Genomic DNA, 70,180 nt, shown 5'->3' with positions numbered 1-70,180 from the left:
ACCCCAGAGGCACCACTTCCAGCATCACAGCGGAGCAGGGGGAAACCGAGCCCCCTCACCCCCCACTCCTCCATACCCCCCGGGACCAGGCCCCCGCGTGTGCTGTGTGAAGGGTCTGGGTCTCTCAGCCGTCCTCCTGTCCGGCTTCCTCTCTGACCTCAGGCCCTGGTCTGGACGAGAGCGCTCAGAGACATCGCCTCTGACGCCGGTGTAGGTGGAGCCCGTTACTCTCCGTCACCGTGCTCCGTCCCTTTCCAGGGCACCGACTCCATGCCGTGCCACGCAGGGACTTGCTTTCTAGACTGGAGAACCGTGACTGCCACCTCCCAACCGTGAGGAGGAGAAAAGGGGCTCCCAGAACGGCCGCCCGGGGTGCTGACCAGCACAGCTGGAGAGACTTCCTGTCAGTGAGGAGGTGAGCCCACCCTTGGGCCACTGTGGTTGGTATTAGTTGCACCCAACAGCACCTCCGTGGACACACCGTTTACAGAAGAGGAGCCGGTCTCAGGCTAGTGACATCACAGAGGAAGCTTTCTGCCTTCCGCCGTGCCGCTCTGTCCATCAATCGGCTTCTCTCTCCCCACATCCTCCCCACAAGGGCAGCGTGTCCTGTAAGGCCCCTCCCACACCCTCACTTCGAGGACACCTTTGACCCCACCCACCAGCGGGCCTCCCCCTCCCCTCCCCAGGGAATGCTGATGCGGCTCACAGAGCCAGCCTGCGAGGACAGGGAGGGGGAGGGCACGCAGGAAGCCCTGGGAGTCAGAGCAGCTCTCCACTCTTTCCAGAGGAAGAGAGGGTTTCAACATTTGCATTTTTAAAATCCATAATTGCTTCTCGTGCTGCAATTTGTTTTAATCATCCGAGTTCCCGCTGAGCAAATGTCAAAGAAGCAGCCAATTCTTCCAGAATCCTCAGAGATAGCCGTGTCCTGGGGACATCCTGGGTCCGGAGGGGAGCTGGCTGCTTCTGTGCTTGCCTAGGTGGCTCTGGGCCCAGCTACAGCCCACTGGCTGTGACCTTGGGCGAGTTACCCTCTCTGAGCCCGCTTCCCCAGTGAAGTGAGGCTGTGGACTTGGCAGATCTGCCTGTCCGAGTCTTTGGGGACATCATTCTGGGACCCTGAGGCATTTCAGAACCTCCAATGGAATTCTGGGTCGTCTTCTTCTTCTTCTTCTTCTTCTTCTTCTTCTTCTTCTCCTTCCATATGCTTATATTGATTTTTTAGTTAGAGAGGAAGGGAGAGGGATAGACAGAGAGAGAAACATCGATGACAGAGGAACATCATCGATTGGCTGCCTCCTGCACACTCCCTGCTAGAGATGGAGTCACAACCCAGGCATGTGCCCTGACCTTGAATTGAATGGATGAATTTCATGCACCGGGCCTCTAGTAAAGATATCAATAACCCTATTAAGAAACTGGCACAGGACTTGAATAGACATTTCTGCAAAGAAGACACACAAGTGGCCAATGAACACGTGGAAGGGTGTTCAGCACCATTCGTCATTGGAGGGAAGCAAGCCCAGCCACTGTGAGGTGCCGCCTCGCACCCCAGGAGGGCGATGACGAGAGGGAGGAACGGTGCGTGTGGCTGTGCGGGCGTGGGAGCGGGAGCCCTCGTCCAGGGCTGCGGGAACGTGCACGGTGCAGCTGCCATGGGAACCAGCCGGCTGTGTCTCCAGGGTAAATATAGACGCCACGTGACCCAGCAGGTCCACTCGTGCACATCCTCGGAGGATGGGAGACATATGTCCACACGAATCTGTGAACACGGATGCTCATGAGACCTTATTCCTAATTGCCGAGAAGTGGCCGCCATCCAAACGTCCGTCAGCCGGCGGAGAGGGAACCGGGAAGGGTCTGTCATCCACGGGGAGAGCCCGGGCGATGGAAAGGGACGAAGTTCGGGATTATGCCACAACGTGGTGACCTGAGAGAGGATGCTCAGTAGGGAAGCCAGACACAGAGGCCACACGCTACCCGGCCTCATTCCTGTGAAATGTCCAAAGGGACCGATCCCTGCATACCGTGGGTACCAGAGGGTGCGGGAGGAGGAGATGGGGAGTGACTGCCAATAGAGAGTCGTTGGGGAAGGATGGCAAGTGTCTGGAATTTGCGATGACAGTTGCACAATCTTATGAATATACTGAAAACCAACCTTGTGACTAGACTAAAAATCATGGCAGGAAAACAGGACCCTGTGAGGTGCGGGAGCACTCTTGCTCTGCTCAGCTGGCTCCACCTCCACTGCCCCCCCCCCCCCCCCCAAGAGTCTGTCACCCTGACCTGAAGCCAGGGCCCTGGACCAGCCTCACTACTCCTGCCCTGTCCACCCGCCCCCTCCTGCCCCCCCCAAAAAAAGTCCAGGAGTGCTCCTTTCCCCCAAAATGCACATCACCTCGTCCCCTCCCAGGTCAACAGCCAGGGCTTCCATGGCGCTTGGGGTCGGATGCGGTCTGCCTGTGCCTCGGGGCCCTGAGTGACTGCCCTGCCTGCCTAGACCTCCCCCCTTCCTCCCCCATTCTTACCTGGTCAGGCAGACTGACCTGCTCCCTGTTCCTCCCGCCCTGGGCTTGTTCCGACCTTGGGGCCTTTTGCTTGTTATTCTCTCTGCCAAGATTCCTGTTCCCGCACACGTCCGCGTGGCCGGACCCTCCTCATTCAGGCCTCAGCTCCCTGGCTGGCTCCTCAGAGAGGCCCCCTGGCAAGCCTGTCCGAAGTGGACTCCTCGCCCTGTCCACCCCCTTCCTGGCACCTCGGGGCCTGCACGCACCTGTCCACGGCCTGCGGACTTGCCCTGTCCTGGCTCCACCCCTAGAGTCTGAGCTCCTTGAGGACAGGGAGCAGCACAGAGCTGGGCACAGAGCGGGGTCTCCATGGTGTGTGCAAAGGAACTAAGGGGCACCGGGCCCCGGCCACTCGCCGGGGTGCCCTTGTTGGGGAGCTGCCTCCCTGCCCGGAGCCTCTGTTTCCTCATCTGCGGGACGGGACCGCCCAGGCCCAGGCGGGACCTCGGTGAGATGCTGCACGCGCAGCCCACACAGTCCCCTCCTTTCCCGCGGGGCCGTGGCCGGGGGCGGACACTGTGGTGTGAGGGAGTGTGGGAATGATGCACCCATAGGAAACTCTGGACGGAGCTCCTCACGACCAAAGGCCCAGCTTCCTGTGCACTTGGTATTGCACTGAAGTCCGGGCCCAGGGAGAGAGTGTCCCGGGCTGTAAGCACATCTGCTGTGTCCGCCCAGAACACTGTGAGCCTGGCCCAGGGTCACCGCCCGCAGGCCCGTGTCCCTCTCACACATGGCTCCCGCCCGGGACGTGTGGGCAGCCGCTCGGCTTCCTGAGAGCACGCCCCACACCTCGCCGAGGGCTGTCTCGCTTGGAACAGGAGGGAGGGGGGCCTCCCCGTTTCTGGGAGCCAAACAGGACCTCCTGGACGGCAGCCACCCGGTGCAGCAGAGCCCAGGAAGCGCCCAGCCGGGACGCAGCTGGCTGGCGCCGAACGCGGCCTGCAGGGCAGGAAGTGGCCCGGGCTGACGTCCAGGCGGCCTGCTGTTCTGAGAACCGACGGAAACCGGGCGCCCGGGCGCTTCTGCTGGGTGACCCTGGGCAGGTCACCTGGCCCACCCCCCCCCCCACCCCCCGCTCAGAGCCTCCCCTCCCTCCTGCCCGGTCTGGACCGGCGCCGACTGCCCTGTCCCTGGCGGTGGAGACGGGAGGACTTGTGGCCTTGGGAGGACTCCAAAAGCTGTGGCCTGGGGGGCGCCCGGCGGGCCCAGGTCTGACTCCGGGCCCCACCGGGCCCCGCGGGCAGCTCCCTGACCTCTCCGAACCGCTTCCCTCATCTAAACCGGCACACAGCTCCTCTTCACGGAGCGGTCTGAAGGATAAAGACACTCAGTGACAGCTCACACAGAAAAAATATTTCAGAAGAAGTTATCGGAAACGCTTCAGCAGCAGGATAGGAAAAGCAGTTTTAAAAAGCACAAGCCACAAGAGAAAGGAGTTGATTCGCTTAAACGGTTAAATTTCTGAGTAAAAATGACCAAAAACAAAGCGAGATGATTCGTTAAAAGAGAAGGTGCTTGCAATGCCCAGGCAACACAGAAAAGACCGGTAAACAGAACGCCAGAAAGACTTCCCGTAAATCCCGGAGGGAAAAGCAGGTAACCAAGTGAAAATGGACAAAATGAACAAAGGGAGTCGCAGCTGAGGAAACACGAATGAAAAACACCTGCCTCCACCAGGGATGGAAGACCTGTGAGGACAGCGAGACATTTCCCACCCAACAGATCGGCAGCAGCTGAAGGTCTGACCACACACGTGTTCAGAAGAGGTGAGGCGGCGGGAGACCTCATACTCGGGAGAGAACAAATGGGTGCAACCAAGGGAATCGTTTGCCATCACCTAGAAACCGTGAAGATATGTAGAACCAACAACCCTCCCCTTAAGGGTATCCCTCCCAAAATCAGGGTGCCTACACGCCAGGAGAAAGGTGTTGACAGGTGCACGGAATAACTGTGACAACCCAAACTGGACAACAACCCAGCTGGCCGTCAGCTGTAGCGGGGACAGGTCAGCACTCTGCAAACGGCCAGATGGCAAACCTTTGCCCTCTGCTACAACTTCTCAAGGTTGCCTGGGAGTAACAATATACATAGAAGCCATGTACAGGAATGGCCAAGGCTGTGTCCTAATAAAACTTTATTTATAACAACAGGCGTTGGGTTGGAATTGGCCCACGGCTGTGGTTGGAAGACCTCTGTTAGAATGATATATAAATCATGGTGCATTCATACAATGGAATGATGTTCAGCAACAAAATCAGGTTGCCTATGAATGTATTTTTTAGCTAAAGAAATCAGACGCAAGGGGATACATCACAGAAAACGCAAAACCAGGCCGACTGAAATGAGAGTGTTCAGGGATGCGCACCCATGAAAAGTGAAGTGACTGGCACAGGCTCAGCACCACAGTGCCCTCTGGCAGGTGGACAGCGGAGCCATTGAAAAGGGCACGCAGGAGGCTCCCGGGGCACCGGCCACTTTTTATTGGGTGGCCAGCGGTGGTTACAGAATGCTCATGTCAGAACAATTTGTCAAGCTGTGTGCTTGTATCGCATATGCTTTTCTCCGTGTGTGTGTTTTCACCAAGAAAAGTTTTTAAAAATAGGAGAACGTCTACTGCTTATTCTCATGTTCCCCGGGCTTTCCCTGCGGACTGTGAGGGTGTTTCAGTTGCAAACGTCCCTGGTGAGGGCCTTGCAGAGGGCCCTGTGGAGAGTTTGCTGGACAGGAGCATGGAGGGTCAGTCATGTAAGGCCCACGGATACGCCTCAGGGACTTGTGCTGTGCAGAGAGGGAGGATGGATGTCTTGGGGCTTGTGGGCTGCAACTTATTTAAGGGGAAGTCCTACAGGGAAAGCCCATGCCCAGCCGGTGTGGCTCAGTGGTTGAGCATGGTCCTATGAACCAGGAGGTCATAGTTCCATTCCCAGTCGGGCACATGCCCGGCTTGTGGGCTCCATCCCCAGTGCGGGGCGTGCAGGAGGCAGCTGGCTACTGACTTTCTCTCATCACTGATGTTCCTCTCTCTCCCTCTTCCTTCCTCTCTGAAACCAATAAAAACGTATTTTAAAAAATAATTGAAGTGAAAGCCCGTGTTTAGTGTCTGAGCCAGAGTCAGGAAGGTGAGCGGCATCTTGATCGCCCATATGCTCCTGCGTCAGCCTCTTCCGTTCTTTGAACACCGAGCTGGGCGACAGGGCTTTGAAGGGCCATGTCCCCGGTCACACAGACCTGCTCTTCCTAGTCCTCGGGGACACTCGTGGCAAAGGCCAAGCCTGTGCACACGTGTCTGCCTGTGCACACGCCTTTGTGCACATGTGTCTGTCTGTGCACACGCCTTTGTGCACACGCCAGGCATTTCCAACAGGCCTTTCCGATCCCTCCAAGATCGTAGCGTTTACGTTGTTTGCAAAAAACCTATCGGTGGCCAAGAACCAAACACATGTCCCAACTCTTATCCCAATATTTCCACGTCCGAGTCTGTTTCCCCCTGATGGCGTCAGAAGCACGGAACAGGTCTGCGCAGAAAAGCTTCCCTCCCTGAGTGTGACCTGCGCTGGTGGAAACGAGGAAGCGACATAGTGTTCAGAAATAGAAAATAATCGAGTGAGCCAATTCCAGACGCTCAGTGAAATATATTACAGCCATTAAAATCCTATTTAGCAAGCGCCGGTAATAACCAGAGGGAGACAGGGCGAGGGAGCGAAATTGCAGGATGATTACAGCAGCGACAGCCACCAGACCGTCCGCACAGAGGAAGACGGCGGGAGGGCTCCGGTGGGCGGTGGGGATGAGGTGTGGATGGATGGTCTATTGCCTCCTCAGAAGGATTTTCCCAAGGCGTCAGGCACAGTTTCTTGATTTTAAAAAATATATATTTTATTGATTTTTCACAGAGATGAAGCTAGAGGGAGAGTTAGAAACATTGATAAGAGAGACTCATCGATCAGCTGCCTCTTGCTCACCCCCCATTGGGGATGTGCCCACAACCAAGGTACATGCCCTTGCCGGGAATCGAACCCCGGACCTTTCAGTCCTTAGGCCGACACTCTATCCACTGAGCCAAACTGGTCCGGCTACAGCTTCTTTCTGAAGCACCAGAGAAGTGGGTGAAGGGAAATACAAGTAAGGAAGGCAGCCATCATGGAGCAGATTTCGTAGGACAGGAGTGTCAACAGGGAGACAGACCACGGAGGGCAAAGGAAAGGAAGCTGCAGCTTGTTGAGCTCTTTAATGGTTTACACCAGCAGTCGGCAAACTCATGGGTCCACAGAGCCAACTACCCACAGCACAACGATGGACATTTCTTTGGAGAGTCACATTTTTTAAACTTAAACTTCTTCTAACGCCACTTCTTCAACATAGACTCGCCCAGGCTGTGGTATTTTGTGGGAGAGCCACACTCAAGGGGCCAAAGAGCCACATGTGGCTCGAGAGCCTCGGTTTGCCGACTACGGGTTTACACCGCTCAACGCCGGGCAGTGGGCAGGAACCAAACCAAAGCTTGTGTGCAGCTCTGTGGATTCTAAGTCTGTGCTCCCTCTCTGACCGCCAGCCCCCAGTCATCACCGCATCCAGTCATCACCATCATCTTCATCATCGATGTCCATTTGCTCAATTCAGGGACACTTCTTCCCGCCCTCTCCCCCTCCCACACACACATCCTACAATTTCTGAAATCAGGGTATTTCCTACAACGGAGGTAGCCATTTTGTTTTCTTTTCTAGAACAGAATTAAGTCAATGATTCATCGACAATCCTTGCTGCCATGGCATTAAGGGAACATGGTAATTGTTGCTTTTTATGGAGCAGTGATCACATGCCGACTTCCCGTGCCACTCTCTAAAGGAGGTATTTCTTGGGCTACTTCGGGGCTGAAGACCTGCCCCAGGCCACCTGCCTCCATTAGACTGAGCACAGCAAGGTCAGAAATGCGCTCCTATTCATCCGCAAAACCCCAGCAGCTGACCCAGGGCCTGGCATGTAATTGGGGCTCAGTGAGATACCAGCTGGATTGAATGTGGAGCCGTCGGGGGGAGCTGATCTGGATCCCGACCCTGAAACCCTCTTTAATGCGACGTTCCGCACTTGCTCAAAGCCCGGGTGAGTTGAGTGACAAATTAGCGATCTCTCCCGAATGCCTTTCAAGTCACAGAGCCAAATCAGCTCAGCAAATTACATGTAATCAAAGAGGAAATCAATAAGTACTGAAAGGAGCAGATTCATTATGCATTTAGCACATCCAGTCCAATTTGCAGGAAGTTCGGAGAAAAACAGGCGTGAGCATGCAAATGGAGCCAGCTCTGCTCTGAGGACCCCTTTCCTCCCTCTCCGCGTGCCTGGGCCTCGGGGCCTCAGGGCTCCATCCTCGGTCAGCCGCTTCTCACTCAGCACTCCCTCCGCCAGCGCTCAGCTGGACTCGGGGCTTCTAATGTCAGTCTGTCTCTGACTCCAAAGTGCACATTCAGAGCACGGAGCTCACCTCCAGCTGCTGTTTCTGAGTCGCTGCCCAGCACCTCCACTCGATCACTAATAGACAAACTCAATCATCTACGCCTAACTCAGACCATCCCTCCACACACTGTTCGGATCCCCCACCTTCCCGGCCTCAGCGCGGCCACTCCCTCCTCCCACCAGCTCAGCGAGAACCTGGGGGTCACCCCTGCCCCCCCCCTGCCTCTCACACCCCGCGGCCCATCTGTCAGGAAACCAGCGGCTTCTCCTGGAACTCACTGGGATCGCCGGACTCCAGCCCCTGGTCCAGCCACCGCCTTCTTTGACATGGAGCCACAGCAAGTTACCCGGCCACATGCTCACCTGACAGCTCAGGGGAGGTCTGCACGGTGGTCCTGCAAACTCAAAGACTTAACGTTACCAGAAAGGATGGCCTGAAATTAAAGTGATGGTGGGCAGTTATGTCCTAGGCGGTATCTTCACTGACAAGGTCAACCTTTACCTTAACGGAGCCTGTCTTTTTGCATCTGTGATAACATGCCCTTGACACATCTGGTAACTTGTAACTTCCCTTTTTCTGAACCCGTCAGGGCACAACCTAATGTGCCTGGGCTCCAGCACAGAGACCATAAATTCCTTAATTGTTATCATGTTAATTGTTCCTGCACCCACCTAAGGATGTGTCCATAATTTTACGTTCTATCCAGTCCCAGGGGTTCCCCCCTTTGCTTTCTCCCGCCCCTCTAGTCCATCCACCAATGGATTTCATGGAACCCACCTACGTCCCTTCCTTTGATTGCAATGCATGAACTACCGTGTTTCCCCGAAAATAAGGCATCCTCCGAAAATAAGACCTACTTACAGGTTTCCTTCTGAGTGAAATATAAGGCATCCCCCCGAAAATAAGCGCCCCCCCCCCCCAGGCTAAACATGAGAGATTTGGTCCACTGATTCTGAAAGAAATGGAGTCACAAGAAATTCACCAGGAAATTCAGGAATTGGATTGTTATGATGATGTTCCAGAAGATGATGATACGATTGTCATTGAATAGATGAGTAAATTCTTGATACTGTAGGATTCACAGTTTGTCTGGTTTGTGTTGACAACTACCGTACTACCGTACCGTATACAGGTAATAAATGTCCTTTATTTTCATTTAACAATGAATGTGTACCGTATTCTTCTTCATGGAGAAATAAGACATCCCCTGAAAATAAGACCTAGCGCATCTTTGGGAGCAAAAGTTAATATAAGACACTGTCTTATTTTCGGGGAAACAGGGTAGAGGTAACCCCCCATTCTCTGGGGCATTATCTCTATTTGTTGAGATTCTGCTTCCCGGCAATTGTCCACAGTTTGGCTCAAACAAACTCACAACAATTCTTTACAGTGTGAATGTTTCTGTGTTAACACGAGCTCCCCAGACCTGGGCCCCCACACAGCCCTTCTCATCACAGCGCCCCGGCGAGCCTTTCAAATGCAAGTCTAATCTGCGCCATTTTCTGCTTAAAAACTCCCAGTGCTCCCACGGCTCCGAGGAAAGCCTTCGTTCTCATTCTGGGCTCACCAGGCCTACGGGGTCCAGGCCCTGTGCCTCCGCCGCCTGGCCCCTGCCCTCAGAGGCCTCTGCCAGGACCTGGTCTGCCGCCCGGGGACCCCTTCCCAGAGTCTGCTGGCTAATGCCCACCCCCTCCGGGTCCTTCACCAGGTGGCTCCCTACACCCTGCTTAACCGCAGCGCCACCCACTCATACACCGCCCCCCCCCCTTCCTCTCGGTTCCCTGTGGCGCCCTGGCTTGCTCTGCTGCTTGTGCTGCATTTCCCAGGTGGAGAAGGTCATGGCGGCAGGAACCTTTATCTGTTTGTCCGTAGATTCACCCCAATGTGTGACCCCGTGCCCGGCCCAGAGCGGTCGCTCAAAAAACAGTGGTCCTGGAGGCGTGCCATGCCAGCGCGGCACGGCCACCTCACACCGACCGCTGTCCCGTTCAAGTCCCCAGGTCCCCTGCATGGCTGCGCGGCAGAGAGGCCAGGTGGCAAGGAGGGGGGCGTGGCCAAGCGCCCGGAGTCAGCGCCAGGGCGGCCGCTGCCCTCAGTCTGGGCGAGCACCGGGCACAGGACCGACCGCCACTCTGCAGGCGGGGCAGGGCCAGACCCCAAGGGCCCCGGGTGCTGGGACCTTCCCTGGGCCAGGGGTTCTGCCCCCACAGTGAGCATCAGGTCACTGGGGGCTGCTTACACACAGGCCTGGGTCCGAGAGGGGGTTGGGCCAGGCCTCCCCATCAGGTGCCACTGGCGTGTGGATTACATTGAACTAAAGGCAACTGAGGCCCTGTGGGCTCCCAAGAATTCCTTTTAAAAAATATATATATTTTATTGATTTTTTAGAGAGGAAGGGAGAGAGGTAGTTAGAAACATCGATGAGAGAGAAACATCAATCAGCTGCCTCCTGCACACCTCCAACTGGGGATGTGCCCGCAACCAAGGTGCATGCCCTTGACCGGAATTGAACCTGGGACCTTTCAGTCCACAGGCCGATGCTCTATCCACTGAGCCAAACTGGTTAGGGCCTCCCCAGAATTTCCTCTCTCCCTTGAAGGATTTGAGTTAAGGGCCTTGCCCATAATACGAGTTATCACTAGCGATGACTTCCTTAGCTCAGAATGCCACGTGCACCCCATGTTCCCCGTCCGTCTCTGAACCTCTCCCGTGTGGGGGCGTCTGGCTGCTCCTGTGAGTGCGCGCAGCCTCCTCTGGTCGGTCTCATCTGTCCCCAAAGCCCCACCTCCAGGCTCCAAATCCGCGGTGCTGGGTGGGGCCAGGACGCTGCTTTTCTAGCTGTTTTCCTGGTTCCCTGGTTCCCTGGTGCTGCCGCAGCTGCTCTGGCCTCACCGTCAGACCCCGCAGCAGGCGGGGAGCCGCCGGGGGCTTCACAGGAGGGCAGAGTCTCCTGTGAAAGGGGGGAGACCAGGCTGCAGCCTGAGGAGCAGCAGAGGCAGCGGACCTAGGTCAAGGGCGCCCAGTGCCCCCTGGGCCTCACCCCGCTCACAGCCACCGCCGGGCCCTTTCTGCCAGCGTGTCTCGGCAGAGGCAGCCTCCTGGCTCCTCTCTTCCCTTGAAATTTCAATTATCTGCCAGAGCGTGATTCCCTCAGCCTCTCCACTAGGGGCGGGTGTGAGTCAAGACAGCTCCACAATTCGTGATTTCAGCAGAAAAGGAATCAGTCTCGCAAGCAGCTCTTTGGAGCTGAGCCTGAGGGGGGAGCGCAGGTTGTGGCCCTGGAGGCGATGCCAGCATGGCCTTAGATAAGCCCGGTTTCCTTAACTGTCCGATCAGCTCCCCAAGGACTTCCCAGCAGGGCCTGCTCTGCTCTGCCCCAGGCCTGGAAGAGACCTGATTGGCCGCCCTCCCACGGTATCTCCATTTCAATCAAAACCTTATTACAACCCTATAAGGCAGGTGCCATATTATACCCATTTTACAGATGGAGACAGAGAGGTACACAGTGGCCGAGCAATGTGCCCACGGTCACACAGTAGGTGGCAGAGGAAGGATTGCAACATAGGCTGCCTCTGTTTAGAGTCTGTGCTCTCAGCAGCCTCCCTGTGACATCGGTAGGACATGGCAAATTTCACACAAAGGTCTTCCAAACACCAATGCTCGAGAAGTACCCAGCAAGCCCCCCTGCCAGCTAGTTGCCCCCAACTGCACCCCCCAGCTGGCCTTGTCACCTCTCACTGCCCCCCTGCTGGCCTGGTGGCCCCCAAATGCTCCCCTCTGCTAGCCTGGTCACCCCTAACTGCCCCCCTGCCAGCCTGGTCACCCCTTGCAGCCTGTTGCTCAGTCATTTGATCGTCCCTCATTAACCCCCTTGCAGGCCTGGTCGTAAGCAGCCATCTTGTGAGGCCATGAGGGTCAATTTGCATATCACCTCTTTATTATTTAGGATGGATGAGGCAATAGGGGAGATGCTATGTACTGGGTTTCTGATGAGATACTGTCAATGGTATAATAATAGATGTGATAGTGGTATTGTGGTTTTTCAAGATTTCTTATTTTTCAGAGATAAGTTCTGAGCTTTGAGATGAAAGAGAGCTAAGGGGTGTGAGAGTGAACCAGCGATCTTTTCTGTCGAAGAAAGGAGCCCGCCGCCATCTTCGGTCCCACCATTTTGGTATGACCTTCAGATTCTTCAGGGGGCCTCCATGTTAGGGTCTGCGGTCTTGGTATGACCTTCAGGCTCTGGGGGCGGGGGGTGGTGGAAGTGGGGCTGCCGTCGTAGGTTCTGCCTTACCTTCCCCTTCCTCTGAATTGGCCAATCATGTAATCATGGGAACCCGAGCTCTGAACCACAGTTCAGAGTGAGGGGCAGGGCAGACCCGCATCAGGAAATAAAACCTGAATGGACTTCCCGTTCGGTGTGCTTTTTCCCATGATCTCCAGCTGGCGGAGCACCCTTCTGACAGCATTAAATCTGCTTTGGGATCAGTTTCCAGTGTTTGTCTCATTCCTGGACATTGTGGAGAGCATTTCTTTTTTCTTTTGTTTTTTTTTTTAAATATATTTTATTGATTTTTCACAGAGAGGAAGGGAGAGAGATACAGAGTAGAGAGTTAGAAACATCGATGAGAGAGTCATCGATCAGCTGCCTCTTGCACGCCCCCAACTGGGGATGTGCCTGCAACCAAGGTACATGCCCTTGACTGGAATCGAACCCGGGACCTTTCAGTCCGCAGGCAGACGCTCTATCCACTGAGCCAAACCGGTTTCGGCTGTGGAGAGCATTTCTAACAGGAGAGACAAAGACAGAGCAGGAGAGCTTCCCTAATGCTTCTCAGAGCCACGGGCTCCTTCTTGCTGTGGTCGGGACCCACCTTTTCTTAGTCCAAGGTTGCTAACTAGTGGTCCGTGGGTCAAACTCAGCCCACAGTGATGTTCCGTCTGACCCTGGCCATGTTTCAAAACGTTTTGAGCCAACATTTTAAAATGAGAGGCTTCCCGTACAGTCCTCAGTTCTAGCTTCTCTTGAAAATCAGACCCTCGGAACTTGAACCTGAACCCCTAAAAGTGCCTCTGCTTCCCCGGTCAGCGGGGCCACCCCGGGTTGTCCTGGAACGGAAATGCCACGCTCCTGTTCTTCTGCGTCCTGCCTTTTCCTTCCCGCCAGCCCTCGGCGCCCAGAAATGACATCATTCGCAGTGGCCGCCCGTCCCTGTGGCCAGCGGCGAGCGGGCCGAGTTTGGCTGCTTCTCTCATTGAGCCTCCAATCAAACCAGGGGTTGGGTACTTCGATCATTTCTGTTTTACAGACAACAACACTGAGGCACAGAGAGTTGAGGTGATTTACCCACGGCCACACAGCTATTGGGGGTTTATACCTACTCTTCTGGATCCCAAAGCCAGTGTTCCCTCTGCCACCCTCACTGTTCTCCCCTTCCTGTGACCACCCGCCCAGGCTCTGCCTCCCTCGGGCAGGCTCCCTGGGACCTGGCCTGGGTCTCATTGGTTCTCTAGCAGGGACATACCTGTTCTGTTAGACACCCAGAGTGGATCATTTTTCTACAATAGCATCCTCTCTGCTATATGATGTGGGTACTAAATTATAATGATACGAGAGTCCCTCAGCCTGGCCTGCCCCCTGTCACAGCCCGGGAACCCTCCAGCGTGGGAGGCAACCCGGCAATCAGGGGAAGGTGACGCCCCATCACACCTCTGCTGCTGCCACTGCTGGCAGCTCAAGCCTCGGCTGGTCCTGGTTACCTGAGCCTCGGACGGCCCTGGGGGCTGGCAGCACCACCTGGGCTTGCCTGCACCTTGGGCCAGCCCTGGGCAGCTGGGGGCCTGAGGGGACTGGGCACCGCCATCTTTTAGGGTGTGGCAATCAATTAGCATAATTCCCTCTTTATTAAATAGGATAAAATAATGCTCTAAAATAAAACTGTTTATCTTTCATGTATTAACAAGAATTTGCCCTACCAAACCAAAAACATTACGCCCCACAGTTTGTAGCGTGTTTCACTGTGTTAAAACACAAATGGAAACTCCACGTAGCTGGGTGCAATGACAGAGGGAACTCAAGGTTAGTTTCTTCGCCTTCGCAATATTGAGCTTTCCCTTACTTCAAGTCTATTGTTCGAACGCAGGGGTGAACACCCCTCCCGGGGTGAGCTTGAACGATTCCAGGCAGTTATGAAGTTGCCCTCAAAACAAGTGCGTGCAGCTGAGTCTGCGTGTAGCCGTCAACTGCATTACGGAGCTCTCAGCATTCATCCCATGTAGAGCGATATCGCTTAAAAAATAGGTAATAAAGACGGAGCAGTCTGAAGCTGACATATATTATTAAACTCCCTGCAATAACCACAGTAGCTGTTCAAAACTTACACCAACAAAAGATTTATTTATTTATTTTTTTTATTTTTTTTACGGAGGAATGGATATTTTATTACTAAGATCATTTAGAAGTTCAGGCATCTGGTGATATCAAAAAAGCAAACTGCACTTTAGTTCGGTTCATGATTGCTGTTAACCAGTTAACTGCCACGCCGTCCACATGCAACAATATTCTTGATTTAATTGCGTCTATAGACACCTATGGTGTACGAAGGGTTAACTTCTTCCTTTAAAATATGCTTTTATTTAAAATATTCAGAGAGGAAGGGAGAGGGGGTGGGAGAGAGAGAAGAACATCAAGATGAAAGAGAATCATTGATCGGCTGCCTCCTGCACGCCCCACTCTAGGGAGAGAGCCTGCAGCCTGGGCATGTGCCCTTGACCAGGAATAGAACTGTGACCTCCTGGTTCATAGGCCAGCGCCCCACCCCTGAGCCGCGCCAGCTGGGCTGGACAATGTACTTCTTATTGCCTCTCTGGCGCCCCTGCGTGCTCACAACCTATTCCCCTGGGCCCCGAAGAGGCCGGGGCCTGGCCCCCACGTGGGTGCCAACGGGAGCAACACGGGGGGGGGGGGGAGCCCTGAATTTGGCACCTGAAGACGGGGTGGGAGCGCTGGCTCCGCCACTCCAGCCCGTTAAGCCTCGGTTTCCTCGTCTGCTGCACAGGCCCAGCGCACAGGTGCCGGGAGGAGGGAGTGAGATGGCACCGGGAGAGGAAGTTCTTCATCGGCCACGAGGCAGGGAATGCTCAGCCGGGATCCGTGATGGACAGGCGTTTCCGGAGGAGCGCAGTTGGCAGGTGCACAGCTCAGCGAGCTCGCCTCTGTGTCCGGGAACGGTTCCCGGGGCACAGCTGGCTGTCCCCCAGTGCAGTCCCATCCGGACGGTGACTGCCCACAGAGAGCACAGACCCTCCGTGCTAGGGCCGTCCCACAGACGGTCTCCACCGACCCAGGTGCCACCTCCACCGCTGACCGACCGGCCAGCTGTGAGCTCAGCTCTCCCCATAACCTCCTCCTGGGGGGAGAACTCGCGAGAGTGACTCACAGAACCCAGGGAGTGCTTTACTTGCTGTTACTGTCTATTGTAAAGGCTACAGCTCCCAGACAGCCCGCTGGGAGGGGCCCAGGGCAAGGTGTGGGGGAGGGGAGGGCCAGAGCTCCCACGCCCTCGTTGGCTCCCCCCCCCTCCCCCCCCCCCCCCCCCCCCCCTCCCGCCTGCTCACAGACCCAGAGTTTAGGGGTTTCTATGGAGATTCTGTTCTGCAGGCGTAAACCATTGGCCATTAGCTCGGAACCTAATCTCCAGCCCTCACCTCTACCCTGAGGTTGGGGGTGGGGCTAAACGTTCCAACTCTCCAATGATGGCTTCCTCCTCCTGTCAATCAGGCCCCATCATGAAGCTATTCAGGATTTCCCAGCTGCCAGGTATCTATCTCGTTAGCATTCAAAATACACTCTTATCACACACATAGGTTCTGAGGGCTTAGGAGTTCTGTGCCAGGGTCTGCCAGGGACAAGGACCAAATATAATGTTGTCATACCCTGCCACCTGGCACATACCATCTTATCTAAGGTTTCCTCCCTAGTCCTGTGAGATGGGTGCTGTCATGCCCATTTGGATGATTAGGCAGCGGAGTCTCGGAGTGGGTAGGGGCCACGCCAGGATTTCCACTGGTTCTGGGCCATTCAGAGCTGCCGGGTGCCAAGAAGGGAGGGGCGGGAGGGAGACAGGTGGTTCTGGGCATCACCCTGGAGCCAGGGCCACAGGAGGCAGCCTGCTGATGGAGAGAGAGGGTGGGAGGTCACCCGGAAGCTAATTAAGTGCTAACAAGGGAAGACTTGCTTGCTCTTGCTTATTTAGCACCTGAGTGGAAGAGGGGTCAAAGCCCAGAGCGGAGAAGCTTCTAGAACAAGTAAAATGATGACTTGGGGAGGGGGGGAATGGAGCAGTTGGGAGGCACTGGAGGAAACAAAGCAACGGGAGGTAGGTCTGCAGCCCTATTTTAGACGTTGGAAGCGAAAACAGAGAGACAAGGAAAGACTTGCCCAAGGTCAACAGCCCCAGTGCCAGAGCCAGGCACTGCACCCCGTCCCCGTGACCGCACTGTTGGCGGCGTGTCCATGGTGTGCATTGTGTGTGTGTGTGTGTGTGTGTGTGCACACTCGCGTGCACGGGACCAGGGTCTGGCCATCCTCCTCGGAGGCCACGGGCTCCTCTCGCAGCAGAAGCTCCCACAGGAGTGCTGGCTCTGCAGCCTCCGCCCACAGCTTTTTCTATTCTGAGCAAAGGATGTGCAATTAGCATACATTTGAATACATTCCTCGTTTTTTTGTTTTTTTTTAACAGGAAATGTAAATGCTTGAGAAAAGAGATGGAAAATGGTGCGCCAGCCTCTAAAGTCTACCTCACACGCTTCCTTCTGCCTAAGAAGCCCACCCTCACCTCTGCAGCCTAACAAACTCCTCTGCACCCCTCAAAGCCCCGCTCAAAGGTCACGTCTCCCGGGGGTTTTCGGGGGGTGGAGCGGCAGGTGGCGTTTACCCTCACACCTCCCCCGGGACAGGTGCCGCCCGCCCACAGCGCACCGCACCGCACTGCATTCCCACACACACACCTGGGAGTGAGCCACCGGGACCTGTCCTGCCTCCAGTCCTCATGGCTCAGGGGACTGGCTCTCAAAGCTGCAAACACCTGGACACTCTGTCTGCAACCCCCAGCCTCAAACTGAGGGCCCTCACCCCCCAAAAGCTGTCGGGCTGACTTGAGACTTGTTTGCACAACTTCCTCTGTCTGTGGGGTGTTCAGGGGGTCTGCTCTCCCCAGGGCAGTGAGGATGCCATTCTGTCTCAGTGTGGGGCAGCGGTTTGCCCATACGGTCAAAGTTCCTCTACCGAGTCCAACATGATCCCAAAGGAATCCCCAAACACAATCAGATGGCAGCCCCCGGGGACCCTTGGCCTCCCGCCCGCAGGGCAAGGCTTATACTTGGGTATTTAAATGAAAATAGCTCACACTGCCATCTTAGACATCCACCTTTCTCCCAGCAGCCCCTGCTCTCATCTCCTCCTTCCTCCGAGTTCTCAGCCTCCGAGCTAGCTTTGCCTCCCAGGCCTCCCCAGCACCTGCCTGATACGTCTCTTCCCCCCGAAGGACATCAGACCCTGGTCAGCATCAAATGGTCTCAGGATGAAAGCCTCAGATCTGGTGACCACAGAAACAGTTGCCATTAAACTAGAGCAGTGGTCGGCAAACTCATTATTTACAGGACAACAATTGACATTTCTTTGGAGAGCCAAATTTTTTAAACTTAAAACTTCTTCTACAGGATTTAAACATAAGACGGGAAGCCATAAAAATACTAGAGGCTTCCACAGGCAGCAAAATCTCAGACATATGCCAAAAGAACTTCTTTCAATGATACTTCCCCTAGGGCAATGGAAGCTAAAGAGAAAATAAACAAATGGGACTACATCAAAATAAAAAGCTTTTTTACAGCAAAGAAAACCATCAACAAAACAACAAGAAAGCCCACTGTATGGGAGAACATATTTGCAAATGTTATCACTGATAAAGGTTTAATCTTCAACATCTACAGACAGCTTACACAACTTAATAAAAGGAAGATAAATGACCCAATTAAAAAATGGGCAATGGATCTAAATAGAATCTTCTCAAAAGAAGACAGAAGGAAGGCCAAGAGGCACATGAAAACATGCTCAAAGTCACTAATTATCCGAGAAATGCAAATCAAAACAACAATGCGGTACCATCTCACACCTGTCAGAATGGCCAACATCAACAAATCAACAAACGACAAGTGTTGGCGAGGTTGCAGAGAAAAAGGAACCCCCGTGCACTGCTGATGGGAATGCAGACTGGTGCAACCACTGTGGAGAACAGTATGGAGCTTCCTCAAAAAACTGAAAATGGAACTCCCATTTGACCCAGTAATCCCACTCCTAGGAATATATCCCAAGAAGCTAGAAACATCAACCAGAAAGAATATATGCACCCCTATGTTCATAGCAGCACAATTTACAATAGCTAGGATTTGGAAACAGCCTAGGTGCCCGTCAGCAGATGATTGGATCCAAAAACCATGGTACATCTACCAATGGAATACTATGCTGCCATAAAAAAGAAGGAATTCTCATCATTTGCAGCAACCTGGATGGAATTGGAGAACATCATGCTAAGTGAAATAAGCCAATCAATGAAAGAGAAACACCACATGACCTCACTTATTTATGGATGATAAAGAACATTATAAACTGAAGAACCAAAAGACATATATAGAGACAGTAAAGCAACAAGCAGACTGTCAAATTACAGCGGGGAGGCTGGGGAGATCTGGGGGAGATAAGAGATCAATTGAAGGACTTGTATACATGCATATAAGTACAGCCAATGGACACAAAACTCTGGGGAGGGAGGGGATGTGTGTGTGTGGGGGGCATTGGTAAAATAATAACTTAATAAAAAAAAATTTAAAAAAACAAAACAAAAAACTTCTTCTAATGCCACTTCTTTAAATACTCACCCAGGCCGTGGTGTTTTGTGGAAGAGCCGCACTCAAGGGCCCAAAGAGCCACAGTTTGCCAACCACTGAACTAGAGGGAACACCTCGACTTCAGTTGTGTTTGAGCCCTAGATCCGTGGACGTGGGAAGACGCTACGGACCATGCCCGGTGAAGCCGGACAGATCCATGCCATGCTGACGTCAGGCCCTGACACAGTGACCCGCTACCCTGGCCCCGGCCAGTCACCACAGCGTGACCCCAGCTCTTCACTAATCATTTCCTGTACATCCCGTGTACCCGGGGGGCCATTGGGGCCAGGACTTCTCGCACTGGCTCCCCTGCGGCTCCGGGCCTGGTGCCAGTCCCTCAGCTAACAGACCCTTCCTCTCTGCTGCCGACGCCTGCGCCATTTGGAGAGACTTCCATGAGGCAGGAAGCCCTTCTCGTATGCTCTGTCAGCCGTCGAGCGTGGGGTGCCTGTGAGCTGCGGCGCATGAGCTCTTTCGGGTCCCCTCTGCGTCCAGTGAGGAGCTCTGCCTCCTCCCTCTGCCCTGTCCCTCAGCCGGCCTGACACTCCGCAAATGGCCCTCGAGGCGATGCTGGCAACAGCAGGTTCTTCTCGTTTCCTTTCATTCTTTTACTAAATATACTTTTATTGATTTCAGAGAGGAAGGAAGAGGGAGAGAGAGAGAGGAACATCAATGTTAAGAGAGAGAACCATTGACCGGCTGTCTCCTGCACGCCCCCTACTGGCGATGGAGCCTGAAACCTGGCCTGTGCCCTTGACCGGAACGGAACCCAGGGCCCCGCCGTCCGCTGGCTGATGCTCTATCTACGGAGCCGAACCGGCCAGGGCTCATTTCCTTTCTTGTTTGCCTTTCCAGGGCGGTGGCTCCGGCCCTGCTTTCTGACCTTTCCCAGGCCCTCCCTGTGAGCCGCTGGCAGGCGGGCATGGGCAGTAGAGCCAGGCGGCACCTCCCTGGCTGGGCTTCAGAGGAGACAGGAAAGGAGCGAGCAGCGAGGAGGCTGCAGAGCTGTCTTGTTGCGATATCTCCACACCCTGTGAAGGAGGTCCCCATCACCCCCATTCTACAATGTGAGGGAGATCCCCGTCACCCCCATTCTACAATGTGAGGGAGATCCCTGTCACCCCCTTTCTACAATGTGAGGGAGATCCCGTCACCCCCATTCTACAATGTGAGGGAGACCCCGTCACCCCCATTCTACAATGTGAGGGAGATCCCATCACCCCCATTCTACAATGTGAGGGAGATCCCGTCACCCCCATTCTACAATGTGAGGGAGACCCCGTCACCCCCATTCTATAATGTGAGGGAGATCCCGTCACCCCCATTCTACAATGTGAAGGAGACCCCGTCACCCCCATTCTACAATGTGAGGGAGATCCCCGTCACCCCCATTCTACAATGTGAGGGAGACCCCGTCACCCCCATTCTACAATGTGAGGGAGACCCCGTCACCCCATTCTACAATGTGAGGGAGACCCCGTCACCCCCATTCTACAATGTGAGGGAGATCCCGTCACCCCATTCTACAATGTGAGGGAGACCCTGTCACCCCCATTCTACAATGTGAGGGAGATCCCGTCACCCCATTCTACAATGTGAGGGAGATCCCGTCACCCCCATTCTACAATGTGAGGGAGACCCCGTCACCCCCATTCTACAATGTGAGGGAGACCCCGTCACCCCATTCTACAATGTGAGGGAGATCCCGTCACCCCCATTCTACAATGTGAGGGAGACCCCGTCACCCCCATTCTACAATGTGAGGGAGACCCCGTCACCCCATTCTACAATGTGAGGGAGACCCCGTCACCCCCATTCTACAATGTGAGGGAGACCCCGTCACCCCATTCTACAATGTGAGGGAGACCCCGTCACCCCCATTCTACAATGTGAGGGAGATCCCGTCACCCCATTCTACAATGTGAGGGAGACCCCGTCACCCCCATTCTACAATGTGAGGGAGATCCCGTCACCCCCATTCTACAATGTGAAGGAGATCCCGTCACCCCCATTCTACAATGTGAGGGAGACCCCGTCACCCCATTCTACAATGTGAGGGAGATCCTGTCACCCCCATTCTACAATGTGAGGGAGATCCCGTCACCCCCATTCTACAATGTGAGGAGATCCCATCACCCCATTCTACAATGTGAGGGAGACCCCGTCACCCCCATTCTCAAAGTGAGGGAGATCCCGTCACCCCATTCTACAATGTGAGGGAGGTCCCCGTCACCCCCATTCTACAATGTGAGGGAGCTTCCCGTCACCCCATTCTCAAAGTGAGGGAGATCCCGTCACCCCCATTCTACAATGTGAGGGAGCTTCCCGTCACCCCATTCTACAATGTGAGGGAGATCCCGTCACCCCCATTCTACACGCGGAGAAATGGAGACCTGGCCCCGTAGCACGGCTGGTGGGTGTCGGGCCAAGGCTCACACTCAGGCTGTCGAGCTCTAGGTCTAAGTTCTGGGCCACCAACTCCACACATGACACCCACCAGCCGCTTTGCTGCTCAGGGAGGACAGTTCCCAAACACAGAGGATCCTACCTCCTAGGAATTCCCCTTCCGGAAAGCACTGACTGAGTGTCTGCTGGGGCCCAGAAGAGAGTCAGACACGGCATCCTTAGGCGCTCATGGTCCGAGAGATCATGAATCCCCAGGGCAGTGAGGTGGAGGCTGGGGACAATGGTCAGACGCTCCTGACGTCAGAGACGGGGCGAGGAGAGGTTGGAAGAGAGTGGAGACCTGATGGGTGAACAGGAGAGTCGGGAAGCCGGGAAAGGGCAATGCAGACAGAGGGCGGCATGTGCAAAGGCACTGAGGCACAGAGGGACATTGTGAGAGCTGCGAGGGGCTCGGGAGTGTGGGGACCCAAAGTCAAGGATGGGGACAGAGTGAGGACACCACTGGGAGATGTGGCAGAAAAAGGAGTCAGGTCAGATAGCCCCTTCACTCTTCATTCATTTATTCATTCATTCATCCATTCATTCATCCATCCATCCATTCATTCATCCATCCATCCATTCATCCATCCATCAATTCATTCAAGGAATGTCTATTGAGAACCAAAGAGTCAAGTGCTCTGTGAGGCCTGTGGACGTAGAGGTGAAGGAGACTTCGAGTGTAAGTGTGGAGGAGGGAGATGGACGAGGAAACGGGAGTGTCAGAGAGATGTGAGTAAGGAGAAGGCTGTGCCCGCCAGGCCCGGGGTCTGAGGTGGTGGGAGCCGGAAGAGCTGGGGGCAGAGGAGAGGGGCGGTGAGATCTGGGTTTTAGAAGCCCACCCACACAGGGCGGCTGGGGCAACAGCCGAGGCCGGGCACAGGGTGGCACTCAGGTAGCACTGGGGGTCTGGGTCTCGGTTCGCTGCCTGACACCTCCCAGCCCCGCTGTCCCCAAGGACATCGGTAACAGGCCAGACACCTCCTAACCGCCCAGCTGGCTGCACGCCCAGCAGGGCTTGGCAGGGACATCTTGATAAGCACAAAGGTCCGCGCTGACCCCAGAGGAGGCGGCAGCCAGAGTCCCTCGTGCTCTGCTGCTGAGCGGCTGGCTGAGGGGTGTCCCCTGGACGGATGGGCACGGAGATCTGACGGCGTCGAGAGCTCTGCCCATCGTGGGTGTGCGCCCCAGGTGGGTACTCCCCGAAGCCGGGCTTCCGTTTCCTCCTTGGAAAAACAGGGACGAGAGTCCCACCTGCCCACCTTACGGGGCTGTGATGGGAGCAGGGGGACCCCCATTCTCTCCTCCACCTGCAGGCTCTGACTGAGCCCTGGCTGGGGACGGTCATGCCAGGTGGCCAGGACAGCACGGCTCACAGGACAGAGGAGTCAGCCGCTCCGGTTCCCTGAGCGCGGACTACGGCCCAGGCCCTGCTCGGACAGCACGCGGGTCTGCCCCTTGGAGTCCCACAGCAGCCGGCGAGGGGGCTCTCTCATCAGCCCTGCCTTGCAGACGAGGAGAGCAGCATGTGGCCGTGGGGCGGGCCCACGATCAGCAGCACGTGGGCATGTGACCTGGGTCTGAGCCCAGGCTGTCCCCCTAACCACTGGAACACACTGCCTTGCAGCCCCCTGGGGAGAGGGACATAGTCTGAAAAACACTCCAAATAACAACAACAAAAAAAAAAAAAAGAAAAGAAAGACAAGACAAGAAAAAAAGAAACGAACGTAGCGTTACAAACTGGCTGACGGGTATAGGATTTACGTAGGAGCTGGAAACCTTAGTGCTTCCCGACACAGGTCGCCATGCTATTTACACGCCCTGCCCCAGCTGTGGCAGCCGGTCAGATCCTTCAGCCAACCCCAGTGGGTTCGGGGCCAGGCTGTCTCCGCCCTGCGATGCAGAGATGGAAATGATCGGCACAGCCCTGGCCCTGCCCTCGGGGACTCTCAGAGCGCCCACAAATAATTGCTGGATCAGACGGAGAGGACGGAGAGGACGCGGTGTTGGGGGGCCGGGGGGCGGGGGCGGCTCAGAGGGGAAGGCGTTTAGAGTCCAGAATCTCTTCTGGGTTTGGGGAGGTGGTGATGGGGGTGGGGGCAGAGAGGCTGTGGGGCAGCAGCTGCATTGCAAGGCGTGGTGGTTCCCTGACCCCCTCTCCTGGTCTCTCCCTCTCTCCCTCCCACCCCATGGCCTTCTCGCTGATTCTAGAGCTCAAGCTCGGCCTGCCCCAGGGCCTTTGCACATGCCGGTCATTTTGTCTGGAATGGTCACCGTCCACCCTCGTCTTTCCACCACAGGTCTCTTGTCATCCAGGCCTCCTGTCAGATGTCGCCTGTCCAGACTTTTATCATTTCTTGGCTACTCAGCCTCAGGCCAGCCAGCCTATCAGGGAGGTCAAGGAGGAGCGGATACTAATTTCTCTCGCTTGTGCCCTGGGTAGTATGAGGCAAACACGCGATCTAGCCTTGGCCACTCCAATGGGACAGCCAGACAGGATGCCCAGTGGTGAGAACAAGCAATCCGGGACCCAGCAGGACGGCAGAGAGGGTGCCAGGCGGGGGCGGCAGCTCCCCGGCTGATGTCCCATGGCTGATGGTCTCACCTCCTGAGTCCGTTCTCTGTTCCTGTGGCTTCAGCCAGCAGACCAGAGGCCCACCCTCAGCTCCTGCTCAGCACGCATTGGCGGCGCTGTCTCCTGCTGAAGGGCCACCCCGTGCCTCCCTCCCGAGGCGGCCGCTCTGCCCGGCGCCCCAGCCACACTGCCTAGTAGCCAGGGCTTCGTTCCTGAGAGCCTGTCATGACAGTTAAGATTCCTTCTGGAGCAATCTTTACTTCTCTCCCAACTCAAACGTGAGCGACCAGAGAGCAAAGGCCAGACCTACTAGCTCACAGTCACATCCCCGGGGCCTTGACCAGGGCCTGACACACAGCCAGGGCAGGAAGTGGGCATGCGGCTGTTGAAGAACGGTGGAGGGAAGGGTGTGCTGGAGGAAGGAACAGCATACGCAAAGGCTAGGAGGCAGAAGTGTTGGGGACCCACAGATCCACGCCTAAGGAATACAGAAAGGAGGGGGAGAAGGGAGGGGGCACCTGCAGCGGGCAGTGGTCTTCCTGCCCACCTCGAGGGTATCCATCAGCCTGTGGCACAAGGCAGATCCACCAATAACTGCCACGTGTGTGCCCCGACTGTGCTAGGGGCAGTCACCCCTCCTCTCGTCTCATCCCCCCAGTGACCCCATGAGGCGGTGTCCACGTCCCCCGTCGGCGAGAAGAGGGCCAGGAAGATTGGCAAAGGTCTGCCCACGGCCAAGTGGCTGCCAAGGAGAGGGGGGCCGGCTCCAGGCCCCCTGCGGGTGGCGCTGCAGGGCTTATTGGCAATGGGGGGGGGGAGTAACCTGCAGGCCCCAGAGTCACCGAGAGAGCCCCACCAGCCTCTGCCTGAACTCTGCCTGACAGGGAACTCAGCCCGTGATGCTGCCAAAGTCCCCACCGGGCAGGTGCCAGGTTCGAGGCAGAGAGGAAGGGCTGGAAGGCTTGGGAGCAGCTCCAACAGGAACAGGCCGGAATCTGTCTGAGCTTCAGGAAAATCCCGGGGGAGGGAAGGGGAGGCCTGAAGGAGCTGGGTGTGGGGCATGCTGGGCGGTCATGGTCCACTGGCACGCCAAGGTCAGGGCAGAGGGGACTGGATGCGGGGTGTCTTCTGGCCGTACCGGGCCCCCCAGGACTGTGGTCGGCAAACTTATTAGTCCACAGAACCCAATATCAACAGCACAGCGATGGACATTTCCTTGGAGAGCCACATTTTTTAAACTTTAACTATGTAGGTAGGTCCATTGTTATGAACTTAATTAGGGTGCTCAGAGAGCCGCAGTTTGCCGACCACTGCCTTAGGACCTTTCGCGTGTGCAGCTCCGTCAATCATTAGCTGGCGGTCAGGGGCCTCCGGAACCTTCCGCCCTTCATGCCCGGAGGCTCACCTCCTATTTGCCCAAACACCGCCCCCCCCCCACCCCCCTCGGGAACCTTGGCTTGTTTGGGCAGCTTTCTGCCCACAGACAGGGGAGCAATCAGATCACGGAGGCGGCTCCTGCGGACCCAGAGGGGTTTCCTTACTGCCCCTCCAGGGGCCCAAGGCCGTCCAAGGGCCTGGCTCCTGCCTCTCTGGGATGCGCACTCAGATTCTGAGCCCTCACTGCTGCGAGCTTCAGCGGCTCCTTCTGTCTGTCAAAGGGTGTTGTGAGGGTGAATGAGATGAGCGAGCATCTGTGACTGTTTGAGCTCAATAGATAATTGCCCACACCATCTTTCTGTTGGCTCTGACTCCTCAGAAGAAAGGAAGTAAGTCCATTGAAAAAGGCAAAACTAGTGGCATCAGCAAGTGACAGGAAGATTTCACGGAGGGAGGGTGTCCGCTCACCAGTGTGCCCGGAAAGGGGAGTGCTCCCAGACAAACTGCACTCTCTGTCCTTCAGCAAAGTGTTACCGAGTGCCCACCTCCGTGCTAGGAGCTGGGGGTAAAAAAAATGAATGGACTAGGATGTGACCCCTGCCCGAAGGTCAAGCATGGGACCTGGAGGGTCAATAAGAGGCCCCGGGTGAACGAACAGTTACAATCGGCTCCATGATGGCTGTCACCAACGTGTGGCCACAGCCTGGGGAGACCTGGGGGAGGAGCTGCCTCAGGCTGCCCGGGGACCTGAGCGGACGCGTGTGGGTCCTCCATTGCTTCAGGAGCAAACGCGGAACAAACAAGAGCAACACAACCGAGCGATAGCGTTCGCAGACATGCGGGCCAGATCCAGGGCGACACGTGGGAAGGTGCAGCTCAGCTGGCGGGAGCGAAGCTAGCAAAACAGGGACGAGAGGAGCTGGGATTCGGGAGCCCGCCAGGCTGACCGATTCTTCTGGGTGCCCTGCCCTGTTCCTGTACTGGCTCCCAGCTTCCCCCAGCGCCCAGCTCTGCTCACACTCAGTGCCTTCCCCTCAGCGGCTCTTGGGGACCCGCCAGGATGGGCCCTCCCACTGCTCCCAAGGGGTCCCCAGGCACTGAGCCAGGAACTTCCCCAGGGCTTCCAGGAATGTGGTGCCAGGTCAGGGGACCTCTTGGTTCTCTGCCCATGGAGAGTTTTAAAACGGGCTGTTTTGGCTCGCTCTCTCTGTCCGGAAGCTGCTAACTCATGGACCTTGCCCCTTTCCAGATTTCACAAACACACAAAAAGTGATTTATCGTCCCCTCAAGGGGTCAGCATTCTATACGGTTAGCGCCTCGCATGTCTGCTAGCGAAGAGACAACTGAGGCTCAACACATTCAGGCAAAGAATGGCAGCAGCACAGGGCTCCATGGGGTCAACACAGCTGCCGGACCTCCCCCTCCCTGTGGGCAGCTGTGGACTGGCCCCCAGGGAAAGGCTTAAAGGAGATAGCCGTTTACCCAACGAATAGTCACTGAGCTTCTACTGTGTGTCAGGCCCTGTCTTACACGCTGGCGAGCGGGCGGTGGGCAGGCCAGACAAACCTGGAGCGTGGATTCGAGTGGAGAGAGAGAAACAATAAACGGGCAAATAAAAGAGGAAACGGGGACATTGCAGACTGTGATGTGTTCTCTGAAGGAAATAATACAGGGTGATGAGGCAGAAAGGAGAGGGGCTGCTCAGAGTGGCCAGGGAGGGCTGAAATGATGAAAGGTCCCCAGACATACAGAGAGCTCTGGGGAGAGTGTTTAAAACCAAGGAAGTAGCAAGTGCAAAGGCCCTGAGGCAGAAATAAGCTTAGCATGTTCATGAACCAGGAAGACCAACATGGCAGGAGCAGTGTGAGGAAGAGGCCGAGTGCTATGAGACAAGTCTGAAGTCCTGCATCTAAATACCATGGTGATGGAGGAGGGGCAGGGGGAGGACTTAATCATCCACCTGGGCTGCTGCCTCTGTTGTCGCCACAAGGTGTCGCTGTTGAACACTGGTCTTGCACAGTCTTGTGAACATTCACTTGCTGACTGTAGCAACTCAGCCTGGCTGGCCAGACTCTTCCTGATGTCACAGTTACGTCTCATCCTTGGCACCAAATCTCAACACTCTTGGGGCACATCCTATATACTCAGCTCTTCCTTCTGAAGCACCACCCCAAGCCAGGGTGGCTGCACCCAGGAAGCTTTCAGCCACATGAACTCAGCTTTGAACCCCGATGCCCGTTTCTCTTCTTTGAGGAGATGACTAGCAGCTCCAGGTCAGGATCCCCCAGTGAGATTTCCTAATTTTAAATATCAGCAAGCAGGGCCTTTCTTCACAGATTACCCTGGTCTATTTTGTTTTAAAAAAAAAAAAAAATCTGTTTAAGCCATATCTAGCCAATTTTCCCTCTTTTTTTTTTTTTTCCTCAATAAAAGCCAGAATTTCTTACTTTTATGTGAAATTCCTAGATCTTAAAAATACCGAAAGGACCAAAATTTGCCAACTACCAAAAAAACAATCACTATTAAGAAATCATTTATTTAACTTATGTCATACGAACACGCATCGTGTGTGTGTGTGTGTGTGTGTGTGTGTGTGTGTGTGCTTTTCCAAGTTCTGAAACCAGTTTTCCCCCCTATTATCAACGAGAAAATAAAAACGGCTCTGCGGCAGACAGATCGTGATGTTCCCATCGGAACACAAAAGAGAACAGTGCTCACAGAATACAAACTGAGCCCGATGGTGTGGGGCTCCGACGGGACCAGCTGTATCTGTGTTTCAAACACGACAGAGACAAAAAGATTCAGATGCCACAAAACTGCTAACCCCCCTCCTTGACTCATGGGGATGGCCACCACTTCTTTGCTGCCTCCAAAATGAAATGCATTAATATACCCAACTAAAGGCCCAGTGCACAAAATTCATGGGGGAGAGGGGGGGTGAGGGGAGCAGGGAGGGAGAGGGGTGCCTATCAGCTCAGCCTGCACCCTCTCCAATCTGGGACATCCCTCTCACAATCCAGGACTGCTGGCTCCCAACTGCTCACCTGCCTGCCTGCCTGATTGCCCCTAACTGCCCTCCCCTGCCAGCCTGGTCATAACTAACTACCCTCCCCTACCAGCCTGGTTACCCCCAACTGCCCTCCCCTGCAGGCCATCTTGTGTCTACATGGGGGTGGCCATCTTTGACCACATGGGGCAGCCATCTTGTGTGTTGGAGTGACGATCAATGAGCATATTACTCTTTTATTAGATAGGATGACTGCCTTGCCCTTGCTCTTGGGCGATATCCAGAACCCATTCTGGAATCCCGCCTCAGGAGCATCCACGGCGGGCCCAAATTCTCCAAGACCCTCCCACATCCCAGCCCCACCTCCTGGCTCCTCTGGGGCGCATCCTCCCTGGCAGCAGCGAGCCGGGCCAAGGAAACCTACCATCTGACCACGGTCCTCCTCCTGGTGACCTCTGATGTCGGCATGTCTTGAGCAGCCTTTCATACCCTTTTTAATGGCTGCCTCCTGGCGCATTGTGGGATGGCAGCATCTATGCTATTTTCCTCTTTTCCATGATCCACCTCACATTTCCCTGATCACGGTGTGTCCTCACACGCTGTGACCAGGTTGCTTCACTGCGTCACTACCATCTGTTTGCTGTGTTGTAACTTTGCTTGTTTCCTGCCTTCCCCACGGGACCGTGAGCTCCATGAGGGACCCCACCCCACCCCACAAAGCCGGATACAGCTCAGAGATCCGGGAACAGAATCAAATGGGGAGAACCCGCTGGCTCTTCTCCAAAGAGAAGATCAAGAAGCGCAGCGCCCGTTGCGATCCGGGGCGTGTCTTCTGGATCGCGGGCAGCGTCAGGGCCACAAGCTCTGGAGGAAGCCCCGCCCACGCAAGAAGGGAGCGAACCGCTGGGCTGGCCTGGCTTCCCGGCTGGCGCACCGGGACCTCCGGGGCCTATGAATAGCCTTCGTCCAGGGCAGCCGGCCTCCTGAGGTCCTGGGACCAGAACCAGCGATCGACTAATAAGGATAGCAGTGTGGTGAGGCCCGGGAGACACCAGCTCTGGGACCAGGCTTCCTCCACTGGCCCCTGACTCTGAGACAGATGTGGTAACAAGCCCCTTTCAGCCACAAAGCATCCATGCTAATGAGGGCGCCTTGGGAAAGCCCCCCAGGATCGAGGTTGGCTGCCAGAGAACCAGCCACGTGACTAAGAGGGTTGGGACTCTCAGTCCCGCCTCCTGGCCTCTGGGTCCCAGGGACTGGGGGTGGAAGGAAATGAACTGTCAGCGGCCGATGACTTAATCAGCAGGGACTGTAAAAGCCCAAAAGGACAGGGTGCGGAGAGCTTTGGGCAGGTGGACATCTGAAGATTTGGGAGCGGGCCCGGGAGCGCCACACGCTTTCTCACACCTGTCCCGATGCATCTCTTCCACCGGCCGCTCCTTATAATAAGCCAGTGACCTGGTGAGTAGAACCTGCCTCTGAGCTCCGGGAGGCGCTCTAGCAGGTTAGTCCACCGGATGAGGGGTCCTGGGCGCCTCCGATCTGTGGCGGGTCAGTCAGAAGCAGGGGTGACAATGTGACCTCACCCGTGGCATCTGCAGGGGCGAGGCAGTCTGGTGGGACTGAGTAGCTGTGGGGTCTGGTGCTCCCCCCGGGGGGCTGGTGTCAGACTGAGTGGGACTGTGACGCCAGCTGGTGTCAAAGAGCTGCTTGGTGGTGTGGGAAAGCATGTGGGAGCCAGGAAGTAAGAGAGAAGCTGTGAGGAGGCAGGGGTCCCCCCAAACCCCAGAAGGACACCTGACACTTCCACTCCGCCCTCCTCTCCCTCACCTAACCTCTCTCTCTCTCTCTCTCTCTCTCTCTCTCTCTCTCTCGTCTCTCTCTCTCTCTCTCTCTCTCTCTCTCTCTCTCTCTCTCTCGTCTCTCTCTCTCTCCCTCTTCCTAGAATCTTTCTCCCTTTACTCCCCTAATCTCTCCCAGAATTTCCTGTCTCTCCCCCCCACAGCTCCAGGCTCCATCTGGTTTGAGGCAGAGCGTACAAGCCTTTGAAGGGCCACTGGGCTGCGTACTTGACACATGTGCTGAGTGAGCAGCACGGTCCCGGCCACCGAAGAGCAGGGGCGGGCAGGAGTTAGGAACATGCTTGGAAGATAGTAACAGTAAAACACCCAGCATGGCAGGACCCTGCTTGGAGTTGTGAAATATTTATGCAATATCACTGAGTGATCATATTAGCTGACGTTTATCGCATTTTTGCACAGCGCAGACAACGCCCTAAAAGCTTTAACTAAAATATCCTGCCTAATGCTCGCAGGAAGCCCAGAGAACAGATGCCATTTCTTTTTAAATATATTTTATTGATATTTTTTTTTACAGAGAGGAAGGGAGAGGGATAGAGAGTTAGAAACATTGATCAGCTGCCTCCTGCACGCCCCCTACTGGGGATGTGCCCGCAGCCAAGGTACATGCCCTTGACTGGAATCGAACCTGGGACCCCTCAGTCCGCAGGCCGACGCTCTATCCACTGAGCCAAACCAGTTAGGGCCAGACACGATCTCTTTGTCTCAGACCAGGAAACAGACTCGGGGTCTTTGGGGGATTCTCAAGGTCACACACCTACGGGGATTCATGCCCGGATCCGCAGGGCTCCGAAGCCCCAGATGCCAGCAAGAGGGAGTCCAGCCCATGAATGCTCAGTCGCTATCGTGGAAGAGATGACTTTCTGAGAGGCAGGAGAAACAGCAGACCAGCGGGAAGACACCTTCGGGCCAGCAGGGAAGGCCCAGAGCGTGGAAAGGGTGCAGCTGGGCAAAGCCCAACGAAGGAGGGAGCGTGAGGGAGCACGGCTCCCCGGGTGGGAAGGCGAATGCTCCTCCTTCACCCATCAATCTGTTGTAATGCCAATGCAAATGCCATCAGTGCTCGGGAGAAGATCTGAACAAATTAATTAAAATTAATTAGGAAGAAAAAAAATGAGGAGCCAAGAAAATGCTCAAGAAATGGAAGAAGGCAGATACAGGTTACTCTGTGTCTGTACAGAAACAACGACAAAAACCCCACCCTCTTCCATTAAAAAAAAAAAAATTAAGCTTGTTCCAATGGCTTTGTGTCCCTGGGAATAAACAATATCCTGACCAAAACAAGTAGCTGATAATATAAGGAAAGTACTCCACTCTGCTGAGAAACAAAACCTTACAAACTGCAGCACAGAGATGCCCCCGCTCACCTCCAAACTGGAGAGTGCGGACAGATTGCCGCGTGCTCCGTGTTGGTGAGGAGCACCATCCACCTCCTACTGCCGCCGAGCGTGCACGTCTGTTCAGGTTTGGGCAAAGCACTTACCTATTCACCTATTTGCTCAGACCTAGGGGAATCCCACCTTGAAGAATTTCCCAAAGGGAACCATGGACCAGGTCAGAAAGATGCAAGTTCAAGGGTGATGACGTTCATGGTTTATATTGGTGAGAAAACTGGAAACCCCCCTAGGGGAGCACCAGCAGGAGGACAGTTAAATAAGTGGGACACGGCGTCAGACAGTGGCCCAGGACTCCTGGCTCCTGGTAGTCACCCACTGTGCCAGCCCCCCCACCCCTTGAGTGTGGGCGGGACCTATAAACTTGCTTCCAACCAATGGAATCCCTCAAGGCTGAGTGGCTATCGCTGCGGTGATTAGATTACAAACGATTCTGACTTTGGCCTTGCTGCAGATTCTCAGACTAAGTCTGCAGAGGAAGTGAACTTGGAAGTGCTGGCTCTGATGGAGCGAGATGCCACGTTGGGGAGAATCGGGTCCGAAGGGATGGAGAGTGACTTCCAGCCGATAGTCCCTGAGCAGTTCTCTACCCCAGGGGACCCGAATCCTGGCAGGGACTAAGTGAACTTGGGAGACAGAAGGGAGCCCCGCCCTGCCCACGTCTTGCCCAGTGGGAGACCTTGAGCAAAGGACCCAGCGAAGCTCCACCCAGGCTCCTGACTCACAGAAACTTCCAGATAATAACTGTGTGCCGACCTCAGCCACTGGGTTTGTGATAACTAATACAGAAACAATGACTGTTCAGAAGGATCAAGCCAGATCTCTATGTGCATAAGCACGGGGAAATAGCCATGTTACTCTTACGCTTTTTTCTTAAAAAAAAGAAAAGGTAAAAACTAGGTGGCAGAATAGTAGGTGTGGTATAATCCCATTTTTACAAATAAATGCCTAAAATATTCCTATGCTTCGATAAAAGCCTGGAATGAGATACAGATCAAATTATTCATAAGCTTGTCTCTGCAAGAAGACGTCAGAAAATTTACCCCATATGGTTTGAATATTGGCAACAGGCTTTCTTACTTTTCGAATCAATAAAAATATTTCATTTAGAGAAAAAAATAATAAATAATAGTTAAAATGTCAAAGAGCCCAACAGAATATCCTGTCATCCGTGGTAGATGCTACTGCATGGCCAACCCACCACTTCCATCCCTAACCCTCTTCTCCTTGGCCTGCCTTCCACTACGGAGGCTGAAGGGTGAGGCTGCCTCCCTGGTGGCCAGCGATGGGGGGGTAGGTAGGTCTGGGCCGATGAGACATCAGTGGAAACTTGCTGAGGGTTTCCTTCTGCCCCTCAGAGCACCCATCCTGTGGGACGAGGTGGGTATAAGACCAGGTGACATGTGTACACGTGTAAGAGGCTCTGAGCAGGGACCTGCGACCCAGCCGGGAACTGAAAGCTGAGCTTCCAGGGGCAGCAGTGCCTACGCTTGGCAGGAGAGACGAGGGGAAGAATGTAGACAATCCGGTCACCAGCCCCTCACGGGCAGCAAACTGGGGACAAAGCTCTATGACCTGCACTTTCCTAGGATTTCCTCCTGGAAGCAGGGTGAGTCCAGCTGTAAACCACAGACGCCCCGACTCAAGGTGGGAGTTCCATTATCTCCCGAGTGAAAAGGCTGGGAAGTTGGCTGGGCAGCCCTACAGCCTCTGAGCTTCCTGGTGGTTCTCGTGGCTGTTCCCTCATGGCTGCCTCACCTGCAGGGTCAACAGGAGGAAGTACTGGAGCAAGCAGGTGGGGCAGCAGGCCAGCACCTTGCCATGCCCCTTAGCCTATCAGTGGAGGGAAACTTTCCACGCCCACTAAAGACTTCCCCTTCTCTCATTGGTCACACTAGGTCACATGACAACACCACCTATCAGAGGTTGGGAAAGCAAGCATCTGACTCTCCACCCTTTACAGTGGGTGAAAGCAAGGAGAAAGGGTCGGGAATCACTGTGGCCAACACGGTTCTCTCTGCCCCACCACCTGGACCAGGGCCACGCTCTTGGCTGGGTCTTTGCCCGAGTCCCAGGCTCACCTCTTGACTCTCACGTCGAAACTCCTTGCCTCCTGGAAATTCCAAATAAGGACCCGGCCAGGCTCCCTGGGGGTCAGCCCAGCATGATTCCTAGACCTGGCTTTTCCGTTATTCTGAGTTATTGGTCCTGAACTTGAGTCCCAGGCTGGTCTGCCTGGTAGTCCACACATCCGCCAGCTGCTCTAAATCATCTTTCCCGTCGTTGCTTTAGGAGATGCAAATAGCTCCCGTTCTGTGTGTTATTGGCCTTCTCCGGAAAAACAGAGCCAATAGGATGTGTGCACAAAGGGAAAGGGGTTTATTTTAAGGAACTGGCTCATGCCCTGAAGGAGGCTGACCAGCCCAATGTCCACAGGGTGGTCTGTGCGGCCGGCCGGGGACCCAGGCTGAATGCACCGTTTCCCACAGTACAGCGTGTTCTGCCAGGGGAGGGGCCGGAGAGCCCAGTGCGAGGAGGCGGGGGCTCTGGAGCTGGTGAAGTGACTCCCCCGGGGAGCGGCGGGACCTTGGAGAAACCCTGACTTTCTGGGCCCCGGTTTCCTCATCTGTAACCCAAAGGGGGGGGGGGGGCGGGGATAACAGCATTACCTTACAGGGCTGCAGGGAGAACGGTCTGAAATGAGGCGCACACAGACCCCAGCACAGCACACAGAGCTGGGAGGCAGTCAATACATCTTGTTCCTTCGCGCCTTGTGAGCCAGAACTGGGCAGCGCGTCATCTGAAGACACTGGGGGAAGAGCCAAGTCTGGGCTCTGTGGGGGCGTGGGGGGTGGGGGTGGGGGGCTGGCGGGGCACCCACAAACCTGCTGCAACCATCTGGGGACACCCAGCCCTGAGGCCTTCCCAGTGTCTCTCTGCAGACTCAGAGCACGTGACGGCAGGAAATCCTGCAGCCCACACACCCCCGCCACAGCTCATGCGCCCCACCACAAACCCAGGCCGCCCTCCGAGCCAGGGCACAGGCCAGAAGCGCCCGGGGATGGGCACAGCGGCTTCCATCGGGACTGTCCGCAAGCCACCTCAGAAAGGCGATCGCTGTCCATGCCATTCCCTCAGCAGCTGCATTGTTCAAATCTTGTTGGTTTGTGTGTCTCCCCCACCACCACCAATTTTAAGCTGTTAACGTGGCCAGGATTACTTATCCAACAAAAGCACATTTGTGTGTGTGTGTGTGTGTGTGTGTGTGTTCTATTTTGGTCAGAAAGTGGTTTGGGTTTCCTCAGAATGATAAGCTCCTCTGGCTTCCTTCAAAAGATAGTTCTTGCCGAAACTGGTTTGGCTCAGTGGATAGAGCGTCAGCCTGTGGACTGAAGGGTCCCGGGTTCGATTCTGGTCAAGGGCATGTGCCTTGGTTGCGGGCACATCCCCAGTAGGGGGGTGTGCAAGAGGCGGCTGATCAATGATTCTTTCTCATTGATGTTTCTAACTCTCTATCCCTCTCTTTTCCTCTCTGTAAAAAATCAATAAGAAATATATATATTTAAAAAAAAAAAGATAGTTCTTATCACACACTCTGGGCGAGAGGGAGTCTGAGGCCATCAGAACCCATGGCCTCTCACAAGGTGGGGAGCCCAGTAGTAATGACTTCGTCTACATGACCCAAGTGCAGAGTAGTTTTCAGAGGTTTTCAGATCCAGTTCAGAACCGGGAACGTTTAGAGCTGAGAATGGCCGCCATGTCCTCCCAATCTGGTAGGTGGCCAAGCATGAGCCACCTCCAGCAACACCTCCCCTCCTTATCACTTTCCTCATCCCTCCAGAGTGGCAGACCCTGTCTACTTGTTCGTCACTGCATCCCAGAGTTAACCTGACACATAGTAGGTCCAATAGACCTACTATGTTCAAGGAATAAGAGAATTTAATCTCCATTTCTTTTTTTATCCGAGTCCCACCCAGACTCACTCAGGGCAGACATCACTGTTAAGCTTCTCTCTCGGCCAAGGAAATGGGTTCAGAGGGATGAACCGATCGCCCCTGAGGCCCCTTACCTAGGTCTCCGTTGCTTTGTAACACATCACCCCAAAGCTGGCTGGCTTAGGACAAGGCGGGCCATTTCTCTCAGTTCCGGGGGCTGCTGGGCGCTTCTCCTGCTGGTCTGGCCGGCGCTCACCGTGTGGCTCAGAGAGCCGGGCCCTCATCCCAGCCCTCCTCTCAGCCTGGTGGGCTCAGGGCATTAGTCCCAGAGAGCGGAAGCCGAAGCGTCACGGCCCCTCTGAGGCCCAACCTGGGAAGCGGCCCAGCACCCCTTCCACGGGGTTCTATCAGTCAGAGGCCACGTTCCCCTTCACCCTTTGAAAAAGCGCCTTTCCAGAGCCGCCACCCACCTCCCTGCATTCCTACCGCTGTTCTGTCCTCTGTCCGAGTGCTGCCGCCTCCCCTGCCCCTCCGCCCAACGCTCCCTCACCCTTCACCCCTTCACCGAGACAAAGGCCATGCAGCTTCTCTCCCCCAGGAGACACCTCCAGCCTCCCCAGCCGCCCGCCCACAAACCTGCCATCGGCCCCTGCTCATAAGGTCACATCCAGACCTCCCATCCTGCCATCCCTTTTAAGTCCCCGAATGGCCCCGGCTGTGCCATGCTCCGAGCCTGCCTCTGCTCTGTCCTCTGCCTCTATGCCCTTCCCCTGTGGCTCCCCTTTTAAGATCTGACTCTAAAATCTCTCCTCCCTGAAGGCAATCTATTCCTCTTGGCGGGGTCCATCCACTTGTCCTTTCTCTACACCTCTTCACTGCAGCACCATTCACTCCCTCGTTCAACCACAGTCCCTGTGTGCCTGGTTCTCAGGAGACCCTGGGAACAATATACACGCAGTCCCTCCTCCCTCGGTGTGACATTCGGGGCAGTACATACGGCAGGCCATGAGCATACAAACAACATGCTTTCACACAGCGGTGGCCCCACCATAACCCACAGGGATGAATGGAGGACGGTGGGCAGAGGCGCCCGTGGAAGAGGGTCAGGCCTCTGACGTTGGCGCAGGTGGGGGCGGAGCACGCCCCGCAGGGAGCAGCCGGGCAGCAGCCTGGGGCACGGGCCAGCGTGGCCGTCAGGGCACAGGGAGGAAACCACTGCACCGGGCACAAGAGGGCGGCAGAGGTGGCAAGGCAGGCGCTCAGAGAGGTCAGATCTGGCCGTGGCCGCATCGTGTTGGTGGTGAGAAGGGTGTCGGCTCTGTGTTCACTGACAGGAAGTGGAGGGAGGGTGTTCGCAGGGGACGCTGCCCTGTGATCCGCGAGGCCGGCCTGGAGGCTCTGGCTGTCATGCCAAGGTGCTGGTGGCCTGGGTGAGCAGCCTGCAGGGGCCTCCCCGAGAAGCCGTGGCCTCTGAGCTCCAGGGGACTGCGGCCTTAGTTCCCACCCCTCCTGGGTCATCCTTAGGGACACGTGTCTGGAAGTCACATCCAGCGGGACCAGCCCCGTTCCCGCTCCTTCGTTACAGCTTCTCCAGAGACTCCCCTCCGTGAGCAGGTCCCCCAGCAGCAAGGGAACAGCCCTCTGACCTCCTGCCTCTCCGCTGGGCGGGGCAGCCCGGGCTTCACACACCCTCCGCCCAGGCTCCTGCCACCCAGGCCCGGGGCTCACACAGCATCCTGGCACCTAAGAGCCAGGTCTCCCACCCGAGCCTCTATTTTCTCACCTGCAAGATGGGCGTTATTTTCCCACCCCCCCCACCCCCAAAGCCCCTTTCCCAAGACCCTCCTCCCTGCCCCTCGCCTCTCCAGCCCCTCCTTCACCGAGGACAAATGTGCTGCTTTCGGAAGTCCCACTGATCCCAGGATGAACCAAGCTTTTCTCTCTTCTAACCTTCATTCCAGGAGGCTGGGAGCCTGGTGCCTCCCAACCCTGTGGTGGACCCTCCAGCTGTGGGCAGGGCCAGGGCTGGGCCACAGCTGGGAGTTACTGCACAGCTGGAATGCTGGGTCGCAGGCTTGGCTGGGGGGAAGTGAGACAGAGTGGGGAGTGGGACAGCAAGAAAGAGGAAGGGGGAAGCGGCCGAGCCACAGAGAGGGAAGGGAAGGGGCCCAGGGGAGAGGGGAAAAGAGAGTGCAGGAGAGGGAAGGAGAGGAGCGGGAGTGTGTGCCTGCGCTGTGCACGGAGGGGTGGGGAGCGGAGAGGGAGGGCAGAGACCAGTGGAGGGAAAAAGGAAGGCGAGCTGGGGAGCGAGGAGGAGCGAGTTAGGGGCGGAGACCAGGAAGTGGGTGCGGGCCACCCTCCCCATCCCAGTCAGGGCGCCCGAGACCGGCGGGCGCGGGCAGAGGAGGAGCCGGCAACCGCAGCGGAGCCACCGGCGGCGGCAGCACCAGGTAACGGCCTCCTCCCCGGAGCCGGAGCCGGGGCTGGGGCGGGCCCGCGGCGCCCGCTGAGTTTCCGCTCGGGCTCCGGTCCGAACCCAGAGTCCCAGCCAGCCCCGCTGCTCCGGGCTGTGCATGACCTTGGCTGGTCCCTCCGCCTGCGGAGCCTCAGTTTCCTCCTCTGGGACCAGGGGCCGCCGCCTCCACCAAGGGGATGCTGGGCGCGGGGATGCAGCCGAGGTGGGTGCACCCTGGGTGCGGGGTCCGGTCGTGCCCCTCTCCCGCGTGGGCGTGGAGCGGCGAAGTCCACCTGCGCGGAGACAGCCCGGGTCTGCCCCTGGGCCGGCGGGCTGGGCAGAGGCACTGGGTGGAGCATGAAGCGACTTTCAGCTTCAGGACGCCAGTGGGTGGCAGGGGTGGCGAGAGGGGCCCTGGCTCTTAGGGATCGTCCTCCCCGCTGCTCCCTGATGCTCCGAGCTGGGATGGAGCTGAGGACAGAGCTCTGGGCAGAGCTCGGAACCCCAGTCCGCCTGCTTACACCGTGCAGGTGACCTTCAGCAAAAGGGCCTCAGTTTCCTCCCCAGGAGAGGGGTGTGTGCGCCGCTCTGAGAGGCTGGGAGGGTAGGAGGGGGCGGGGCCAGGAGGTCCCTGCAACTGCGGTGTCCCCCATGGCAGGCGTCACCCCTCAGGTTAGGGCCAGAGTGCAGGCGCCCTTTGCCCCCGGAGCCCATCGCTGTCACCACGGAGGTCCCCCTGGTCCCCTTGGGTGGAGATGGCCAGTGGCCCTGCTGGGCAGGAGCAGGACCAGGGACAGGGGGACAGGAGCTCCCTCCCCCAAGCCCAGACACACAGCTGGCTGGTTCTCTGAGGCATGAGACCTGTGCGCTGACACCTCACATCCTGTGGCGACTCCTGGGTTTGCCGGGAGCCTGGCTCCTGATGTGCCTCAGGAAGCTGTGACTTCCCGCCTGCTAACGGGTCCCTGCAGGTGACGAGAGGCGGTGAGGCAGGTGTGTGTGGCTTGTCCTCCCTGGCGCTGAGGTGTGCTGAGAACGGAGTAGAACGAGGAAACACCGTGTCTCCGCCGGCGGCCCTGTGGGCTGGTATGCCACGTGCATAGCCGCGGCTACCGTCACCTCGCCAGTCCCGGGAAGTCAGTGCCACGAAAGCCCAGTGTGCAGACGGGGAAAGCGAGGCTCAGGGGCAGGAAGGGCCTGTGCTGGGGTGGCCTCGGGTCCACACAGCCCCAAATGCAACCGTGAACGGTGTCTGTCACCCTCTGGGTGCTGGCAGGGTGCCCACCCACGCAGCCTGGCTGTCCTGGCCCGGGCATCAGGGAGAAGGTGGGCCTGGGGGCTGGCAGTGGGCCTGGGCGCCTCTGCCAGGTGGCTTTCCAAGGGGCCTGGAAGGCAGGAAGGTCACCCCTCAGCGCCACGCAGGACGCAGAGGCCAGGCTGAGCCACGCCATGCTGCCAGCCCCTCTTCCTTCCTCGGCCACCTCGTCTTTCACCTTGTCCCCGTCCACCTCGGCCGGGCTGCTTCTCCGGCTCCGGCACTCTCTGTTCCCGTCCTCCGGGATGACTAACGGAACGGCCCTCCGGGCAATGATCGAAGGGGAGACAAGGCCAGCTGTGGCCTGTCGTCCCCAGAGCACCAGAGAGGGGGAGGTGGGATTAAGACCCAATCCCAAGGATTAGCTCGGTCCTGGGAGGAGAGCCCTGCCTATGGGAAAATGGGCGACCCGCTAGGCTAGAGAGGGTTCTTTGCCAAAAAATGTTTTAAATGAAGAAGAGGACATCCAAACCCGTGACAGGAATATGAGCAAAGGCTCTTGCGAATGCAAACATATCCATCAACAATCAGAAATCGCCCCGATGTCCAACGAGAGGGATCGATTATGTGATGAGACACCCATGCTGCTAAAAATGGAGAGTTTTTAATGAATGGGTTCATGCTTGTGCATATATATATATATATATATATATATATATATATATATATATATACAAATTTGTGGCAAGCACTTTTGAAAAAAGACTGGAAGGAAATGAGCCAAAGCGTCTTAACAATGTTTTCCGGCCGGGTGGTGGCATGATGGGAGATTTATTACTTGACTCTATAATTCTGAGCTTTCCAGATTGCATGCAGTGAGCATACTCTTTATAATTAGTGTCATAGAACTGTCTGGTTTCTAGTGACAATATAACCCACCCTCTCTCACCTCCTCCTGGCCAGCACCCCAGACAGGGCCCGCATATGAACCCTTGTCCATCACAGGGCCACCTCCGTGTGGAGGCCTGGCTGGCCCCTTAGAAGGAAGGAGAATGCTAAGGTATTAATATCTGACACCCGTGTGTTCTTACAATGGGCTCCCGATAACCTGAGAGGTAGGTATAACCAAGGCTCCATTTCACAGAGAAGAGACCAGGAGCCAGATAGCTTCAGCCAGCTGCCTAAGCCAGGGAAAACCCCAATCCCGGGCCATCTAAATTCAGAGACTGCACCTCTAACCAGAGTCAGGAGGGTCAGCAGGTTCCATCTGCTGCCAGTCAGGCACCCAGCCCTGCAGCCCTGCGCTGTTCAGGCAAAGAAATGGCTCCGCGGTGACCTCCAAAGTGCCAGGTCTGTGCTGGGTGCAGGGGGCCCAGAGGCTCACAGGCCCATCTCTACAGAGGGCTGGGGACAGTGGTGTGCAACGATGTCCTCAGGCCTTTCTCTGACTGCGGGGGAGGGAGGCGATGTTTAGGAAACGGTGGACTTCAGAGGTTGAAGGGTGACAGCTTCCTGGAAGAGCTGATATCAGAAATGATTCTAGCCGAAACCGGTTTGGCTCAGTGGATAGAGCATTGGCCTGCGGACTGAAGGGTCCCAGGTTTGATTCTGGTCAAGGGCATGTACCTTGGTTGTGGGCACACCCCCGGTGGGGGGTATGCAAGAAGCAGCTGGTTGATGTTTCTCCCTCATGGATGTTTCTAGCTCTCTATCCCTCCCTTCCTCTCTGTGAAAAAAAATCAATAACATATATATTATTAATGGTTCTATATATAAGCATTTCTTTATAGTGGATTGAGTCCAGGGATGCTGCTACCAATACACACCCTACCAATGCACAGGCCGGCTCCCCACAGCAGAGAGTCACCCTGTCCAAGGCGCCCACCCAGAGGCCAGGCGGGAGGAGAGGGGAGCTCCGGACCCAGGATCGGCCGCCAGGTGCTCCGGTGAGCTGCCCCACTGCCATTCTGCCCCCGCCAGCAGCCAGCAGTCTCTTCTTTAAAAAGCATAAAAGCCTTACCGATGTCATTCACACACCATACCACTCACCCGCTTAAAGGGGGCAAGCAAATTGCTTTGAGAGCTATGCAACCATCACCACTAACTGCCTCATTTAGGACAATTTTATCACCCAAAGGGGACCTCTGTGCACAGTGGCTGTCACTCCTGAGCTGCCCCCTACGCCCACCCAGGCTAGGCAACCACGGAGCTGCTCTCTGTCCCTCCCGAGGCACCTCTTCTGGGCATTTGCTGTCCACAGGACCGCATGATGCTCGGCCTCCAGCGACGGGCTCCTCTCACTTAGCGCGATACTCTCAAGATGCTTCCGTCCTGTAGCAGGTGCCAGCACTCCCTTCCTTCTTACGGCTAAAATCGTATCCCTCTGGATGGATACATTGCGTTTTCTTTATCCGTGTACCCGCGGAGGAGCACCTGGCTGCTTCCACTCCTCTGGCTGCTGCGGACAGCGCTGCCATGGGCATTGCGGGAGGGGTATTGGGAGAGCACGCATCTTCATTTCCGTGGGTAATACACCGATGGGCGGAACTGCTGGGGCACACGGTAACTCCTTCTCACCTTCGAGGAACCGCCAGGCTGTTTTCCGGAGCAGCTGCCCATGCCCCTGCCCTGCCCGGCGTCTGAGGGTTCCAGCGTCCCCGCATCCTGGCCAGGGCTGATCCTCGGGCTCGTGCTGCTGGCCATGCTGGGGGGTGGGGAGCGGCGTCATTGTGGTGCTGATGGGCATTCTCGGGCTGGCTAACGGGTGTGAACATCTTTTCGGGGGCTCGTGGGCCGTTGGTTATCTTATATGTAGAACTCTCTGTTCTGATCAGAGTCATCTTTTAAACCCCCGTATTTAGACTGAGGTGCAAACCCCTCGGAGGTTTGCAAGGCTGTGCGTGATGGGGCGCCACCCCCGTGGGCTGCATCTCTCTTCCCTCCGAGGCTCTGGCCACACTGGCCTCAGAGCCGCCGGCTGCTCCCTCCTCGAGGCCTTCGCCTGGGGCCAGCTTACCTGCCCTGTCCTCTCCGTCTCAGGGGCCAGCACCCCCAGGCCCTTTCTAGCACACCTCAAAACTTCTCTCTCTCTCTTTTTTAAAATATGTTTCTATTGATTTCAGAGAGGAAGGGAAAGGGAGAGAGAAACATCCATGACGAGAGAGAATCATTGACTGGCTGCTTCCTGCACACCCCATACTGGGACGGAGCCTGCAACTGGGCATGTGCACTTGACCGGAATCGAACCCGGGACCCTTCAGTCCACAGGCCGACACTCTGTCCACTGAGCCAAACCAGCTAGAGCTCAAAACTTCTTTTGATCGTGGTTTGTGTGTGTGTGTTTTGGTGTGTGCTTTTTACTATCTGATAAGAGCTGGAGGAACTGGCTCCAGACTGACCACACCTTCCGTCGCTGTGTGACCCTGGGCCAGCCACTGCCCACTGAGAGCCAGGCAGGGCGCAGCCGGCCTCCCAGGCTTTTCCCACTCCGCCCTTCTGTGACCCCAGCCTCCACGCCACAGCGCTGCCAGGAGGCGCGGGCCTGGCGCCGTGGCAGTCAGAGAGAGGCGGCCAGAGCCAAGCAGGTGGTGCCTGGGAGCAGGCGGAGGGCTGACCGTGGCCAGCCGTGGGGACAGACTCAGGAGCACATGGCTGCTCTGCCCGTGCCCCTCCCCAGGAGCAGCAGCGAGAACTGTCAAAGCTCCCGGAGGGCTGGACACCGGGGCGATGAACTGCCCGTGTTCCTGGGAGAGCTGGGGAAGGGGCGTCCCCCCCCTGACCCGGGCCCTGAGGGTGTGACGGGCGGGGAGAGGACACAGAGCGGGCGCCGGAGGGAGGCAGCCCACGCCTGGGCCAGAGCTGCACTGCGGGCCTGTGCGTCACGCGAGCTCACACCCACTGAGCTCTTGGAAGGGCTCGGCTGCTGCGCCCCCAGTCTCTGCAGAGAGCAGCCGGGCCAGTCTAACCCGGCGGCTGGTTCTAGAAGCTTCTTGCTCTTCACCTCCACAGGCCTCTCGACACCCCACGGGTGGGGGTTATTATCCCATTGCACAGGAAGGGAAGGCGGGCTGACGTGGTGAGCAGCAGGGCTGGGCCGGGAGCAGCCAGCTGCTGGGAAAGCGCCTCTCGGCAGGGGCTGGAGGACGAGGTGAGGGGGTGCAGGGCGAGCTGGGAGGCCAGGCCTTCTAGCCAAACAGCCCCCGCTGGCCCTGCTGACCGTCCAGGCCGCCCGCCAACGGCCCTGCATGCACTGTGCCCGATAAAGACCGTGTTTATTCACAGTGTCCTCTCTTCTCCCATCCGGCGGCCTCGGGCGCCTTCCTCACGGTAAGGGCGGGACCTCAGTTCAGCGCTTTTTTTTTTAAATTTCTTTATTGATTAAGGTATCACATATTTGTCCTCTTCCCCCCCATTCCCATCCCAAGCTCTTTTTGTTTTATAATCACTCTTGGTTCGGCCGCGGGGCCTTTCCTGGTTTGACCACCTGAAGCAGGGCAAGGAGAGACGGTAGACCAGGTCCAGGCCCAGCACTCAGAGAAGGCACGTCTGAATCTCAGTCTGAGAAGAACATGGCAGGAAACGAAACTACAGGGGAAGGAAGAAAACCCTGTGATGTGCCCCAGGTTCGGAGCCGAAGCCTCAGGTCACACCCAGACTCGGGAGCAGAGGGAGGGTCCAGCCCCTGCCCGGCTCCCTCAGGAGAGGACGACCTTTCAGAGAGGGGAGGAGACAGTGAGACACAGATGCCGGGCGGTAGTATCCCTGTGGCTACCTCTGCCCTGGACCTCTCGGATAAAGAGGCTGGACCCAGTCATCTCAGACCCAACAGAGAATTCTGGCTGTCAGGACTGTTGGCCTCTGACCCCTGGGAACAGAGATGTGGGTGGCACCACCTCCCTTGGGTCCTCAGTGGGAAGGTCCGGGTGCCAGCCCAGATTGCAAAGAGAAGGGACTCCAGTGCCTGCTTCTGCCAGGCCAACTGAAGTCCAGCGCTTTGAAGGAAGGTCAGAGAATGGCCCAGGGGTGGGCGCGGGCGGTCTCCAATACCCCTGAGCACAGCCCGTGTGCCGTTCTGACAGGGATGGGTGGGGCTGGGCTCTCCAGGCAGCGGGAGCCACAGGGGTTCACAGACTGGCCTGTTCGTACGGCACGTGTTTTCAGGGTGACCTGTTGGAGGAAGTGATCCTGGCGGTTACTGTAATGATAAAAACAATCCTTTTTTTCTTTTTCTTTTTTAAATATATATAAATGCAATCACTTTAAAGAGAAATGTTAAGTAAAATATACAGAATTGGTATTTTTATGGTTTTGGCAAAAGTCACGGAGGTGGGACATGAAGGAGTGAGGGTGGGAAGCAGGTTATCCTATAACGCAGGGGACCAGCAGGTTATCCGGGGCTGGAAACTGGGAGCTGCTCCTGACGCTGGCCAGCTGGGTGGCCTCGACCGAGGTGTCTGACCTCTCTGTGCCACATCTGCCGTTTCCCTTTGAGCAAGAAGCTTCTGGAACCAGCTGCCTGGGCTCCATCCTGACTGCCCCGCAGAGCTGGCCGTGAGCCGGCACTGTGTGTGTGTGTGGGGGGGGGGGGGGAAGGGGATGGCAGGAAGGACCACCTGGGGAAACCGGACCACACGCATGTTCCTGGCAGTGCTGGCTGTGGGCCTGCATGCGTGTTCCTGGCAGTGCTGGCTGTGTGCTGCTGATACCACTGAGGTGACAAGGTGGCCCGGCAGCCACAGGGCTTCTGCCTGGAAGAGCGAGCTGCGCTTGTGGAAGGGCACATCCTTCCTGGAGGGAGGCTGGGGAGGGGGAGAAGAATAGGCGGAGGCGGCACAGGGCTGGGGGGGCAGCTGAGGGCGGGGCAGCTGAGGGTGGCGCTGGGGACGGGGTGGGGTGTTGGTGATGGTGATGGCACAAAGGGGCTGCAGCTGAGGGCAGTAATCATGGTGCGGGCAGCAGGAACAGCGAGGAGGGCTGTGCCGATGGCGGGGACGGTGAAGAGTTCAGGGCGGGTGGGGCCGTTATAGAGAAGCAGGGAGCTGGAGGACAGGGCGGCCCGGAAAAGGGACTTCTGCTCTGGGGGCGCAGAGCTGTGGAGGACCCGACCCTACAGAAACCTCCGCAGACGCACGCCGGCGCCCACACACACACGCGCCCGATCCGAAGTGCGAAGAGAAAACCACAACACCGCAGGAACGAATACTGAACGTCACACGGCGACGGCGGGGCAGTGGCAGCTGGGCACACAGGCGGCTCTGTGCAGTCACCATGTCAGCCTGTATCTGCCGTGCAGTCGGAAGGACGCCAACAGAAAGCGTGTGGGGCTCGCTGGGTCTCAATGGCGGCGGCTGGCGGGCAGGTGCCGCTTGGGGACATAAGCCCCCGCCTGAGGGATGCGGGGAGGGCAGGGACGCTCCGGGAGGCTGCGGACCAGTGACCACTGCATCTCATTTCTGCCCAGATCGCTCCCGTTTCATTATTCCGGGGCCTCCTGGCGCCCCGCTTCCTCCCCCTCCATCCTCACGCAGCCGCTGCAGGAACCTTTAAGAGTCCAAGCTCATCGCCTCCCCTCTCTGCTGGGGACACTGGGGCACAACACTTGTTCGAGGTCACGCAACAACTCAGAGTCCCCCGAGGGGCCCCAGTCCGGCCCAGGCCGCCCGCACGGTGCCCCTTCCACGGGCCCTGCCCCCCGCCCCCAGCAGTGTCGCCCCTGGTGGCAGGGATTTGGCAGCCAGCTCCCACCTGCCCCAGGAGGACCCAGGCAGCTCTGCGCGTGACCCTGCCCCGAAGACTCCCCCCGGCCTTCCCCACAGTTGCTGGCAGCGGACTGGGGCCACGTCACCCAGTGCCGTGAGCCGCCACTTCCTCGCCCACAGGACGGAGATGACTCACGGGCCCACGTAACGGCTGCGGCACAGGTTACACGGGGCCAAGTCTGCAAAGCACCTGCAAAGCGCCTGACACACGGAACCGTTTCCGATGCCCTCGCTCACCGCGGCAGGCACACACGGGGCCCCACACAGCGCTGCCCTCCGGACACCCCCTCCGTGGGGAGAGGAGGACAGCGAGCGGACAGCGCACAGGGAACACACCGGGACAACGGGCTCCGCGGAGGGGCCGGTGCTCCCGGGAATGTGGTGGGGTGGCCACATCCCGGGGGCGAAGGAGGACCGCTGTCTGTCCACCACGTGAGCCTGCAGGTCAGCGGCGGACCGCAGGCCGTGCTCCAGGGGGCAGACGGCGTGTGGGAGGCACAGGAGCGAGGGGGGTGTGGCCAAGCACCCGTAAGGCCAGGGGGTGAGGTGGGAGGTCAGAGGGGTTGGAGCGCAGGTCCCCGGGGCCTGTGAGCCGAGGGGGAGGGAGATGGCGCAGGCGGTGCGGGCAGGACAGAAGCAGCAGGCGCTCGTGGTGGCGCGGAGCAGGGAGGCCAATGGGGAGCGCAGAGGTCCAGGCAAGAGGCGCTGCTTTGGAGCAGTGGCCGAGGGAAGCAGCTGCAGCCGAGACAGGCACAGGCCAGGGCAGAAGCCACGGGCCTGGCTGAGGACGGGACGGGAGTCAGGGACGATGCCCACGTCCTCAGCCCGAGCACCCAGGGTGCCCCGCTCGGACCTCCGGGAGCCCGGGCCTCTCTCCCGCGAGCGGCCTCACCCGGAAGTCCTTCACCATCTGGAAAGGCTTTTACCGAACGTCCAGCCGCTGCCAGGAAGGAGGTACAAATCTGTGACCACAGAGATGAAAGACCCGCTGATACTGCGGAGGAAGTGGCGGGCGCTGTGCGCAGAGAATCCCGCCGCTTCTCTGAAAAGCCCGGAAGGCGGTGCTCGCTCTCCCGGAAACGCTGAAGGCACAGGTTACCCCCATGACGTCAGAGGTCCCCACGCCTGGGGCCCGGCCGAGGCTCCGACGGGGGCTGCAGCCGGGACCCCTCTGCTGCCTCAGCCCCAGGTGGCCAAACAGGTGACGTGGCCGACCACAGGGGCCACGTGCTGAGAATTAGGGCTCATGAAGACCACGAACTACCTCCCCGGGACCCAGGGACCCGTGATAACTAGGGGTGGTCAGCGGGGCTGGCTCAGGCCGACCCCCCGCTGCCACCCCCGCCCCTGGTGCACAGCAGGGGAGCAGGGCCTGGAGCCCCTTCCAGTCACATCGCCCTCCATCCGCTCCCCCACACACACCCTTAACCTCTGCTCCACGTCCCACAGGCTCCTGTCTGCAGCCTGCGTGTCCCCATCTTCACTGAGTTACTCCTTCCCCTCAGTGTCCCCCCTGGGAAGCCTCGGTACCCCCCGACCAGGCCTGGTCCCCCCTTGCATACTGCTGTGCACCCCCTTTAGGTAACTCAGCACGACTGCAATGAACCTCCCCGCAGTGCCTCTGCCTCTCCCCACCCCTTCCCCCTGCCTAGAGGAGCCAGGGCACCCCTGCCGAGCTCACCCTGGGACCCCAGAGCCCAGCACGGGTCTGCACGCGGAGGGCACTCAACAAAGATGGAGTGGGCTTCAGACAAGAACAAAAGTAACACTTGTATGGTTACAAAACACTCTGACTTATGAAGGAGTGACGCCCCCACAGACCATTCCGTTGAAAACATTGCCACCGGAAAGTGCGGTTGCTACGGCAACGTAGGGCGTTGGTTGTTTCTCACCCTCCTGCTCAGGGCGCTGGCCCCGTCCGGCCCCAGGAGAGTCGCACCCGCATCACACTCTACCAGCAGGAACCGACCACGACTCAGAATTCGAAGAATGGTTTCTGCCGAACGCGCACGTAGGTCGCTTTCGAACCATCTTTAAAGCGGACGATCACACGCCGGGGGCCGTCTGTAATAGCTTTATAGCATCGCCATAAATAACAGCACCTGCCACAGCCCGGCGGGTGGCGTCCCCACTCCCTCTGCATCTACCTCCGCACCCCCCAGGCGAAGGAGGACAGAGAATCACTCCCGTTTTACAGACGAGGAAACGAGGCCCCGAGAGCCTGCAGCAGCACCCTGAGGTCCCGTGCTGCTGGTGACGGCCCCGGGGGCGGAACCCAGACCCGGCCAAGGCCGACGTCCTGTCCTCGGCCCTGGGGGCTGCCCTCACTTCTCTCCACATCAATGTTTGCAGAACATGGACCCAACCCCCGTTTCTCAGGCCACGGCTGCTCGCCCTGGCTGCCTCAGGCAGTGTCGCCTGCCTAGCCTAGTTTCTCTTCCTGCTCATGCCTCAGACTTCTCCTCAGGCTGAGGGGAGCCCAACCAAAGGAGCCTTCACGGCAGCAGCGCTGTGGCCGCTCCCTGAGGGCGGGGCCTGGGTGCAGGTACCTAAATGAGTCCCCGAGAGGGAACTTCATCTTGCCTCCCAGGCCAGTGGCCCACAAACTCATTAGTCCACAGAGCCAAATATCAACCACACAACGACGGACATTTCTTTGGAGAGCCACATGTTTTAAACTTAAACTTCTCCTAACGCCACTTCTTCAAGATACACTCGCCCAGGCCGTGGTATTTTGTGGAAGAGCCACACTCAAGGGGCCAAAGAGCCGCATGTGGCTCGCGAGCCGCGGTTTGCCGACCACGGTCCCGGGAGGAGGGAAAGGAGGGTGCTGGACTCGGTTTGGTGAACCTCGCTGGGGAGGAGACCCCGGCCCCAGCCTGGTTCCTCCCCAAAGGGCCTCGCCCCTCCGCTTGGCACACAGCATTCCACCGGCGGCATTGCTCCTGGGACTCTGCAGGTGAGAGGCAGGGAGAGGGGCGTGGGGGCACCAGGCAGACACGATGATGAACTTGGGGTGCTGTGGACCTCTCAGGCCATCATTCCACCGACAGGTGTGGAGTGGATGGGGCTCCGCTCAGAAGGTCCCTAGGAACTCCAGGCACCGGGGCTGGAGAGCAGAGACATGGCAGGTGCGGCTCTCACTGCAAAAAGGCACCACCTGCAACCAGCACTCGGCACACGGAAGGCCCTGAAAGAAACATGTGCTGAACAGGGGAGAGGGAAGAAGAGATTGAAAGAAGGAGGGAGGAAGGGAGGGAGGGAGGGAGGGAGGGAGGGAGGGAGGGAGGGAGGGAGGGAGGGAGGGAGGGAGGGAAGGAGCACTGAATTTCTAATTATACGAGGCGCTAGTTCATTCAGTTCGGAAAACCCCCAAACATGGACTAAAACACTGGTCTGACGCCGAAATGCCTTCACCGGGCTGTCAGGGAAGCTCAGAGGATACTCTGATCAGAAATCAGGATTCTCAGAGCAACCCCCCTGGCTGCTGCCATCTCCAAAGCTAATTGAGCGCGGCAGGGAGCGGGCCGCCTGTGCCTTTTATGTAATGCGAGGATCTTCCAAAAATAATGCCCAGCGGCACAGTTCGGGAGGCAGGCCTGGCGGCGGAGCCAGCTGGAGCAGCAGGAGGCGACCGGGAGCCGTGATCCCGCGCCAACGCCGCGGTTACGGTGAGATGAAGCCTCCCGCATGCAGAGCGCAGACGCTGCGGGCCGCGCCCGGGAGAGGCCGACTGTGGCCCGTGGCGACCAGGTCGCTTCCCAGAGGTTCTGCTGCCGCCTGGGTTTCAGTTCGGCACACGCCCAGCTCCCAGGGGCCGGCGGGCTGGGGAGACCAGGGGCTGCCCCGTGAGAGGGTGCAGGAATCAGGGGGACCTTAGTTTGCCCGGCATCCGTCCGGACATAGGGTCTCACCAGCAGGAGGGTCGCTGAGATTTCCCCCAGAGGCACTGGGTGTGCAGCCACACGGAAGTGACGTTCGCAGTGGGCAGGACGGAGGGAGGGAGGGACGGATGGGAAAGCACCCCAAAATGCATGGTGGGGGGATGACAGAATCAACTGTGGCCACCCTCCCTCCCCCCGCACCCACACACACACCTGGCCCCTGGACCGTTACACGGCCATTGGAAAGATTGCATGACTCCTGTACCTGCTGACCCGGGTGCAGGACCACGTGTGCTGCCAAATAAGAAAAGTAAAAGCTAGAGAGATGCTTAGGGCAGGTGGCGGGCCGCGTGCGGTCACCAACGACGCCAGCCGTCAGCCTGGCCCTCTGCCTGGACTGTGCCGCCAGGAGCTAAGACAGCCTCCGCGTTGGCTGACGGTTCGGAAGTGGCCGTGAAGAGCTGGAGAGGGTACTGCGTGGCCTGTGAGACTCAGTGAACGTCCAGGCCCAGGCCCAGTCTCCTGGGACCCAGCAGGCTTCCTCGGTGCCCGTCGTCCGCGGGGCTGACGTTCCCGCCCTGGCATCAGAGTTTTCCTGAGACCGTCCGGGGCCCCTGGTTGAGGGCCCGGTGACACTCGGTGAAACAGCAGCGTAGGGCACTGTTCTTGGCACTGCATCAGCCTGAATGTATGACATTTGCTTATTCATTCCTTTTAGGATTTACCCTCCGGACGCCAATGCCCGCCTGTGGGGCCAGCCCGGCGTGGGAACCAGCACTGAGCAAGTCGATGCTGCCCGCCTTGCGGGGCTTGGAGCCTGCGTCTAGACCTTTCTTTCTCCAAATAAGCAGTCCCTCACTGTGGGCTTCACACAGAGACACGTGGCTCAGCCCATAGCGTCCTGACTCCCCTCCCCCTTCCACGGCGCGTTCTGATTGCCCCCAAAGAAGGGCGTCCGGAGTGGCCCAGGCTCCGGGTAGCGGGCAGGGAGGTCCAGGTCCAGAAGATCCATTCTGCTTCAGGCCACGCCCTTGTCTGGTTTCAAAGCGCTCGACACCCGGCCTCTGCATAGTCAGCTCCTGCTCTCCAGGGGTCCCCGAGGGAGATGCAGCAGCCAGACCCCTGCCCCGCCGATGGGAGCAGCTGCCGGCTCTGGAAAAGGATGAGGCCACGTCTCCACGTGATCCGCCTTCATAGCCCCTGAGCCACCTCCAGACACACCCACCGCCTCGTCTCTGCAAAACCTGGAGAGAGAGGCCTGGGCTCCAGGCCGGGAGGAAGCCAGCTCCGAGGGGGGCAAGCTGAGGACTGGGGTTTGAACCACCAACTGCGCCTCCTCTCTGCTCCTCCCCAACATCTCCCAGGAGACTGACTTTATTTATTTCTAGAAAAAGCACTGTAGCCTGCCCACAGTTGGATACGTACTGTGGTTTCTGCGGGGCAGCCTGGAGCCCGGTGGCTGGCACATTGGGGGCTGGGAGAGAAGCCGCGAGGGGGCCGTGGCAGAGGACGGAGCTCGGGGTCCCAGGATGGAGTCCAACAACACGGCCCCCGCCTCCTGCCTGGCCTCTGCCGCGTTCAAGGTCTCCGTCAGCGTGGCGCTCACCGTCCTCATTCTCCTCACGATCGCCGGCAACGTGGTGGTCTGCCTGGCCGTGGGCCTGAACCGGCGGCTCCGCAGCCTGACCAACTGCTTCATCGTGTCCCTGGCCGCCACCGACCTGCTCCTGGGCCTCCTGGTGCTGCCCTTCTCGGCCGTCTACCAGCTCTCCTGCCGCTGGAGCTTCGGCCGGGTCTTCTGCAACATCTACACCAGCCTGGACGTGATGCTCTGCACGGCCTCCATCCTCAACCTCTTCATGATCAGCCTCGACCGCTACTGCGCCGTCACGGCCCCCCTGCGCTACCCCGTGCTGGTCACCCCGCTCCGCGTGGGCGTGTCCCTGGTCCTGATCTGGGCCGTGTCCATCACCCTGTCCTTCCTGTCCATCCACCTGGGCTGGAACAGCAGGGACGAGGCCGGCGGCTGGGCCAATCACACCGTCCTGCCCTGCAAGGTCCAGGTCAACCTGGTGTACGGCCTGGTGGACGGGCTGGTCACCTTCTACGTGCCCCTGCTGGTCATGTGCGTCACCTACTTCCGCATCTTCAGGATCGCCCGGGAGCAGGCCCGGAGGATCCACCACGCTGGCCCCTGGAGGGCGGCCACCCTCCGGGAGCACAAGGCCACGGTGACACTGGCCACCGTGATGGGCGCCTTCGTCCTCTGCTGGCTCCCCTACTTCACCGTGTTCGTCTACCGCGGGCTGCGGGGCGACGCCGCCGTCAACCAGACCTTCGAGGCCGTGGTGCTGTGGCTGGGCTACGCCAACTCCGCCCTGAACCCCATCCTGTACGCCGCGCTCAACAGGGACTTCCGCACGGCCTACCAGCAGCTCCTGCGCTGCAGGTACGGGGGCTACGCCGACCACGACCCCTCTCTGCGGTGCGACGGCTCCCGGCTCCCCAGGACGCGGAGCCAGGGCCCCGGGCAGCAGGAGGAGAAGCCCCTGAAGCTCCAGGTGTGGAGTGGCGGAGAGGCCGTGGCGCCTCAGGGAGCCACAGACAGGTAACCGCCCGGGACAGGGGCTCCGGGAGAGGTCCTCCCCCCGACGGTGACCGCCACGGTGGCCATGGCCCCAGGGTGCTGGCCTCTTCGCGAGGACCTCGCAGACCCTGGGCTGTGGGAGCATCCCCGGGGAGGGGACACTTTCACCTCCGTGTTACAAGGACCACAGCGTGGCCAGGGCCACGGGGCTGGGACCTGGACGGAGGTCCCCGGCTCCAGAGCTTGTGGGCCCTGTGTCCCGGCTCCATGGTCCTGGCGGCCAGGGTCCTCAGGCCAAGGCCCAACCCTGCCGCGGAGCTGGCAGTCCTAAGTGCTCACGCAGACGCTGCAGACAGCCGTCCGGGGGCCTCGGGAACGCCGGAGCCTGGGGGTGAGATGAGAAAGCCCGCTGGACCTCTGAGCACGTCATGCATCAGCTCATATGCTGTGGGCACTGTGGTGAGAGAAGGAGGAGGACTGGCCCAGCCGGGAGGGCAGGGCTGGGCTCTGTGCCAGAGGTCCCCAGGGGAGCAGGAAGGCTTAGAAGCTAGGGGGCAGCTCGGTGCTTTGAGCGGGGGCTCCGGCTGCCCCCTCAGACGTGGACGAGAAGCAGGAGCCGGGCCCTCCGTGCAGGGGCTGCGTCCTTGGTCTGTGAGAGAGGAGGGGAGGACCGGGCAACGTCCAGGCGGCTCTGGGAAATAGGCTTGGGGACGCTGGTGCTCGGGGTGCAGGAGATTTAAGAGGAAGGATGTCCCATGGTCGTTCCCAAGGAGTCTGCAGGCTTAGGAGACACACAGGATCAAAGAGAGGCTTAGGCAGATCCGCCGAGACGAGGCCGAGGCCGGTGATGATGGAAGCGGCACCGAAGGGTTGCGCGGCTCGGACGCGCGCTGCGTGGGGAGGGCGGCGAGGTGGGCGTGAGCGGAGCGGGGCCGGGGCGGGAGAACGCTGGCACACAGGTGGCTCAGAGGGCGTCCCTTTCTTTCATCTTCTGCGGACCTCGCCTTTGTCGCCAGAATGCTGGTCCGTGCGCCTGACCCCCTCATTCGCCCGCAAACATCTATCCACTCCCCTCCCCCCAGGCTGAGAGCTGTGCTGGGCGCAGGCATGGCGTTTGGGCGTTTCCCAGCCCTGTCCCTCGCTCACCCGAGCTTGAGCAAGTCCCAGCCTCAGTTTCCCCTCCTCACAGAGGGCAGGGCCTGTCCTCACGCGCTGCCCCGCTCACCTCCCAGAGCGGCCGGAAGGAGGGATGCCGTCGGGCTGGGGGGGCCCCGGAGGCAGGTTCATTCTGGAGCCCGTGTCTGTCTGAGGAAAGAGGGGCCACACCCTCTGGGATCTGGTCTCTGTGCTTCGTGGTGGGGGAGACTGTCCAGCTATAACCCCTCCTCCACCCCCCAAGGCCCCAGGGCCCCTCTGGCCCTTGCAGCCTTCACCCCGTCCACTGCTAACCGGCTGCACCCAGCCTCTCCCCAGCCTCCCGGCCTCTAGACTCTCCCCTCAAGCCCCGCCCCCAAGCCCTCTGCAGGCGCCTCTCCACAATGCAGAGCCGCACCCTTCACGCCGGCCCTGGCCCGGCCCCGGTGGGTATGATGCCGTCCGTGTCCGGCTGCACTCCTCACTCAGGAGGCGGCCTGAGTGACAAGAAGCAAACAGAGAACAAAGCGGGGGTGTAGTTCGGGGTGTGTGATCGGTCAGGTCCCGCACACCACTTCCTCCTGCGCGGACCTGCGTGTCCCCAATCCTGAGGGAAACTATCGGTGAGCACTAAGAGCTGGCACTCCCTGGGCACCCTGGCTGCCGGGTTTACAATCCTGCCATTGTTCCTCTGCGTGGTCCTCTGTCCCCAGCCCGGGTGCCAAGGCGATAAAGCAAGATCCCCACCCCAGGCCGCCGTCTGTAGCTGCCTGGGGTGCAGCTGAGGAGCAGGCAGCCCGGGTCCATGCATCGCGTGCCAAGGATGGAGACGCAGTGCACTGAGCGCCCCAGGGCGGGGCGGGGGTGAAGTGGGGGGGAGGGCACATGGCCCAGGCAGCCCATCCCGGGAGTGGGCCAGTGAGCGGAGGGAGACAGGAAAGACCGGTTCATCGGGGGTGGGGGGGCCCTTCAGACTCATGGCCTCATGTCATCCTCCCACGACCCCATGAGCAGGTGCCTGTTCAGGCTCCACTTCTCAGATGGGAAAACTGAGGCTCAGAAGTTAATGAAACTGCCCAAGTGACACAAGCTGGTGAGTCAGCCAAAGCCAAGGTCTGAGCGCCAACAGAACCAGCAGCCCCCGTGCCTGACAGTCCCGTGGGCGCTGGCACCCTGGGAGGTGTGTGTCCCCCTCTGGTCTGATCCTCACGCCTCTGTGGGCGGGGGTCCGGGAGGACACCGAGGCCACCGAGAGGCCGGGCCTGCAGAGTCCCATGGAGCGGCCACGGAGCACCTGGGAAGCAGAGGCTGGACGGAGGGGTTTCGGGGGGAGGGGTAAGGAAGAAGGGGAGAAGGGGAGAATGGGGAACCAGGTAAGGGTTTGGGGGAAGGGAAGGAGGCCAAGCATAGAATTTCCCACCAAGGCTGCCAGGAGAATCAGGACCTTGAATGACCCTCCAGAAGGTCAGCTCCCAGCTTCCCTGGTGCCGGCAGCATGTCCTCCCCGGAGTCCGTCTACGGACAGAAACCAGTGCTGACCTGCCCGAGAGCCCTTATCACCGCTAAGGGGTGGTGCTGTCTGCTTAAGCAAGATTCCTAGGGACCGATCGGGGCCTGCCCTTGGGGTGGCGGCCGGTCAGCCAAGGGGAGACGCAGGAGCCAGAGGGGCCCAGCAGGCCTGGCGCCAGCCAGCAGCCGCCTCCCCGCAGGACGCTCTGTCTGCTCCTTCCTGACCCCACCAGCCTCCTTCACCCACTCTCCATCCACCCTGGACGGCCTCACCTGCCTCCTCTCTGAGCCCAGCCCCGGCCTCTCCCCGCTCAGTGACCTCAGCGTCTGCGGGCAGAGGCTGCGTTAGCTTCTGAGGGCGCGTAACGCATGGCCGTGAACCTGGTGGCGGAGAACACACAGATTCACCCTCTCACAGTGCAGGAGGCCTGCAGCCCGAGAGCCAGGTGCGGGCAGGCCGGCCCCTCCTGGAGGCTCCCAAGCAGACCCGTGCCTCTGCCCTCTCCCGCCTCCGGTGGGAGCGAGGGAGCCCGGGACGGTCCGGCCCGCCATCAGCTGGTTGGGTGATGCTCGGTAGGTCGCTGGGCCTCTGAGGGCAGCTCCTCACCCAGAAGCCGTGAGGATGCTCTGCAGAGGGAGCCGCAGGAGGGGAGGCAGGGCCGTGGCACGGGCACACCTCCTGGCAGCGGCAGGCCCTTGGACGGACGGGATTTTGTTCCTCACGCCCATCCCTCTCCCTCTCCTCTCACTTGGCCGTTTTGTTCACTGTCTCTCTTCTCTGGAACAGCTCCTTGAGGTGCACCAGTTTCCAGGGTATGAGTCCCGGCTTTTCTTGCGTTCTCAGAGCTGTGCAGCCAGCACCACAGCGGACCTGAGGACATTTTCACCGCCCTCCCCCCCCAAACCCTGTAGCCTTTAGCTGTCACCCCGCAATCCCCACTTCCCAGGTGGCCACCAACCTGCTGCCTTCCTATCTCTGTGGTCTCGCCTGTTCTGTTCACCCTAAATGCCCGCTCCTCTGCACCCGCTCCTTCGGGCTGTTTGAGGTTCTCTCTCCTCTACTGCCCCTGCCTCCCTGTGCTCCCTCTCCCCTGCTTGGCGTTTTCCTTCCCTCTGTCTCCCCCTCCCCGCCCCTCCATCGCCCCACTTCTCCTTCTCCGCACACTGGGACTAGATGGCGGCTCCTGGCCGTTGGCCGGCCCTGGTGGGTACTCCAGGCCGAGGCCACGTCCTGCACCCGGTGCCCGCGCCCCGTCCCTGCCTCCATCCCCGGGGGCCTCAGAATGCCTGCCCCCAGGCCTGCAGGGCCTGCTCTACACAGCGCGGGCAGGGCCACGGCTCCCACAAGGAGCTCATCCTTTTCATCTCTCTCTCTTCAGAGGTGTGGGCAGTGGGACCCCCCCCTCAGAGGGTGTGGGCAGGGACCCCCCCTGAGAGGGCATTGGGAGAGGGGGAGCAGAGGGAGAGGCGGTGGGCAGCCTTTCACAGCCTCAGAAATCAAGGAGAATAAACCATGACCCCCCAGGAGTCACCTGCCAGGCAGAGAACCCCTCATTTACCCCCAGGGGACTGGGCCTTTCAAGCCAGACCCACCCTCCGCTGGCTCCCTGCAGACCCTCCGCCCTGCCCTTTCCCACCTGCTCTTTCTTCTGCTCTTTCTGACTCAGACCTGCTGGGGCCTGCTGTGGGGCTGCCTGCCGGGGCTGGGACCAGAGGGGAGGAGAGAGGAGGAGAGGGGAGAGGGGAGGGGAGCTGTGCTTCCAGGCCATTGCCAGGCGCTCTGTACCCTAAGAAAAGGTGCTCCAGGTAAACCAACGAGGAGGCGGCCAGCTGTCCAGGGAACCGGCCCCAGGGCTGGAGGCCAGAAGCAACTCTGGGCTCAGTCCTGAAACCCCAGGGCCAGGAGCAGCTGCAGACACGGGGATGTGAATCCCATGTCGTTTTTCACAAAATGCCTTTCTTCTAGTCATGCCCCACCCCCTCTCTCACACACACACTTCAAAAACACAGGTGGCCGGCCGGATTCCGCCCACAGGCTATCGTCTGCCACCCCCTGGTGTAAAAGAAAGAGATGGTGCCAATGCCAGCCCCAGCACTTGCTGGCTGTGGCTTTGGGCAGGTGGCTCGCCCTCTCTGAGCCTCAGCTTGCTCATTTTGCAAAATGGGAACAAGAAAGCCTCTCTGTGAAGACTGCGAGGGGCTTGGCACCAGTTTGTCCAAAGCCCGGGGCCCTGCTCCTGAGCCTGGTATCCCCCATCGGAAAATGGCAGGCTTGGATCAGACTCGAGAGACCACTCCCACACTAATTAGATAGAAATGCTGAGGAGGGAGCGAAATCAGGCCAAGCCTCCAGCTGTGTCTGTCAGGAATCACCGGGCCGGGCCGTGGAGAACGTGGTTCTCATACTAATGAGCCGCTCCGAGGGAGGGAGGAGGCAAATCCCGAGAACGCGTCCTTGTCACGATCCGAGCGGGGAGGCAGGGACCAGGGGCGGGAGGGGCGCAGACTGGGCGAGGGACGGGGCTGCGCGCGGAGCCTGGCCTGGCCCGTGGGGCCTGGGTCCCTCCGCCCTCTGCCGCCAGCTGGCCATGTGGCTTTGAGAAGAGACCGCTCTGGGAGCCTGGGTGCCTGGCTCCCCAGAGAGCTGAGCCTTGGGGCCGTCACTGCCCCTGCAGCCGCTGCAATGAGTCCCTGGTGCTCAGCCTCGGTGACACTGTTCACCAATCTGCAAGGGCTGTTCCCGGCAACAAGGGGGACGGGGACCGTGCGCCTGACCCCACTGGGCACTGCAGGGTGTCCACAGCCCGGGGCGCTCCTGGGGTGTGAGGTCGCTGGCGGGCGGTGGGGTGGCAGAAGCCTCCGTATTGTGTGAAATTCCACTGCTCTTTGCCGTCCTCCACATTGTTGGTATTTGAAGCATCCCTGCTTTGGCATCGCCACACAGAGAACATTCTGTTTCTTTCCGACTATTTCCCTAGAAACGAAGGTTCTGGAAAGAGTTACAGGTCAGAGGGGAGGGACATTGTCAGCCTTCCTTGCACTTTGCTCAGGACCTGGCGTCTGAGTGCTGGCCGGTCACTCACTGCACCAGCAGCACCATTCAGGGCCCGCACGAGCCCCGCCCTCCGGAGCTCCAGGCCGGCCCCAGGTGGGACCCCCAGTGTCCAGGGAGGTGCACCCGGGAGGCCCCCAATCCGGTTCCCTTTAGGAGCCCAGAACGCCCTGACCCGCACCTCGATTTTCCTTGTCAAAGGGAGAGAAGAAAAGGGGATTAATGCCTGTGACTGCTACTGATTGCTTTCAGCGAAGTCCCGGGAGTTGTGGGAAGCCTTTTCCTGATAAATTTCATCTTATTTGTCACGCGCATAGCGATGTTTGCTGAGCACGTGCAGGAAACTGGCCCAGCCTGCTCTGACCCTTGCTACTGAAGAGAGAGAGAGAGAGAGAGGAAGAGAGAGAGAGAGAGAGAGAGAGAGAGAGAGAGAGCGCGCGCGAGCGCTCCACCTTATGGGCTTACGATTGGCTGAGGTCCCTGCCCATCATACGTACCCAAGGCCCGCCCCTTCCAAGCAGATGCCGGCCCAGGCAAACCCTGTGTTGACTCGCAGAAAACGAGAAGTCCACAAAAAAGTACTTTCACGTTCGATCATCTGCATGCTGGGCAGTGTGTTGGTTTGTGGCAGGAAACAGAGGTTGATGAAGATAACACTGGCCGGGCTGGGGCAGTGGCGTCCTGACATGTTCACCTGGTGGTCCTGGCTGGCCCCGGGGCCGGAGAGAGCCACCCCTCACTGTCCTCCACTCCCCCTCCTCCCGGAGGACGGGCTTCCCGGGAACCTCGCTCCCAGGCGCTGGTGACCGTGACCCCGTGTTGTTGGGCACGGGACGAGCCAGGGTTCGGGGACCAGCCCAGACCTCACTGCAGCCTCTCACCTGCCAGGTGTTGGTGACGCTGTGCCCGCCGCGGGAAACAGGGAGGGGGCGGCCGAGGAGACCTCTTAGAGCACATGTGTCAAACACAAGGCCCGCGGGCCAAATCCAGCCCGCCAGGCCTTGCAATGTGGCCCGCACCGCGCTGTCATCACTGCACTCCGCTGTCAGTTTATGACATTGTCAGTTTATGACTGTTCAGTAAACCATTCGGCCCGCGATTTAGGCTGGATTTTAGATTTTGGCCCCTTCTCTGATTGAGTTCGACACCCCTATCTTAGAGTTTCAAACCATTCCCTTCTCCCGTCTCATCTTGGCTTCCACATCCCTCCCCCTGCAATGATCCCCCTTTCACAGACAAGGTCCCTGCCCATCGTACCTGCCCATGGCCCGCCCCTTCCACGCAGACGCTGGCCCAGGCAGGCCCTGTGTTGACTCCCAGAAAACGAGGAGAAGTCCATGAAAGAGAACTTTCACGTTTGATCGTCTGCATGCTGGGCAGCCTGTTGGTTTGTGGGAGGAAACAGAGGTTGATGAAGATAACACTGGCGGGCTGGGGCAGGGAGATGGAGTTGGCGGAGACCCACACCCAGGAAACCTCACACTTTCTCCCAATCATGGCTGGGGCTCCAAGGTGTTGGCTGAAATGGCACCGTCCCAAGGGTGGGGGTGGGGGTGGGGGGAGAGGCTGGGGGTTCCCCCGTGAGACTCTCCGGGCTAGCAGCAATGGGAAGGCGGCTCGGAAAATAAAGCCTCCTGCGTGGGACACACGCACGGCTGAGGGCTGCAGAGCGGCGGTGGGATCCGGGGAAGCAGAAGACGGAAAGTCACTGTCTGAGCAGATGTGTCGGGTTTTTCATTCACTAGTTCACATGACTGAGCACCGACTGTAAACCTGGATAGTGGGTAGAAGATGAGAGGTCCAGGCCTGCCTTTCGTGTGGGAGACAGACAGACTGACGCTTAACGGAGGAGGTAAGCACCTCTGCCGAGGCCGAGGCTCCGGGAGGGAGTCCCATCCCGGGAGACCTCAGACACGGCTTTCCTCAGGAGCTGATGCCTCAGCGGTCTTGACACCAAAGCAGAAGTTGAACAGCCAGAAAAGTGAGTGAATGAATGAATGATTGAATGAGTGAAGGCCTTTCCAGCACTGGGAACAGCCTGTGCCGTGGGGCAAACACAGGAAGAGCAGAGGAGCGTGTGCATGCGGTGCTTCTGCGTGTTCGGGAGTCTGTACTGTCAGTGCTACAGGGTGAGGGACAGGGCACTGGCGTTCGCTGCCTGTGGTCCTTACAGCGGTCCCATGAGGGCGCTGTCACTAACATGTCCTAGCGGAGACCAGGCTCTCCACAGAGTGGCTCTCAGACTGGGTCCTGACCCCTGCTGGCGAGACGGAGTATAACAGCCTCGACATGAAAAGATGAGATTCAGTTATTCGGGATGCTGTCAGTCAGGACGCTGTTGACTGCCCTCTGCATAGTCAATTAAAGGAGACGGGCTGGCAGAGAGAAGGAATTGGCCCATAAACCTGGAGAGATCAAGAGCAGCTTCAAGCATGGCTGGATCGAATACTTAATTGTCATTAGAAATGCTTCTTTCTCCAGCTCTCAACTCAATTTCACACTGTGGTGGCTTCACTCTCAGGCAGGGCGTCCCCAGGGTGCCACCAGCACGCCACGCTGACGCCGTACCATTGTAATGGCCCCGTGGAAAATGGGTCCCTTCCCTACTGCTTCAACACAGGTTTCAGGCTTCCCTCTCACTGTCTGGGAGGGGCCGTGTGTGTACCCTCAAACCCACACGTGGGGCCAAGGCAGAGAATAAGAGGTCAACCCCACCTCACCCACAGACTATGAGTGCGAAGGTGGATCCCAATGGAACATCCAGGTGCTGTTCCCCAGAGGGGGGCGGAATGGATGGGGAGGAGGGGGGAGAAAGTGACAGGTGTTTCCCACAGGCACATGTGGGGTGGCAGACACCGTATTCTGTGCTCTTCTAGAATCCCTTAGCTTCAAGTGTCAGGGCTCAGGGCAAAGATGGACCATGAAGGGGCCCAGCCATCTTAAACCTACCCCCATCTCTAGAGGTGTAGAAGGTAATAAAGTCTACACAATGTGGGGAGCCAGCGCAGGTCTCATCCCAGCTCTCACTCGGCCTGGATGGCAAGCTAAGCAGAGGAGGAGGGGCTCCATGCCACCGGACTTAAGTCAAATAAAGTTAAACTAGAGGCCTATTGCACAATAGTCGTGCAAGAATAGGCCCCTGGCTTCACTTGCAGCTGCCCAGGAGCCGGTATGTCCCCACTCCCAGGCCACCTCTTTATTCTTAATGTTGGTAACTCGTGTTTTTTTGTCTGGAGCATCACTCCAGTAGCTCCCTCTGCTGCACCCCTTCCCTTCAAAGCAGGTTTCACTCAGCTCTGTGTCTGCGTATGCAAATTAACCTCCATCTTGGTTGGGTTAATTTGCATACTCACTCTGATTGGCTTCGGCATAGCAAAGTGATGCATGTTTCTCTTTTATTAGGTAAGATATGTGTGTTACAAAAATTTCATAACAAGGTGAAATTCCATATGGTAAGGAGGAAAAAGAATGAGGGGGGGGAAGGCAATTTAAGACAAAGCAAGGAAAAATAACGGGAAATTTGAGAAAAGGTGGGGCAAATATAAAACTCAAAATCACGTTGAAGAAATCTGTCAGGATAGATTAGTAATCACAGTACCTGTAAATGGAACAAGCTGGCCAATAGGGGTAAATATGAGGGTCAGACTTGATATTTTATATCCAATCTAATATTTTTTACAAGAGCGAGACATGAGGAGATAAAAATGTTGAAAGTACAAGGAAGGAAAAATAAGATAAACTAGGCAAATACTAGCCAAAAGAACTCCATGTAGCTAGATTCATATCAGACAAGATGAACAGAAAGCAAAAAGTATCCCTCAAGATTAAGATTGTCATCATATTTTTAAAGAGATTCAATTCACCAGAAAGATAACTTACATATACCAAATAAACTGGCTTCAAAACTATGTAAAGTAAAATTGATAGAACTATTGGGTCGGCAACTAAGTAATTGCGGGTTTCACACATATATGGCTTCAGTTGAATTTTTAGGTTTGCAGACGTAGTACAAATGTAAAACACATTTTGTATTTGATAGTTGGCTATTCAGCTGTTAATCAGTAAAAAAAGTTTTTTGATCAGTTTTGTAGTTTTTGTTTGGCGTTCGTTGAAAAATGGAAAATCAAAAGGAACATTTTCGTCATATTTTGCTTTTTTATTTCCGCAAGGGAAAAACGCATCACAAGCTCATAAAAAGTTATGTGCTGTTTATGGTGACGAAGCCTTAAAAGAACGGCAGTGTCAAAATTGGTTTGCCAAATTTCGTTCTGGTGATTTTTCACTCAAAGATGAAAGACGCTCTGGTCGTCCAGTTGAAGTTGATGACGCCCTAATCAAAGCAATAATCAATTCGGACTGTCACAGTACAACATGTGAGATTGCAGAGAAGCTTCATGTATCACATACATGCATTGAAAATCACTTAAAACAACTTGGCTATGTTCAAAAACTCGATACATGGGTTCCTCACGAACTGAAAGAATCACAGTTAACGCAACGCATTAGCAGCTGCGATTTGCTAAAGAAACGTAATGAAAATGATCCATTTTTAAAACGACTGATAACTGGCGATGAAAAATGGGTTGTTTACAACAATATCAAGCGGAAAAGATCGTGGAGCAGGCCAGGTGAACCAACTCAAACAACATCAAAAGCTGATATTCATCAAAAGAAGGTTTTGTTATCAGTTTGGTGGGATTACAAAGGAATTGTCTACTTTGAACTCTTACCACCCAACCGAATGATCAATTCTGATGTCTACATTGAACAACTAACGAAATTAAACAATGCAGTTGAAGAAAAGCGGCCCGAATTGACAAATCGAAAAGGTGTTGTATTCCATCATGACAATGCAAGGCCACACACATCTTTGGTCACTCGGCAAAAATTAATGGAGCTTGGTTGGGATGTTTTGCCACATCCACCATATAGTCCTGACCTTGCACCATCTGATTACTTTTTGTTTCGATCTTTACAAAACTCCTTGAATGGTAAAAATTTCAATAATGATGATGATGTCAAATCGTACCTGATTCAGATTTTTGCTAATAAAAAACAGAAGTTTTTTGAACGTGGGATTATGATGCTGCCTGAAAGATGGCAAAAGGTCATTGATCAAAATGGGCAATACATTAAAGAATAAAGTTATTTAGTTCCATGAAAAAATTGTCTTTGATTTTCTTTAAAAAATCCGCAATTACTTAGCTGCCGACCCAATACACAGAGAAGTTAACCATCAATGCCACAAATACAGAATATTAAGAACGAAAGGGCAATATTATTTAGGATGTTATAGAGATTAAGAATGGTAAGATCGATTTTATCCCCAAACAAGAGAACACTCAGATACTGGGAACAAATTCCTAGCAAAAGAGGGTTTTCCAAACCTGACTTGAGAAGAAACAGAAAAGCTGATTGGTCCTCTCAGCATTAGAAAGAAATGAAATGAATGGAATGCCAGCAGCACTTGGCTTTACAAAGCAGTTCCACCCAACCCTCAAGGAGCAGCTCATTCCAGTCCTGACAAACACTATCAGAGGAGAGAAAAAGGGAAGGTTGGCCACTTATGTGATGAGGACACTCTGGTGTAGATTCAAAAGCAAGCATGAGAAGGGAAATGGTAAAAAACCAAAGACAACTCCGATATCCCTCAACAGGGGGTGGATAAACTGGAGTATCTATATATATAAAAGCCTAAGTGACTGTTATAACTGGTCGACCGACCGACCGACTGATTGACCAGGGGACAGATGCTCAATGGAGGAGCTTCCTCCTGGTGGTCAATGTATCCCCACAGCCAACCTCCCATGGTCCCTCCCCCCACCAGCTGGCTCCTATCAGCCCTGATTGGGCCGGCTGAACTGGATGAGAGAGCCCCACTCGGCTCTAATCACCAACCAGGCCGAGGAACCCCACTCATGCACAAATTCGTGCACCAGGTCTCTAGTATCCACATACAGTGGTGCCTCGCATAAAGAACGCCTTGCACAGCGAACGCTGCACACAACGAACTTCATTTCATGATTCATACAACGAACTTTATTTCACACAACGAAGTCGCCCGAGCTTCCAGGATCGCTGCCGATGTATTGCATCCTTCCGCGCAGGCACTGCAGGCAGTCGTTAGTCACTGCGCTTAACTTAAGCACGTATCGCGGCAATCGTTCTTCATTACGAATTAAATCACGCACGTATCACGGCAGTCGTCCTTTTAAGTTAAACTCAATATTTTTTTTATATCATGGCTTCTAAAAAAAGCAGGAAAGTGATTTCTGTTGAAATGAAACAGGAAATGTATCTAAATAAAAATAATAACAAAAAATTTATCTTTTTTTTATGTCATCTTAGCATATTTTATGCTACAGAACGAATTATTTTTTTTAACATGTATTGTTATGGGAAAACGCGTTTCACATAACGAACTTTTCGCATAACAAACTTGCTCCTAGAACGAATTAAGTTCGTTGTGTGAGGCACCACTGTAATGGGATCCTTCACAACAGTGAAGATGAACCATAGATTCACACGTGGCACAGTCTAATCTCATAAATCTGACATTAAGCAACCACCATCACCACGGTAGCTACAGAAGAAGTCATGAAACATGATAGCATGTCTATAAAAGTAAAAGGCAGCCAGAACAACACCATATATTGTTTAGAGAAACATAAATGTTTGCTGGAACAAGTCGAAGGCTAGTAAAGTTGTGTTTCTCAACCAGAGAGGTGGTTACTCCTGCATCCATTTAACATTCTTTCATTTTCTCTAAACTGTGTGTATGTGTTTTTATAGTCTCTGGATATATTGATATGAGTGAATTTCATTTAAAAATATTTAATGGTGAAATTGACATGTAGCTAAAAGTATGCCTGAGTAGAGGAGTTGAGATGTTTATTTTGTTTTGTTAACTGCTATGCTCTGTATTTTATCATGAACATGAGATATTTCCATAGTAATCCCATTTTAAGTGATTTTTTATTCAGCCCTTTAGGAGAAGGAAGGTATTTATTTCCTAGCTTAGAGCTAGCCTTTCTTTGATGATTTTGTTCATTTCAGTGAAAGTCACTTTATCAGAGCCACAGGCTAGATCTGGAATATTGCCCCAAGGTAGATACCTACCGGCCCGCGTGATCAAATATGTACACTGTACAATGCCTCTGGGCCAGAGGTATGACCTTGAGGTGCAGGGAGGCTGGGTGTGCTGGGGGAGGAGAGCTGGGCCTCCAGCATTTGAAGGACGCATGGGTGTTCGCTGTGGCCGTGTCCTTGTTCACAAAGCCTTGCAAAGTCAGGCATTCACAGCCACAGCTCCCACCTGAGGGACCCCGAGGAGAAGTTCTCCCTCCCTCCCTGCAGGAGGGAGAAGGAACCGTGAGCCTCACAGATAATGGCTGGAGCGGAGGCAGAATGAGCTTCATGGGGCATCCCGAGGACAAGAGATTGGTCCAGGACCACGGGAGAGACGGCTCCTTTGACTGACAGTGGACAAGGAAAGCTACCGCTCCAGCCTAGGCAGGGAAGTGAGAAACGAGGCAGAATTTATGCCTTAGAGCTGAAGCCAGGCCCTGCCCTGCTCTGGAGCTGCAGATCTGCCCAAAAGAATCCCCAGGGACCCCACGTCTAGCTCAGCTTCTGTCTGAGCCAGGGTCGGGCTGGCGTGGCCGGGCACTGTGACAGGGCTCTCCAAACAACCGTCGTTCGCAAACCCGCTCTCGGTCCAGCTCATCGTCCTCCCCCTCCTGCGTTACACTCACTTAGATGTCTGCACCAGCTCTCTGTTTTCGCTGAAAGACATTTATAAGAAACCTTTATATCGTCACCATAAATGGGAATGCAGTGTCGTGTGTGGAAAATGATGCAATAACTCAAGACTGTCATCAGTTTGGCCAGATCCAACTGCCGGAGCAAAGCTCCCAGCCTGGGCCGTGCCCTCAGCCTGGGCCGTGCCCCCAGCCTGGGCCGTGCCCCCAGCCGGGGCCGTGCCCTCAGCCGGGGCCGTGCCCCCAGCCTGGGCCGTGCCCCCAGCCTGGGCCGTGCCCCCAGCCTGGGCCGTGCTCTCTGTCACAAAGGCAGAGGCGGGTGTGAGGGGCTGAAACCCAGGAGCCTGGCTGAGCCGTTGCCCCCGACCCCACAGGGCTGGCCATAGGGATGAGGAAGGGACCTGAGGGAACGTCGCTGAAGGGAAAGCAGGTCTGCCACCCACATCCTAGCGGGCAGCGGGGCGGAGGAGCTCCGGGTGCCCACAAGGAAGGAAGGGAGGTTCTCTGTTTCCAAAACGTATGTCAAATACTTTGGGGGGGAGGGGAAACTGTCCTGCCAAGCATGGGCTCACGCATCTTCAGTGGCCTCAGCTTCTGTCAGATTGGCATTAGCTGAGGACCTACTGAGTGCCAGCCACATTGCAGGGTTTGGAGGGCAAGCCTCTGGCCTCCGGGGAGCAGACATCCTAATGGAGAGAGAGTCGCTCACAACTGACTTGGATGCAAATCTCGGTGCCACATTCTCCCCACCTTCCCGCAGCTCATGTGAAGCATGCTGTGGGTGTTCAGGAATCCTGCCCTGAAGATTCAGAAACACCGAACATCAACTGGGCTCCTACTCTGAGCCAGACTTTAGGACACTTAATCCTTTCAATAATTAGAAAGGTATAAAGGACATTTGTAAAGGCATATATCTATATATACTGAGTGGCCAGATGATGATGATCTCTGAACGCATAATCATCTGGCCACTCAGTGTATATCCCATATAATAAAAGGCTAATATGCAAGTTGTCCCCTCGACCAGGAGTTCCACCAGCAGGCAGGCCGGCCAACCGCCCATGTCCCCTCTCCCTGGCCAGGCTGGCCAGACCCCACCCATGCACGAATTCATGCACTGGGCCTCTAATATATATAAACCAAGTGGCCAGGTTATCATGCATTCAGAGATCATAATAATCTGGCCCATCCGTGTATATAAAAGGCTAATATGCAAAGTGTCCCCTTGGGAGACCGGGAGTTCAATCGCTCGCTGTGATGTGTGCTGACCACCACAGGGCGGTGTGGAATGAAGGAAGGCCTCAGCCAGCAGCCAGCAGCCAGCAGCCAGGCAAGGAAGGTCCCGGCTGGCAGCTGGAAGGCCCCAATCAGCCCTAGGGACCCTACCTGTGCACAGAATCATGCACCGGGCCTCTAGTGTTATATATAAAGGTAGTTAACCTCACATACCTCATATACATAAGGGCTTAAGTCACTTGACTAAGGGCACACAGGATGTTACCGTGTTTCCCCGAAAATAAGACATCCTCCGAAAATAAGACCCAGTGCATGGAAAGATAAGACATCCCCTGAAAATAAGACCTAGCGCAACTTTGGGAGAAAAAATTAATATAAGACACTGTCTTATTTTCGGGGAAACAGGGTTAGAAGCAGATTTGGGATCTGATAGCAGGTGTCTAGAATGCTCCCACTGTGGGCTGAGGGAGGAAGTTACCATTGTACATGGGGGTCTGGCCCCCTTCCCACCCCATCCTTCTTGGGCCTGGCCTAGAAGAAGCACAGGCCTTGCTCAGTGGTCACTGCAGCCCTGTCCTGTGCTTGTGTCTCCTCAGGGAGCCTGCTCTGTCCTGCGCCGTGAGCTCCAGCAACCTCCTGAGCTGCTGCAAGGGTCTGTGGGGACGCCGGTTCCTGCAGAGACGCGGGGGAGGCCCCTCGGAGCAGCCGCCGAGGACACCACCCTCCCAGGCCGCCTAGACCCGGCCCAGGACACCGAAGATACTGCTCCCGTCACCACGATGGGACTCCCGGACCCCTAAGGGCCCGGCGGCCCCCTCAGCGACTCCCTGAGCTCACCCTGGGTGCCGGGGCCACAGGCCCTGTCTGTGCTCAGCGTCCCAGAGAGGAATGTGTCCAGACTTCTCGGAGCCCAAGCTCAAAAGCGGTGCTGGCCCCGGGTCCTGAGCAGAGATAGGGGGCATGTGGGATGTGTGCACGTGTGTGCACAGGTGTGAACATGCCCTCTGGGCACAGCAGAGGGTGTTGCCATAAAGTGCTAGCCTCTGGCTCCCTGTGGGTGCTGCAGGAGAAAGGGAGGGAAGGGAAGGATGGGGAAAGGAGGAAATTCGTCTTCAGTGACACCTGCTGTGTGGGAGGTACTTCACCTACAATGAACTCCCATAATCCTTACCACCTGGGACAAGGCTCACTGTCCCTGCTTCACAGAGGTGGAAACTGAGGCTCAGAGAAGCTCGGGGCCCACCCAAGGCCACACAGCTAGAATGTGCGCCTGGCTCATAGGAGGCACTGGTAAAACAGTTGCCGATGGAATGAATGAATGAATGAATGAATGAACGAACGAACGAATGAAGGAACGAACGGGAGGATGGTGAAAAGCCAGGCCTCATGCCCACACTCTCTAGTCACTACACCACACTGCCTCTTGGGAGAGAGATCAAGATGTTTCCTTGACTGAGCCCGCCGGGAGGCTCGGACCAGAGCCGGGTCCCCCTGCTGCAGCAGGAGCAGCCTTGCAGGGGAAGGGTGCGGGCATCAGGGAGGGAGGGGGGAAGCTGAGGGGATGCGATAGACATGAGCAGAGGAGTTGACCCCCCAGCACCCTCTGCTGGGATGCATGACCTTGGCCAAGTCAGGGGACCCCTGAGCATCTCTGCTCCTCTGTCCGGAGGGAAGCGCCCTGTCCTGTGTCTAGGGTGCTGACAGCTGCAGGGAGGTGGGGGTGTCCGTGGACTCTCCTCGCTGACCACTGCCCCTCTGAGCCCACTCTTCCCCTCATTCCCAGACCCCGTCCTGGTGTCCCCGCCCTGCTCACCATGCCTTTCAGTCCCCCTGCCGCCCCCTGTCCTCTCCCGGCCCTCAGTGTGGCTGCTCCCCAGCCTCCTCCTCTCACGGAGACTTCTCTCCTTCTGTGACCTCGTCTACAGACTCACCCCCGAGCAGATCTGTGTCTGGAGCCCAGGCTTCTTGGGAGCATTCTCACTGCTGCCTCCACAGCGCCTCACCTGGCTGTTTGAAGGCACCTCACCCTGAGCGTGTCCAGACTACCCTTGACCTTTCTCCCAGCACCTGCTCCTCTCCCAGGGTTCCCCTTCTCAGACTTGGAAGGCCGAGGCTCAGTCCTATCATTCTCTGCCCCTGCCCTGTCATCGCTCCATCCCCTGCGTCAGGACCGTGGGATGGCTCTGGACAGCCCTCAGCATTCCCCACGCCCTCCCTCCAGCCCACGTCCCACCCGCAGTCACAAGCGCAAATGCAACTGTCTACCACAGTGGTTGGCAAACCACGGCTCGCGAGCCACATGCGGCTCTCGAGCCGCGGTTTGCCGCTCTGCTGACTAATGAGTTTGCCGACCACTGGTCTATCGCATGGCCCACCTTTCGGTCCACGCACAGCTGTTTCCGCTGAAATGCTCTTCCTGACCTTCCGGCCACACCCTCGGCTGAAGGCGCTTCTGGGGGAAGTCTCCCGACCCTCCCTGCAGCCAGGCTGAGCCCCCCCGGCGTGTCCTGGAAGGCCGCTGGCGTGTGGCGATACGTGGCTCTCTGTGGTTCCTGGCCCTGTGCGCTCAGGCGGTCACGGGTTCTGCCTGTGTCTGTTTTGTTGTTGTTGTTGTTGTTGTTTTAATGTTTTCATTGATGTCAGGGAGGAAGGGAGAGGGAGAGAGAGACAGAAACATCAATGATGAGAGACCATCATTGACCAGCAGCCTCCTGCACGCCCCCTGTTGGGGATGGAGCCCACAACCTGACCATGCGCCCTGACTGGGAATCAAACTGTGACCTCCTGGTTCGTGGCCACTGAGCCCCGCACAGGGCTGCCTGTGTCTGTTGGCCACTGTATGTCTAGACCCTGGAAGACTGCTGGGCACACAGTAGGAGCTTTAAGCAGCTTATCTGCCCACCAGCTCATGAGAAGGCATGGTTTTCCCCGATGGCCGCAGTCATCCTGTCTCTTAGCCGGATTCCTGCCGGGAGCCCCAGAACCCCTCCTT

General features: G+C 57.0%; 1 protein-coding gene across 3 annotated transcripts; it reads left to right on the top strand.

The window, feature by feature from the left end:
- Positions 1-37,876: 37,876 nt before the first annotated feature.
- HRH2 (histamine receptor H2) lies at positions 37,877-68,658 on the top strand. 3 transcript variants are annotated; one of them, XR_014795205.1, is made up of 4 exons: positions 37,877-38,008; positions 50,629-52,518; positions 59,938-60,044; positions 67,785-67,907. XR_014795205.1 is itself a non-coding variant. In XM_084886188.1 (3 exons), the coding sequence occupies exons 2-3, from the start codon at positions 51,440-51,442 to the stop codon at positions 67,924-67,926; spliced, it is 1,221 nt and encodes a 406-aa protein (XP_084742314.1). In that variant the 5' UTR covers positions 37,877-38,008; positions 50,629-51,439; the 3' UTR covers positions 67,927-68,658. The 3 variants fall into 3 exon arrangements, 2 of the variants coding, with proteins under 2 accessions (XP_084742314.1, XP_084742315.1); XM_084886188.1 differs by lacking the exon at positions 59,938-60,044 and having other exon boundaries at positions 67,785-68,658; XM_084886189.1 differs by lacking the exons at positions 37,877-38,008; positions 59,938-60,044 and adding an exon at positions 49,574-49,697 and having other exon boundaries at positions 67,785-68,658.
- Positions 68,659-70,180: the final 1,522 nt, after the last annotated feature.

Source organism: Pipistrellus hanaki, assembly GCF_964339955.1.
Source record: "Pipistrellus hanaki genome assembly, chromosome: 5".
NCBI lineage: Eukaryota > Metazoa > Chordata > Mammalia > Chiroptera > Vespertilionidae > Pipistrellus > Pipistrellus hanaki.
This window is presented reverse-complemented; position numbering and strand designations above follow the sequence as displayed.

Coding starts and splice junctions, on each gene's coding strand:
- HRH2 (XM_084886188.1), top strand. CDS start 51,440: ATGGAGTCCAACAACACGGCCCCCGCCTCCTGCCTGGCCTCTGCCGCG. Junction 52,519..67,784: donor CCTCAGGGAGCCACAGACAG/GTAACCGCCCGG, acceptor GTGTCTCCTCAG/GGAGCCTGCTCTGTCCTGCG.